At 36.3% G+C, this 65,733-nt stretch overlaps 5 protein-coding genes across 14 annotated transcripts in view; 3 read left to right on the top strand and 2 right to left on the bottom strand.

Moving 5' to 3' along the window:
- The first annotated feature begins 8,055 nt into the window (after positions 1-8,055).
- Positions 8,056-9,798, top strand: LOC130968876 (uncharacterized). The gene is made up of 2 exons (XM_057894351.1): positions 8,056-8,391; positions 9,118-9,798. Exons 1-2 carry the CDS (start codon positions 8,056-8,058, stop codon positions 9,796-9,798), a joined length of 1,017 nt encoding a protein of 338 aa, XP_057750334.1.
- A 16,047-nt stretch (positions 9,799-25,845) lies between these two features.
- Positions 25,846-34,247, top strand: LOC130968802 (uncharacterized). The gene is given in 15 exon segments (XM_057894268.1): positions 25,846-26,270; positions 27,319-27,488; positions 28,070-28,173; positions 29,542-29,608; positions 30,901-30,993; positions 31,071-31,235; positions 31,341-31,481; positions 31,573-31,650; positions 32,041-32,153; positions 32,232-32,292; positions 32,726-32,893; positions 33,187-33,288; positions 33,640-33,729; positions 33,812-33,827; positions 33,830-34,247. Coding segments are annotated over 15 exon segments (1,692 nt in total). The 5' UTR covers positions 25,846-25,990; the 3' UTR covers positions 33,874-34,247.
- A 6,889-nt stretch (positions 34,248-41,136) lies between these two features.
- Positions 41,137-43,358, top strand: LOC130968900 (uncharacterized). The gene is made up of 3 exons (XM_057894393.1): positions 41,137-41,552; positions 42,129-42,317; positions 43,009-43,358. The coding sequence occupies exons 1-3, from the start codon at positions 41,322-41,324 to the stop codon at positions 43,165-43,167; spliced, it is 579 nt and encodes a 192-aa protein (XP_057750376.1). The 5' UTR covers positions 41,137-41,321; the 3' UTR covers positions 43,168-43,358.
- An 84-nt stretch (positions 43,359-43,442) lies between these two features.
- On the bottom strand, positions 43,443-48,493 carry LOC130968898 (transcription factor E2FB-like). 10 transcript variants are annotated; one of them, XR_009081751.1, is made up of 15 exons: positions 48,131-48,493; positions 46,900-47,089; positions 46,709-46,771; positions 46,468-46,553; positions 46,298-46,386; positions 46,154-46,208; positions 45,817-45,869; positions 45,672-45,722; positions 45,519-45,567; positions 45,356-45,421; positions 45,199-45,275; positions 44,788-45,007; positions 44,627-44,716; positions 44,475-44,541; positions 43,443-44,005 (listed from the first exon to the last, which is right to left on the bottom strand). XR_009081751.1 is itself a non-coding variant. In XM_057894387.1 (15 exons), the coding sequence occupies exons 3-15, from the start codon at positions 47,018-47,020 to the stop codon at positions 43,872-43,874; spliced, it is 1,131 nt and encodes a 376-aa protein (XP_057750370.1). In that variant the 5' UTR covers positions 47,021-47,089; positions 47,573-47,703; positions 48,131-48,330; the 3' UTR covers positions 43,443-43,871. The 10 variants fall into 10 exon arrangements, 8 of the variants coding, with proteins under 8 accessions (XP_057750370.1, XP_057750373.1, XP_057750372.1 ...); XM_057894387.1 differs by lacking the exon at positions 44,627-44,716 and adding an exon at positions 47,573-47,703 and having other exon boundaries at positions 48,131-48,330; XM_057894390.1 differs by lacking the exon at positions 44,627-44,716 and adding an exon at positions 47,573-47,703 and having other exon boundaries at positions 46,709-46,768; positions 48,131-48,330.
- Positions 48,494-58,628: 10,135 nt separating this feature from the next.
- The window catches only part of LOC130970032 (ABC transporter B family member 19-like), an 11,550-nt gene continuing 4,445 nt past the window's right edge, over positions 58,629-65,733 (bottom strand). Inside the window, exons 6-10 of the mRNA XM_057895981.1 lie at positions 65,064-65,359; positions 62,270-62,586; positions 61,413-61,636; positions 59,244-61,172; positions 58,629-59,147 (exon numbers count right to left, since the gene is read on the bottom strand). Coding sequence (XP_057751964.1) covers positions 58,800-59,147; positions 59,244-61,172; positions 61,413-61,636; positions 62,270-62,586; positions 65,064-65,359 — 3,114 coding nt within the window. The 3' untranslated portion in view covers positions 58,629-58,799. The remainder of the gene's footprint in view (positions 59,148-59,243; positions 61,173-61,412; positions 61,637-62,269; positions 62,587-65,063; positions 65,360-65,733) is intronic.

The raw sequence follows: 65,733 nt of genomic DNA, 5'->3' as shown, positions 1-65,733 counted from the left end.
CTTTTGTGTTTGATTGAGAGATACAAGTTTATTTCTTGACATGCCAAAAAATTAGAGAGTCACCAAAAAACAAAAATAATCAATAGTAGAATAAAGATTAATGGAATTACCAACCCAATAATCAACATCTCTGAAACAATGGCATAATGAGTAATGAGTGGTGGTAATAAGAATTGGCTAATAACATAAACAACATAAGTAATATTGGTTGAGTAATAGTTAGGTAGACAAGACCACCAATCCATTATATGTGGAGAGTGGGATTATCCAAAGTAATTCCATCAATAGGAGTAAAACGATTATTAAGTTCAAGAGGAATAAATTCTATGCAACTATCAATTATCTCAGTCTTAACAAGAAAATTAGATGCATATTTTGTCTGAAAATGATAGATGCCATCAGAAAACGAGATAACTTCAAGACCAAAAAAATAATTAAGAGATTTAAGATTTTTCATCTTAAAATGGTGGTGAAAGATTGTTTTAGATTAGTGATAGTATCAACATCATCGCCATCCAGTAATTATCATGTCCTCAATATATAATAGTAGCAAAACAACATTCTTGCCACTCTTGCAAATGAAAAGAGCATTTTTATGAAGACTGCAAGCAAAATCGAGGTTACTGATAGTATGCTGAATTTTTCAAATCATCCTCGAAGGACTTGCTTAAGATCATAAAGTGTCTTGCGAAGAAGAAAAACTTTGTTACGAAAATAAGAATATCCTAAAGAAGGTTTCATGTAGATTTTATTTTTCAAGTCACCATTGAGAAAATTATTTTTCACATTCATCAAACATAAAGACTATAGTTCTAAAAATTGAGCCGGACCGGCCGATTCAACTAGATTAATCGAAAAACGGTCACCTTAGACTCATAAACCACCTGACAAAAAATCAGTTAAACCGATAGTTAACTGATGAACCACTAGAATCAGCCAATTTTTTAAAGATTTTTCGGCTCGGTATACCCCTCCAATACGGTGCCGTTTTATACCTTAAAAAAAAACCTAAAATCCTAAATCCCCCAATGCAGCCCAATCCTACTCCTCTCCTCTAAATCTGAAAAGTAAAAAGTGAACAAAGAACTCTAACCCCTAGCCCCGCAACCCCACTTTGTTATCATTGCAGAACTCTTTTCTGCTGGGAAGCTTCGTCGCCAAGGTGATTAATCACCAATTCCAACATGCATGCTTACTGTTATATAATGTTATTATTGGTTAATTGATGATTATATGATAAAGTAACTATGCCATGGCGGAGCAAAAAAAGTGTGGGTTCTGAATACATTGCCATTGGAGTGCTTGCCGAGAGGTAAAACTGTAGCAGGAGAACTTTTAAGATTGTGTTCAGATATTGTCAATGAAGAAGCTCTATTATTCAATGGTCAATTAGCATCAACTGGTAGTTCTTTGCAAGCCACACTTTTTTATTCTACCTTTTAATTCATTGATTTTTATGATGCATTGCTTAAGATCATACAAAATCCTTTTATTTAAAGTTAGTGTAGCTCTCAAGTACTATCTAATTTGGTGGTAATTGATAATCACTGTATCATGTATGTTTTAAGTTAATTAATCATTTCAGGGTTTATAATTATTATAAATGGATATTGTGGGATTATACTGGTAGAGATTGTAGAGACATATAATTTAGCCCTTTCAATTTATTTATTTTTATGCAGGAATCAATTCTGAGTTGTTTAAACTATGATTCTGAATTTAAATTATTTATGCTAATTTTTTTATTTGTTGACTCTGATTGTTTTTTTATCTAAGTTATTAATGGTGTTGTGTTGCAGAGCTTCACTGTATTGTTTATGTTAAAATTTTTTTGTTTATTCTAATTTTTTTTATTGAGTTGTTTATGCTGATTTTTTTTATTCTGATTTGTTATTTATGTGTATTTTTATCAGTTATAAATTTTGATGTTTAAAGATATTTGTAAATTTTAATAATAATTATGGATAATTTATTAAATAAAATTGTAAAATTTTAAATTTTATCAACTTAAAAGTTATTAAATTTAAATATTTAAGTTATATATTAAAATTTTAATAATTTTATTTTATATTTAATTAAACCAATTAAACTTCAGTTAAACCTCAGTTAAACTTCTAAACCATTAAATCAATCACTTTACTGATTTGACTCTCGCAACCTTGATAAAAATTATTTGTGGACTACAACAATTACAAGATCAGAGCTTGAATAGATAATGTGAGTCGAGGAATTAGAATAAATATTTTTTCATAACCATATTATATTCTTGAGTATATCTTTGAACAATCAAACGAATCTTATACCTGTCAATAGAGACATGAGAACAAATCTTGATTTTGTATATTCATTTGCTGTCCACAGCCTCTTAAACAGAAGAAGGATCAAGCAAGTGTCAAGTATGTACTTTATCTAATGATTGAATTTTTTCGTGCATTGCTGCCAATTTATATTTATAGAGGTCTATTTATATGACTTATTAGGTTTATGGATGTGAAGAATAATAACGAAACAATAATAATCAGAAAGACGTGGTGGTGGATTTTTTATCCTAGTACTACGAGTGAACGGACAAGAAATAGAAGTACCACAAGATAGGATTTGTATGACCTCTGTTTTCTTTGTAAATTGTCATTGTTTTTTTTTTTAAGTTCTTAAATTTATTAAAAAAATCAATAATACTACTGAATAGTGGTGGTAGTACCATGAAAATTGATTTACCATTTTACACTTTGTAATGTAGCGAAGGAAAAAAATGAAGAGATTTAAAAAAGAAAAAAAAGAAAACACAGGCAAGAGGAAAAAAAATAAAGAGTTTATTTGGATGAGTTTTTAAAAAAAATTTACTTATTTTTTTTAAATATCTTTAGAAAAATAAAAATAATTTTATGTTTGAATATCTCATATAAAAATATCATTTAATCTATCAATTATGTTTATGTACAATAATATAAAAATATTTTTTTGTTTATTTATTATGTAAAAAAAATTTAAGTAAATTTTTTAAAAATATATATAAATTATAACTTCTAAATTTTTTAATTATTTTAATATTTTTATTTTTATTATTAATAATTTATTAAATATATTAAAAAATATAAAAAATTATTAAAAAATATTTTTTTAATAATTTAATAATATTTAAACATAATAATTATATTACTAATAAATATAGTACGAGGTATTGCGGGTAGGGAGTGGATCCTCTCCAGTGAGAAAAAAACTGGATGGTATCCAGTGTTCAATCTAACAATTTATTGTGCTCTCTCTCTTATTTATTTCTGGTCCCACTCATAGAATCAAAGATGATCACACTGGATTCTATCAATTGTTAAAAAAAATGAAGAGGATCTTTTTCCTTGCGGGTACTATATAAGACAAGAAATCTATTTAATGACCAATAATTTCGGAGTTTATCAATTTGATATATAAAATAAAATAAAGATGCTAGATTTATACAAAAAAATTGTTAAATTAATCACATGTATAAAACATATATTAAAAATATTTTAACCAATATATATAAGATAGTTAATTTAATGACTTTTTTTTGTGTGTATGTATCATTAGTAAAAATAAAAATAAACATAAATAACACAACTCTTATCATATGACACGCCCTAATAATATTATCCAACAACTAGTAATCAGCTTATAAGGAGCAGCTAGTAACAAAGTTGACTTTTGCATAGTCTCTCTTTCTGAATGACTTCCTTTAAAAGATTAAGCTTGGATAGAACATGTCTGACTTGCTAGGTAACTTTTCTTCATTCTTTAATTTTCTATTGTCATTCAAATATATCATGTATGGATTATTCTCAATAAGAGAAATGCTTAAGAAAGTAGAAAATTACTTAACCTGTAAGCCAAACAAGAGAGACAGTTGTTATATATATATATATATATATATATATATGGGTCCTTTGCTTTCTTGGCGAACCAATAAAAGAAAGAGCTGAAAGCTTACTTGCTTAGGAATAGGACATATTAGAATCTGACTCGTAAGATTTATCGCTACAAAAAAAAGAGTTATTTTAACATAATTTTTTTAACAGTCATAATTAAATATAAAAATTAATATATATTTTTGATAAATATTATTGTTACGGCCCGGCCCAAAACCAACACGGGCCGACCCGACCCAACCAATACCCGACCCGGACACGCGCCCCCTAACCGACTCGGACACGCGTCCTGTACAGCTCACACACGGCTGCAGGACAGCGTCCTTGGGAATATGGGCCTGTCCCATGAGGGGCCCACTACTGACATATATATAAGAGGAAGATTGGCTCTTCCCCCGAGGTACGTCACATTCTCTCACCCCATTATTCTGCCCGCCTGCACATTGCTGACTTGAGCGTCGGAGTGTCTTTGCAGGTGGCACCCCCCCTCGTCCGTTCACCAGCACAAGTGCTCGCTAGCTCGGCAGACCCACAATCAGTGCGACCAAGACTAAGGACATCCTCACCCATCCATCTTTGCATCTTCTGTCCACCCGACCTGTTCGGAAGACGACTAACGAACATTGGCGCCGTCTGTGGGGACATCTAAATGGAAGTCGTACTGGGTCCCGGCGACCAAGGCCGGGCTGCCGGAGCGGAAGGGGCAGCCTCCGTCGCCTCGCAAGGGGGGCGGCGGAGGTCCCCCCATCAACACACGAGGACTCGACCCTTCGGAGGAACGGGCGGTGATAGCGCCATAATAATGCAAGAGCTACGCCACAGAGTCCAGAACCTGGAGCGACAGCTTGCCGACCGGGAGCGGGACGGACGGTCTACCGATCCGAGCTACACCCCGTCTCCCGGGAGCGAGGAAGAAGACTCTCGTCGAAGCCGCCCGCGGACGGAAGCGGAGAGCTCGCGGGAAGAGTCGCCCGTAGTGAGGAGACGAAATGACACGATTATCTACTCCCGCGGCAGACCGACCCATCGAGCGACAAGAGGTCGCGAAGACGGAAGAACACGACAACCTGTGATAATGGGCGCCACCCCGTTCCACCGATCTATCCTCGAGGTCCGGCTGCCGAAACACTTCGACAAGCCAACAGACATGAGGTACGACGGAACTCAAGACCCTCTAGAACACCTCACGGCCTTTGAGGCCAGGATGAATCTAGAGGGAGTAGGCGACGAAGTAAGATGCCGCGCCTTCCCGGTGACCCTAGCAGGACCAGCGATCAGATGGTTTAACGGCCTCCCTCAAGGTTCCATCTACAATTTCTCAGACATCAGCCGCGCATTCCTGGCTCAATTCACAACGCGAATAGCAAAGGCCAAGCATCCTATCAACCTTCTCGGGGTAACCCAAAGACAGGGAGAGCCGACCAGGAGGTACTTAGATCGGTTCAACGACGAATGCTTGGAAATCGACGGCTTAACCGACTCGGTGGCCAGTCTCTGCCTGACGAACGGCCTCCTCAACGAGAACTTCCGAAAGCACCTTACCACGAAGCCGGTTTGGACGATGCATGAAATCCAAACGGTGGCCAAAGAGTACATAAACGATGAGGAAGTCAGCCGAGTCGTGGCTGCCAATAAGCGGCAGTCCGGTTACGGCCAGGCTCGTCAGTTCGGTGGCGACGGGGAGAGAGCGAAAGAAAAGGCCAGGGAGGACGCGTCAAACAAAGCACCTAGGCCGTCCCCTCGAGTCGGGAAGTTTACTAACTACACCCCACTCGCCCTCCCCATCGTGGAAGTCTATCAACAAATAGCTGAAAAGGGAATTCTTCCGAAGCCCCGACCACTCAAGGACCGCACAGATGGAAACAAGAACCTTTATTGCGATTACCATAAGGGATATGGCCATCAAACGCAGGACTGTTTCGACCTGAAGGACGCATTAGAACAAGAAATAAGAGAAGGAAAGCTGGCAGCGTTCTCCCATCTCATCAGGGAGCCGAGAAGGCGTTATCGTGACCAAGACGAGGAAGGCAAGACACGCTCGGCCAAGCGGCGACAGGAGCCCGAAGACAGAGACCACGGCCTCACTGTAATAAACGTGGTAACGGCAAAGAACACTGCACCAAAGTCCCGATCGGCAAACAAGAAAGACGCCAAGGTCCTGGCGATCTCATCTCCACCAATGCAGAGTACCAAAAAACCCCCGTCCATTTCCTTTGGCCCAGAAGACCAATGGTTCAGCGACGCCCCGGAAAACCCTCCCATGGTCATAACGGCCAGAGTGGGAACCGGCCTCGTCAAACGGATCCTTGTCGACACAGGAGCTGATTCAAACATCATGTTCTGCAACGTGTTCGACGCACTGGGGCTGAAGGATGCCGACCTGACGACACACCAGCACGGGGTTATCGGATTAGGCGACCACTTCATCAAACCAGACGGAGTCATTTCCTTACCAATCTCGGTGGGACAGGTGCAAGGCCGGAGATCGGCGATGGCCGAGTTCGTAATCCTCCGAGACTCCACAGCCTACAACATCATCTTGGGAAGAAAAACAATCAATGATTTTGAAGCCATAATCAATACCAAGCTGCTGGTTATGAAGTTTGTCACCGATGATGGATCCATAGGGACCATAAGAGGAGACCTCGAGACGGCAGTCGCTTGTGACAACGCCAGCCTCTCCCTCAGAAAAAAGTCCAAAGAAGCATCTGGCGTATTCCTAGCCGACCTTGATGCCAGAGTCGAGGACAAGCCGAGGCCGGAACCAGAAGGGGACCTGGAAAAATTTAGCATCGGTGGCGACGGGGAAAAGTTCACTTTCGTTAACAAGAACCTCCCACATGAACTGAAGGAGCCCTTGATCGGAATGATAAGAGCCAACAGGGACTTGTTCGCATGGACACCAGCCGACATGCCGGGCATAGATCCACAAATCATCTCACACCACCTAGCCGTCAAGCCGAAAGCAGAGGAGGTAGCCAAGCAAACGGCCGGCCTCCTAGAAGCAGGCTTCATACGAGAAGTGGACTACTCGACGTGGCTCTCAAACGTGGTATTGGTGAAAAAACACAATGGCAGATGGAGAATGTGCGTGGACTACTCTGACCTTAACAAAGCATGCCCCAAAGATTGCTTCCCCCTCCCCAACATAGATGCACTCGTCGACGCCGCGGCGGGGTACCGATATCTGAGTTTCATGGACGCCTACTCCGGTTACAATCAGATACCGATGCACCGACCAGACGAAGACAAAACGGCGTTCATAACGCCAGGAGGAACTTTTTGCTATAAGGTAATGCCATTCGGCTTGAAAAATGCGGGGGCGACATATCAAAGGCTGATGAACAGGATATTCCACGACCTCATAGGAAAAACGGTTGAAGTCTACGTGAACGATATCCTGGCAAAAACAACACGACCTGACGACCTCCTAAACGACCTGGCAAGTGTATTCGCGTCCCTCCGTCAACACGGTATGAGGCTGAACCCCCTCAAGTGCGCCTTTGCCATGGAAGCCGGCAAGTTCCTGGGATTTATGATAACTCAGAGAGGGGTGGAAGCTAACCCGGAGAAATGCCAGGCAATACTTCAGATGAAGAGCCCGGGCTGTATCAAGGACGTCCAGAGATTGGCAGGGCGATTGGCATCACTTTCCCGGTTTCTCGGGGCCTCGGCGACAAAGGCCCTGCCATTTTTCAACCTCATGAAGAAAGGGATGGCTTTTGAGTGGACACCCGCGTGCGAAGAAGCCTTTCAACACTTCAAGGAAATCCTGGCGGCACCCCCCGTTCTCGGGAAACCAAGGGACGGGGAACCGCTATACCTATACCTCGCTATAACAAGCGAAGCCCTGGCCGCAGTACTGATACGGGAGGACGGGAAAGCCCAACAACCAGTTTACTTCATAAGCAGGGCCCTACAAGGAGCAGAATTAAGATACAGCAAGTTGGAAAAGCTAGCTTTGGCGCTCCTAACCTCCTCGAGAAGGTTAAAACAATACTTCCAAAGTCACCAAGTGATCGTCAAAACAGACCAGGGGATTCGGCAAGTCCTCCAAAAACCCGACCTAGCGGGAAGAATGATGACTTGGTCCATCGAACTTTCTCAATATGACATACGGTACGAGTCCCGGCAAGCCATCAAGGCACAGGCCATGGCGGATTTCTTGGTTGAAGTGACGGGAGATCCAGGCGAAGACATGGGTACACGGTGGAAGCTCCATGTGGACGGAGCCTCCAACCAGACCTTCGGAGGTGCCGGGATCATCCTGGAAAGCCCAATTGGGGTTGTATACGAACAGTCGGTTAGATTCGAGTTTCCCGTCTCAAACAACCAAGCAGAATACGAAGCCCTCATAGGAGGCTTGACCCTAGCGGCGGAAGTCGGCGCAAGAAGACTGGAAGTGTGCAGCGATTCTCAAGTCGTCACCTCCCAAGTAAACGGCAGCTACCAAGCCAAGGACCCCCTGTTGCAAAAGTACTTGGAAAAGGTTAAAAGCTTGAGCCAAAAGTTCGAAGAGGTCACGGTCCAGCATGTACCCAGAGAAAGGAACACACGGGCAGACCTCCTATCAAAATTGGCCAGCACGAAACCAGGGGAGGGGAACCGGTCTCTCATCCAAGGCATGACAAGGGAACCAGCAATTGCACTACACATAACAACCCTAAGCTCTTCATGGCTAGATCCCATCACCAACTTCCTAGAACACGGCCAAGTCCCTGGTGATGAAAAAGATGCGGCAAAACTTAGAAGAGAAGCGGCAAAGTACGCCGTCATCCAAGGACAGCTGTTCAGAAAAGGGCTTAGCCAACCCCTCCTGAAGTGCCTCCACCCCGACCAGACGGACTATGTCCTCAAGGAAGTCCATGAGGGCTGCTGTGGACACCACATCGGAGGCAAAGCCCTAGCAAGGAAGTTAATACGAGCCGGGTACTACTGGCCGTCGATGATGGCAGACTCCAAAGAATTTGTCAAAAAATGCATAAAGTGCCAACAGAACGCCAACTTTGCCAAGGCGCCGGCCTCCGAGTTAAGCCTGCTAACGACCTCCCGGCCGTTCTCTCAGTGGGGAGTCGACCTCTTAGGGCCCTTCCCAGTCGGCCCTGGGCAAGTCAAATATCTCATAGTGGCGATTGATTACTATACCAAATGGATAGAAGCCGAACCACTGGCTAGCATATCCTCGGCCAATTGCAGGAAATTCATGTGGAGGCAGGTGATAACAAGATTCGGGATACCAGAAGTTGTCATCTCGGACAATGGCACGCAGTTTACCGACAAAAAATTCACGGAGTTTCTCAACGGCCTGGGTATAAGGCAAAGGTTCTCTTCAGTAGAACACCCTCAGACGAACGGACAAGTAGAGTCCGCCAACAAGGTTATCCTCTCAGGGTTGAAAAAGAGGTTGGACAGTAAGAAGGGTGCTTGGGCCGACGAGCTAGCGTCGGTCCTCTGGTCTTACCGAACCACCGAGCAGTCCTCCACCAAGGAAACTCCTTTCCGGTTAACGTACGGGGTGGACGCGGTAATACCCGTAGAAATCGGAGAGCCAAGCCCACGACTTCTTTTGAAGGGGGTGGAGGAAGCCGTAGAAAAGGACCTGATAGAGGAAGCCCGAGAAATGGCCCACTTGACAGAAACGGCGCTAAAACAAAGAGTAGCGCTCCGCTACAACACCAAAGTGCTCAAGAGGGAATTCGGGCCAAACGACCTCGTCCTGAGGCGAAATGATATCGGCCTGCCGACCCCAGGAGAAGGCAAGCTGGCGGCCAACTGGGAAGGCCCATATAGAATCAAGAAAGTGATGGGAAAAGGAGCATTCAAACTAGAAAGACTCGACGGCAAGGAAGTCCCGAGAACTTGGAATGCGGACAACCTAAGAAGATTCTACTCCTAGAGGAAGGGCCGGCGCACCGACCAGGCTAGCTAAGTAGTCGTTTTGCTCATTTATCTCTTGATGTTCTCATAGCGATTTACGTGTCCTTTATACGACTGCTGAATAAGACATACTTATGCAAATTCTCCACTCTTTTATCTCCGTTTTCAGATAAATCGTCTTGTCATGACCAACGACAACTCCTAACCCGGGACTGATCACCCCGGGAAGTCGTCAACTACCATTGTAACAAACAACTACAAGAGAGCCCACGGGCCGCCGGTATAAACAACTATAAACCAAAAACGGTTACTAGAAACGATAACGCAATCGGACAAGTAAGAAAAACTTTATCGCGACAACACGAGCAAGCGACTTAAAAGTCATTGTTCACGAGCCAAAATTAAAACGGCTAAAACTAAATTGTTCATAGGCCAAAACGGCTAAAATCAAGTGTTTACAAGCCAAAACAAAACGGCTAAACAAGAAACAACGAAACAAAGAGTTCATTTCTTGGGAGCATCGACAACTTGGCCATCCTTAATAATCTTGAAAACACCGATCGCCGACGTGTCGAACTCGGGGGCAACAATCTTAATTTGAGCCTTCAAGGCTTCCTCGGTACCCAAAATCGCGCCTTTACCCTGTTTGACGACGTCTTTGTACTTGGCCTTCCACGTTGCCAGTTCGGCCTCTACGGCCTGCTTCTCCTTCTCGACCTCGGCCGCACGCTTCTGCGCCTCACCGACCTGTTTCTCCAATGCCATCTCACGCTCGACCAACCGCTCAACCGTCGCGTCCGATTCTTTCTACTTTTTCTCAGCGGTTGTGGCCTTCTGTTCGGCGGCAGTGGCTTTCTGCTCGGCAGCGGTGGCTTTCTTTTCGGCGGCATCCAGCTTTTCCGAAGATTGAGTCAGCTGCTCCCGGAGAGTTTCCACTTCACTTTTTAATTCATTATTGGCCTTCCCACTAGCTTCCAACCTCCTGCGGAGGGACTCCATCCCGGACAGCTCAAACTCAGCCTTCCGGGCTATCACGGCACCCCGCAGAAGTGTTCGGTACATCCACCTCGCTTGACCGGCAAGGGAAGACTCGTGGAAGTAGTCCTCGGTGCCAGGGATCAGCTGGGTATCTATAAAGTCACTTGCATCAAAATTCCTCTCCATGACGGTGAGGACCCCCTCGGGACTAGAAGACGCCGTCCTCTTCCTTTTAGGGGTGGGGACGACCACCTCCACGTCATCGTCAGGGGCAGACGTCGAACCCCCTTGGCCTACCACTTCGCGAGGGGGAGAGTCATGAACCGTTTTCCCGGCCTCGACCTGGGCGGCTTGAGCCGAGGTCCCGGTCCCCCCAACAACGGCCTCCTGCCCGGAAGAAGTTTTGTCCTCTGGGGGAGCTGCGGACGTCTCAGCAGTTTGGTCATTATCCTCTTCATCATCACCACCGCCAAGGAAGGTCTGAAACAGGTCGGGAAGACCAGTCACCGACGCAGACATATCCACTGCAGGAAAACAAAGGAGGTCGGTTAATCGTCACATAATACCAACAAAAGGGAAAAAAGATAAAGGGAAAAGTGAAAAGCATCTCACAAATATAATTACGGCCGGACTCCCGGTCACCCATAAGGAGGTGGGGGTTTACCGGGTTCTTCCCAAAAACTGCGTTTAGCACCTCGGCGATCTGCTTATCTACTGCCGACATGCTTTTATAACTTACCTTAATAAAACTATTGGACCCTGCCCCGAAGCTCCAATAAGTCGGGATGAGCCGTACCCCCTCCAAAGACAACCAAAAGGGGTGACGACCTTTAACAGGGCGGACCTTAAAATACTTGTCCTTAAACCCATGGTAGGAATCTTCAAACAAACCGAAGATCTTCCGACCCTGGGCAGCACGGAAGGACATGAACCCTTTTTTAAGTTTTCCCTCCTTGGAAGGGTTTGTGAGGGTAAAGAAGAAGAGGAAGACATCCACGGACACCGGCAGTTCGAGATATTCACAGACCATCTCGAAACAGCGAATCGAAGCCCAACTGTTCGGATGCAACTGCGACGGTGACACGGAAATTCGGTTTAAGAGCGCCATTTGAAAAGCTGAGAAAGGAATGCGAACTCCGACTTGAGTGAACATGGATTTGTAGAACCAAATCCAGTCGGCGACCTGGCGGGGTTGGAAGTTGATTTCGTACAATCGCTCGTGAGGAGTCGGGACGAAAACGTCGTAATTGGCCTCCTCGTCGGTCCCGCCGCACAAATACCCGGCTTGTCGGAACTCGGTGAGCTCCTCCTCGCCCATTTGATTGGGTGAATCCCTTACATCAGAGACGACCCAAGCATACTGGTCGTACGCTGCAGGGTTGACGGATGCCCGGGAGACCGTGCGAGCCATACCTACATGGGGGTACCATCCAGTCAGTCTAAGAGATCGGTTGCTCAAGCCGAACACACACACCGCCCTCACGACTTCCCGACTAAGGCCAAACAAGACTAAAATGGCTAAAAGAGCGAGAAAAAACCTACCCTGGAATGGTACTTTTCCCCCTAACACGTCTACTCGCGACTAAGAGGCTACACGATAACTTCAAAGAACCAAACAACAAGCATACAGAAATAATGCATAAAAAGGGGATGATCCAAAAGTTACCTGAATTGATGAAAGGAAGATGAAGTTGAATCTGGGAAAATGCAAGAAGCGCGAACGTGAATCTGGGAAAATGCAAGAAACACGAACGGAGGCACCACAGCAAAGCCTTGTAGTAAGGAGGAAGAAGGGGGAATAGGGAGTGCGAAAAAAGTGCATAAAGTGCAGAAATATCAAAACCACTCGTTTAAAAACTGCCTCCAGAGCGCGAAACGCCTAGGGGCAAAATGGTCTTTTCAAACGGGGTTTTTACCCCATTATGAGCATTCAATGCTCGGCGCAGGAAACGAAGCGAAGAAACGGTTGCTTGAACAACCAAGAGACGCGCGTTGGGGGCACATCCTTTCCACGAACGGCCGACCAAACGAGATGCGAGGCGACACGCCATTGGTAGCTCTCACGACTACCATTGGCGCGTGGGGGCACTGTTACGGCCCGGCCCAAAACCAACACGGGCCGACCCGACCCAACCAATACCCGACCCGGACACGCGCCCCCTAACCGACCCGGACACGCGTCCTGTACAGCTCACACACGGCTGCAGGACAGCGTCCTTGGGAATATGGGCCTGTCCCATGAGGGGCCCACTACTGACATATATATAAGAGGAAGATTGGCTCTTCCCCCGAGGTACGTCACATTCTCTCACCCCATTATTCTGCCCGCCTGCACATTGCTGACTTGAGCGTCGGAGTGTCTTTGCAGGTGGCACCCCCCCTCGTCCGTTCACCAGCACAAGTGCTCGCTAGCTCGGCAGACCCACAATCAGTGCGACCAAGACTAAGGACATCCTCACCCATCCATCTTTGCATCTTCTGTCCACCCGACCTGTTCGGAAGACGACTAACGAACAATTATAAATATCAAATTTTTTTTTATGAATAATTTGATTATAAAAAATTACTCGTTAATTTTGACACTTATTTATTTTCAACTTACTCTATTATTCTTTTTCTTCGTTGAGTTCCGTCAATTTTGGTATCACACTACTCTCAATTTAGGATCATATTACTCATTCTTCATCTTCAAAATCTCAGTTTATTTTTCAGTTTCAAGATCTCATCTCATTCTTTATTAAAAATTTTTGTTAAGAATTTTTTATGGTCAATAAGTGTCAAAATAAATAGTATTTTTGACGATTAATAAGTATCACAAAAAATATATTTTCAAAATTTTCTAACAAATTATTTTTGACGGCCAATATTTATAAAAATAAGATTTAAATTTTTTTTTACAATTACTTATATGTCAAAAATACTATTTTTGACAAAATTTTTATTAACATATTTTCACAGTTAAAATAGTGTCAAAATTTATTTTTTTGACGAATTTTAATTTTTTTTGACATATAATAATCCTAAAAAATAGTCTATATTGTTGTAGTGATAATAATAATAATAATTAACTAATAGTACTATTTTTTTAAAAAAAATTGAGGGTATCATGGCCACCTTAGGCCCCGTTAAATCTGTCGTTGTCTGTATCTAACTGTATTTTAATAATTTTTTTCTTTGGACACGTTTAGATATATTTAAATACCGTCACGTATCACCGTGTCCAGTCTTATTCTTAACGCTTAGATAAATAATAAACTAATAATACTAATTTTTTTAAAAAAATTAGGAGTCCCATGGCCACCGCCTTAGGCCCCCTTTAAATCCGTCACTCAGTCACTGTCTATATCCAACTGTGTCTTAATAATTTTTTTTCTCTGAACACGCTTAAACACACCTAAATATCATCACGTATCTACGTGTCCAGTCTTATTCTTAATATTTATTCTTGAAATGAGTTTAGAAATAGTATATATTATTAATTATTAAAACAAAATATATTTTAAATACTTTATATAATTAAAAAATATTAAAAATAATTTAACATTATATTTTATATATATAACGTGTCCCTGTGTCTTATAAAAATTTTAAATTTACATATCGTATGTTGTGTCGCGCCCCATGTCCATGTCACTGTCCATGCATTATAAACCATATCATCATACACCTTGCTCATAACAACTAAGTCATAATTACTAAATTTCTTATTCTTTAAAAAATTATATGTTTATGAACAACAAAAATGTTATCACTAATAAACTTTATCTTAATAAATGCATTCTATCACTAATGATCATATTCATAATAAGTTGCATAGAATACCTTGTAAAAGACACTGTTAAGGTTTATTGGCCTTATACGGGTCATAGTCTCTACTATATGAATTTTTGGAATGAGAAAAGATTAATGGAAAAAAAAATAGCAACCTTCATTTCACTTTATGTAATTTTCTTGTGAGCATTCGATTAGTGTTTTTATCTACCTTTTTCCTAATGGATTTAATATTCTTGTTGATCCAGAATTAGATGACGAAAAAGACTCATGAAAATAATTTTCTGCAATTTGAGCTATGCACTCTGGATCGGCCTTAAATGTACCGAAAATGTCTTTATTTTAGCTTGTGATTCCAATTTCTGTGTTAAAATTTAGAGTGAATAATTTTTTATTTTGTATTTTAATTCTCCCATTTCATCCACTGAATTTTGGTCTTTTTTTTAAGTACATTTTTTTTATTGTGTCAGCCAAATTTTCCTCCAAAAAATGCATAACTTTTTTATTTGCACTGTATTTAGTTTTCTCTATCTTTAAATTTATCTTAATTAAGATCGATAATAATTTTTTGTGAGTTATTAAAGATAGTTTTTTTATCAACAAAAATAACGTTAATTAGTAGGAAAACAATAACACAAAATTATTTTATTTAATTTAATATTTATAATTTTATATTTATAATATTTATAATTACATGTTTATCAGACTAAATTTACTCATTTATTTCTGCAATAATTAAAAAATATAAAATAAAGAGACTAATATATTAAAACAAAGCAAACCAAAAATTATGGCTCTTTATAATCGATAAATTATGGCTTTCAAACATTATACACCAACAAATTGGTTATTAACAATTTACTTTTATACAATTGTGTATTTATATTTGTCAAATTTTTACATTCAGAAATATTATTTCTTATTTAAGTGATACATATACATAAGATAACATATTTATATGCAGAAACTTTAAAAAAAAATCTACGTGATGAACGCATTAGCAATAATAAATTAAAATAGCTATTAAGACTTTTATTAATAATAAGACATTAGATAATTTATGTTTACTTTTTTTTAACAAAAAATAAGGAAACTTGAACTCACGACCTTTTAAATGAGTATAAAAAGATTATGTCATTTGAGTTATAACTCATGGGCTAATTTATTATGTTTACTTTGTTTTTAAAAAACTTGAGAAGAATATATCCGTAACAAAATTTTATCTATTTTATTTTTCGCTACTAAATTTTTATAGTCACTAACTACTAACAAAATACATTTAATATAGCTTTTGATATATTTTATTTATAAATGAGATAAGAATAATATGTTTTTATTAGTTATCTTGTTGGTAATAACAACGAAATATATATATTAGTACCAATAATGCTTCACATTCATATAAAAATTCTATCCAAGTCATCTAAGCATTTTTTTTTTAACGCGCCTCCCCCTCCTTTAAAGTTACGTGAAATATACGCACGCCCCCTCTCTCTCTTATCAACCACGTGCACGTAAACCTCTTCCTTAACGTAAGTATTTTTCTTCTTCTTCTCTTCATCAACGTTAACGATTTGCATTGTAATTTTTGGATCTGCAATCTCTGTTGTTCGTCGTTCTTTTTTTTTTCTTCTCTTCTGCTCGTTGTTTTTCTTTGTTGCTCGTCCTTCTTCTTCTTTTTCTTCTTCAATTTTGTGGATTTATCTTCTTCATTTTCAGATTTCAATATTTTATCAAAACAATGAATAATTCAACTTCAAATCAGTTGAACGAGAGCGTTTTGGATTATTCTTCTAAAACGAATCAAGCAAACGAGGTTTGGATTTTTTTTTAATCGAATTGAATGGAATGCAATTGTTAAATTGAATTGAATTGAATGTATGCATGTGTTCTAAATTGAATTGAATTGAATTGAATTGATAATCTCTCAATTGTAGACACATGTGTTTTGAATTTATATCATGGATAATGTTTTGTTCATTTAGTATTATACAATTATTTCACCTTAATAACATGTTCGATTCATTCTGCAGAAAGCTGTTTGAATTTAATTTTATATAATGGATAATGTTTCGTTCATTTAGTATTATACAATTATTTCACCTTAATAACATGTTCGGTTCATTATGCAGAAAGCTACTCGAATTTGATTTTTTATAATGAATAATGTTCCATTCATTTATTACTATATAATTGTTTCATCATAATGACGTGTTCGGTTCATTATGCAGAAAGCTGTTTGAATTTGATTTTATATAATGGATAATGTTCCATTCATTTAGTACTATACAATTGTTTCACCATAATGACGTGTTCGGTTCATTATGTAGAAAACTGTTTGAATTTGAATTTATGTAATGGATAATATTCCTTCATTAGTACTATATAATTGTTTCACCATAATAACATATTCGGTTCATTCTGCTAACCATATGTGTTGTGAATGAACAATTTTTCCCAAAGGTCGGGATGATTTTCAAGACACTAGAAGAAGCTGAAAAGTTCTAAAAAACTACTCCAAAGAGTTCAAGAGTTTTTGAAATTGAATACTGATAGCAACATTTTTTTTAAACAATCTCTTTGCTATATTGATATATGCACTTTTTCAGTTCACCCTGTATATTAATTTCGGTTCATTTTTTTTTTTTTTTGCTCTTAATATTTGATGAACACCTTGATTTCATTTACTGTCAACCTGAAACAAAATAGCAGCCAAACAGTTCCAACAAATATATATATATATATATATATATATATATATATATATATATTAATATTAATATCTCAGACTAACAGGACAAGGATTAATCCATCTTGAATAAGATATATACATTAACATTAAATTTCCAATAACATTTACATTAATATTGACATATATACATTATTTAGTTTTTTAAACAAGTTAAACAAAATAGTGTTAATTACAACCAGTCAAACAAAGAATATTAATATCTCAGACTAACAGGACAAGGATTAATCCATCTTGAATAAGATATATACATTGTTTAGTTTTTTAAACAAGTTAAACAAAATAGTGTTAATTACAACCAGTCAAACAAAGAATATCCTATTTACTATCTATATCCCCATATGTGAATTTACAATAAGGGCTGAAAAGGACAGCAGATGGCTTTGGGAGTCTTATTTCTTCAGATTTCCAATCACTTAGTCTCTGATTTTATTCAGTTTGTGCAACAGAATATTTAGACCATATTTGAGCCTGAAGCCAAAACCATTTGGTCAATACTTCACTCAATACACCGACAAGCATAATCATGCATATTTTAATCAAGTGAATCAAAATGGCCAACCCAACTAAATCGAACACCATTCATGTGTTGAATAAAACGTGATAAATATTCAATCATCAAGAAAAACTTTTCTGCATGCAAAAGAACTCAACTGAACACATGACAATCAGGTGAATCAAATGACAAACACCAGTGAATCGAATACCAACCATGTGCTAAATAAAATGTGATAAACATTCAGTCATCAAGTAAATTATTTCTGCATGCAAAATGACTCAACTAAACACACTAATAATCAAATGAATTAAAATAACTAACCACACTAAATTGAATTTCATTGATATTCTGAATAAAACTTGATAAACATTTAATCAGGAAGAAAAATATTTCTGCATGCAAAAGAAATCAACTGAACGCACTAATAATTAGGTGAATCAAATGACAAACATCTATAAATCGAAAACCAATCATGTGCTAAATATAACGTGATAAACATTCAATCATCAAGTAGATCATTCCTGCATGTAAAAGAACTCAACTGAACGTACTAACAATCAGGTAAATCAAATGACAAACACCAGTGAACGAACACCAATTATATGCTGAATAAAACGTGATAAACGTTCAATCATCAAGTAAATCATTTCTGCATGTAAAAGGACTCAACTAAACACACTAACAATCAAATGAATGAAAATGAGCAACTTCACTGAACAGAAAGAAGATAAGAACACATTTACATTCCTATGCCCTAGTTACGGCAAAAAAATGGAATCAAATTAAGTCAATCTACTAAACGAAGTAACTCAATTCGGTAAACCTAAAATGCAACTAAGAGAAATGCGAGATTGTAAGATTTTAAATGAACAGTAGTTTTTATCATACCTTTTTGTAGTCTCTGTTCTTGTTTTCGTAGTTTTTATCATACCTTTTTGTAGTCTCTGTTCTTGTTTTCGTTCGTGTTTTCTTCTTCCTTTCGAAATATTCTCACGATTCTTCTCCAGTAACGATTTTTGCAGAGAACACGAGTGAAGTTTGAGAGATTTTGAGAGAGATTCGAACTTCTCCAGTAGCGATTTCAATGTTGACGAAGGAACATTGTTTCATATTCAAGGCGCGAATGAATTATATGTTGACGTTTTGTGTGTTTGGGGCGTGGAGTCACGTTTCATTTAATGAGATTGGATATTTTTGGTATTGGGCCAGCTTGGATGGACTTGGATGAAAAATTATATGGATGTATAGCATGACTGTATTAGTATTTTGTTGACAATAACAATAACATTAATAATGCCAATGAGTTATAACTCAAATGGCATAGTCTCTCCATACTCACCTAAGAGGTCGCGGATTTGAATCTCCTTACTTTTGGTGAAAAAAAAAACAATAACATAAATAATAAAAATATAAAATTTTTTAAACATACATATTCAATAAATAATCAGTTTATATATTTATATAAAAATCTAAAAATCTCCACATATGGCGAATTGACAGTTTGACACCACTAAAATAGAGTTAAAAAAATCCCTCTAAGAAAGGCTGCATTTTCAACGTTTTGGCCAATAATGCTTTCACAAACTTGGATGATAAAGAGACCTTTTGATTTTTTTTCCTCATGGTTTTTTTTACTCTATAAATCAATGACTAAAAATTACGGCGATTTAGAACTCATATAAAAATTTAGAGAAAAGGACAAATAGGTCCCTGACCTTTTACCCCACATACATTTTTGTCCCTAAATATTGTAAAATACTTTTAAGTCTCTGACGTCCTTAAAAGTTGGACGGATCAGTCCCTCCATCCAAAAGCCTCCGTCAGGCCCAACGAAAAAGTCTGACGTGGCTCCCTTTCTGCTTATCTGGCATTATTGCTACCCACGTGGCACATTAGTGGAATGGAGCTTTTGAAAAATGGACAAAGAAGTCCCTGTCGCTCAATGCGACATCGTTTAGATCGCTGCCCCTTATATACACTCTCATCCCTTTACTTATGTACAATGCCTATTACACCCACACAACTGTGATAGAATTACATTAAACCCTAAGAAGACCAACGATCAAATGTAAGAAGACTCTGTTTCTCCCTCCAAAAAAACCACTATCCAGACTGAGAAGTTTTGGTGTGCATTCGCTATTGAAGAGGGAGAACCATATAATGTTGTCTGATTTGCCGTCTTCGTCACCGAAGGTAAGAATCCGTTGCGCTGCTTAGTGAGTAGATTGTCAGGTTCAATGGTTATGAAAGTATAAACTGTTTTGTGAAAGGATTATATGTGCATGGTGATAGTAGTGGTAAAAAAAAGTATGTGCGTGGTTCCCGTGAAATTGATTCAATGTTAGGGCAAAGAAAAGTTCTTGGTTGATGTTTGTTTCTTTTTTTTTTTGAAGGACATTGCTTTTTGAGTGCAGAGTTATTTGATCATTGATTTTTGTTTTTTTTTTCCAGATAGTTGATGTGTTTGTGGTGACAGTTTTTCACCATGGAGGTAGTTTTGTTAGAATGAGTAATGGTTCCCTTGTTTATCAAAATAGAAAGGTAGAGAAGTTTCTCGAAATGGACCTGGATTTTGTGAATTTTGGGGACTTTATCACACTGTTTAAAGGCTTGGGGAACCAATCATACAAGGCAGTTTATTGGTATGATCCAATGAGTGCTGAAGTTGAGTCGAGGCTGCACAGTTTGACAGGGGATGCAGGGATTAATGCCATGCGAGAGAACAAAATGAAGAATGCAAAGGCGAATAAGTTTTACTTGTACTTTGACCACGCTGTTGATGAGCCTGAGATTGTGGAGGATGGTGGAAACAGAGGTAAGAGTCTTGTGTTAGAAGAGATTCAGAGTTCATCTTTAGATGATAGGTACGAGAGTACAGAGGATGAGCCCTACAAACCTCTGCCACCCGGATTTGAAAGTGACAGTGATGAAGGTGATAATAGTGCTGATGACAGAGCAGGCAAGAGGAAGAGAGTTAGTAAGGGAAAGGAAAAAATTGTGTCTCCAAATAAGCCATTTGCAAATAAGACAGGTGCGAAAAGGAATAGGAGAAGTTGGGTAAAAAAGGGACAAAGTAGTGGAATAGGTGCATCTGAGGTGAATAGAAGGCAATATGCCAGGTCTGAGCCCAATGAGCAACAACCCAGAAGTGATGTTGGGCCAGGCCCTAATGAGGAGCCCAACAGAGATCCAACTGTGAGGTTCTATATGAGTGCAGTCCAAGATGATGATGATGACCCCATATATGATTACCATTATGAGGATTTACACACTCTTATATCATCAGATGATAAATCCAGTAAGCATAAATTTTTTGAGTTTGATGATGATTATGCTTTTGGATAGGGCTGGTTTGAATTAGGGACTAGGTTTTTGCAACCATAGAGAGATTTAAGGAAGTTGTGAAAGACTCATTCATTGTTGAGGGTAGAGAGCTTAGGTGGATTAAGAATGACAAGGAGAGAGTTAGGGTGGGATGCATGGATGATGAGTGCCCCTGGTTAGTTCATTTGTCATACAACAAATCATTGTAATGCTATCAGGTGAAGACTTACAAAAATGAGCACACATGTGCAAGGGACCTGGGAAGTAACGCGGCTGATCAACATGGGATTAGTAAGAAGGTGGAGAAGAGAATGAGTACACAGCCTCACATGAGAACAAGTGAGGCTATTGACTTTCTGAGAGAGGAATTCTCACTAATCACTACACATCCAAAAATAGTATATAGAGCAGTTAAAGAGGCAAGGAAAAAGATAATAGGCAATGAAAGGGAGCAGTAATAATGTGAGGGATTACTTGTTTGAGATTCTAAGAAGCAACCCTAGGTTCAGGGCAGAACTGTGTGTAACACCAATTTCTCAATCCCCTCATGTGTTTGATAAGCTTTATATAGGTTTAGAGGCATGCAAGTAGGGTTTCAAGAGTGGGTGTAGGCCTCTGATCCACCTTGATGGTTGTTTTCTGAAGACATACTGTGGTGGACAACTCCTAACAGCAGTGGCCCAAGACGCAAATAATCAATTTTATGTTGTTGCTTATGGAGTTGCAGGGTCTGAAACCAAGGAGATTTGGAAGTGGTTTTTGACTCTACTTTAGGAGGACCTGGGGGATATGCAAACTAACGGTTGGAATTTCATGTCCGACCAACAGAAGATAACATTCATAACTCTTTATGTAGTTGCTACTGGTTGAATTATTTCATGTTGAGTTATGCTGAAGTTGGGGAGTTATTCACTGTTAGGGTATGTTATAGTTATTGCAACCATTTAATGTTGTTTGCTATTCAATAGTATGTTCTGGGATATAATTGTTATAAAATGTTGTGTCTTGTTTATGATTAATAATGCAAATGTTTAGTAATTACTGGTTCTGTTTAGTGTTGATTTCTTTGTGTACTGTGTTAGGAATTGCTACCTGCATTGAAAGAAATGATGCCAAATGCCCATCACCGAAACTGTGTGATGCACATTTGGAAAAATTTTATAAACTGATTTAAGAATTTGTATATTCGGGAGGTGGTTTGGGAATGTGCAAAATGCACCACCATACCCGAATTCAAAGAACAGATGGAGAAGCTCAAAGGCATTAATCAGGGGGCATGGAAATACCTATCTAAGTTTGAGCCAGCTACTTGGGTGAAGGCATATTTCTCACACGGACCAACCTCATAAATAACATATGTGAGGTGTTCAATGCAAAGATAATCAACTATAGAAGCAAGCCTATTCTCACAATATATGAAGAAATTAGGTGCTATCTGATGAGAAGGATGGTTAAGCATAAAGAGCTACTTGGCAATTATCCTGGAAAGCTCGCACATATTCAGCAGAAGAGTATGGAGCGTCTAATAAGGCCTATCAATAAATGGCGTGCAGAGTGGATAGGTGACGATGAACGTAAGAGGTTCGAAGTAAGTCGTAAAGCTACAAAGGTGGACGTGGACCTCATCAAGTAGACTTGCTCATTCAACAAATGGCAGCTCACTGGTTAGTTTTAATTTATTGTTAGGCATTATTTCAATACATGTCCAAGATGTTGTAATTGCTGGCTGAACGAGTTCTGGTCCATGATGTTTTTTATTAATGGTTGATTCTGTTTTGGTTCATGATGATGTCTTGTTCTGGTTCATGCTGTTATTCTATGTTAGGCATGCCATTGCAGCAATAAGGAAGAGGCATGATCATTCGGAGGATTATGTGCATCCATGGTTATGCATGGAGTCAATATACAAGACATGTACTCATTGTATTCAGCCTGTGCCAAGTGAGGAGTTTTAGACAAGTAGTGAGTATTCGAGGCCGGATCCTCCCATCATAAAGAGACCAATAGGCATGCCGAAAGTGTACAATAGACAGAATGATCCAGCTGAGCCAATGATGCAGTAAGGTGAAAAACTGAAGAGGTCATTCAAAGTCACTTGTAGTAAGTGTGGTGCAACGGGACATAACTACAAGACTTGCAAGGGCGCTCCATCTGACCCCAACTGGAAACCTAAGACAAAGAAGGCCAATAAAGGTTTCACATCTCAGCCATTGGCAATCCTCCCACTGTCACAGTCAGCTCCAACTGATAGTGTAAGTAAATTACTGAAGGAGTAATCTGTATTATTTCTTAATGGTTAGGGATTTATGTGTCTTATTTCTTAATGGTTAGGTAATTATGTGTCTTATTTCTTATGGATAGGATGCTCCATCTAGTCAGGATCATAACATACATAGTCAGCAACTCATGCCTAGTGTAAGTTATTGAGTTTCAATGTGAATTGTTGATTAATTAATGACTAATTTGTCTAATCTTTATGACTATTTGAAATACATCTCAACCCAGGTCTCAAGTTCTGTCACCCCAGGTCCTTCCAACCCTGTGGCAGCAATACCAGTAGCATCCCAAGTCAGGCTAGGTCCAGTACCCAGAAGGACACCATTTATGCCTCCACTCCAAGTTCCATCTACAACCCACCAAAAAGCTCAAGCAACTCCATCAAAGATGAAGTCCAAGCAAAAGATATTCAGGCATCCAGCTCCACTATGCGCTAGTCCACTCCCACCTCAAAGTCAGCCGAATCCACCTGACCCACATCCACCTCAAGTCATCCCAGGACCAAGTGCAGCAACTACCCAGTAGACATTAGCAGCAGCAAGCATGACCACAACTAGACTACTCAAATTCATTCTTAATCCACCTTCCATCGTGCCAAAGAAGTGCAGAACTGTGTGACTTTGGGCATTCCACTATGCCTTGTAATAGCTTCTAGTAAACTTGGTTTTGCATTTTGGCTTATACTTATTTCTAGACATCCTCGAATTAGGACCTGTATTTTGTGTTTGAGGCTTACTTTTGTCATGTTAAGCTTCATCAAACTCTGCACTTTAGGAGACTTTTTCATTTTGGAAAGCTTTAGGAAACTCTTTATGTTATCGAACATCAATTTTCATTGTTTATGTATGCTACTATTAAGCCTAATTCTTCAGCGTTTTCATGTTTATGTAGATATTCAAAACATAATTTGAACATACTGATATTATAACTAGAGTTGCATTTAGATTACAGGATCCATAACTTGCCAAAATGGCATGTTTCAATACACAAGAAAATCCTAGAACATCCCATTCTCTATCATGATTTCTATAATTTATCTCTCAAGCAATAGATACATAAAAAGCAAAAAAAAAAAAAAAAATAGCACATATAATTACAACAATACACCAAGCTCATGGGTTTTTCTTCTTCTCCAAAGCAATAATATTCTCCTCCAAAACAGCCATTCCATGATCCAATTCCTCTTCCTCTTCTACAACTTCAACATGTTTCTCACCCAAATGTCTGCTGTCACAGATGCAACAATTGCTTCCTATTATGGCAAGATGCTCATCGATTCAAACAAAAAATTTGTAATGAGTTTCCTTTTCTTGTCAAAATCTCCAAAATCAAGTACTGTCTGTCTGCAACCATCTCAGATCAAACCAAAGCCAAATTTTTTTAACTTACCTTATAGAATGGACAATCCAAGAAAATTCTGTTAGGGTTGCTAATGGTATTCGACATATACATTATTGCATAAACTTTGCAGAAGCACCTCGGGGCGACGACATCATTCAGATCTCCAGCATGAACAGCACATGGAACTAAGCTTGAAGCAGAATTTTCTTGTCTGACTCCACTTACGCTTCTTCATGAAGTTCATGATGCCCCCTTGGTAGCCATTGTTGAAATACGTAGAATTCTTCTCCTCACCACCAGCCACCAGCCTAAACGAACAATCCAAATGAATTTGAGGATTAGGGCAGCGACCTAAACGACGTGCATTGAGCAACCGGGACTTCTTTGTCCATTTTTCAAAAGCTCCATTCCACTAACGTGCCACGTGGGCAGCCGTAATGCCAGATAAGCAGAAAGGGAGTCACGCTAGACTTTTTTGTTGAGTCTGACGGAGGCTTTTGGACGGAAAGACTGATTCATCTAACTTTTAAGGACGTCAGAGACTTAAGAATATTTTTCAATGGTCAGGAACGAAAATGTACGCGAGATAAAAAATCAGAAACCTACTTGTTAAGTTTATATATTAAAAAAATTTTATTAAAATAATTTATTAAAAATTTAAAAAATTCAAAATTTTAATATATTTATTAAATAAAAATATTTAAAAATTTTCACTAAAATTTATTATGTGCCTTATATTAGCTAAACCTATAAATTAATTATTAAATTAATCTAAATTAGTAAAGAGACTATTAAATTTGATAAGAATTTTTTTTAAAAGGCTAGAAATTAGAATTCATTCAAGAAACGATTTTTTTTATTTTATAATAATTAAAAATAAATAATTTAATTTTTTTAGAATTCTAATTCTCATTTTTTCTTATTAAGATAAAAAATAATCTGATTTTTAAATTAATTCTCACACTTCTCAAACTTAAATTCTATTTTATTTATATTATAGTCATTCTAAATCATGAAATTAAGTTTTAAATAAAAATATTTAAAAAAAATTCTTTTCAGGTTAAATAATTTCCAAACTGAAAATTAGAATGGGCATCTGCGCCCAAAAGAACACAGCTACATACAGCCTACAAGAGCAACGAAACCCACAACGTAGGTTGTCTACCGTAGCTGGGCCCTTAAAACTCTACACTACCGCCACAAGTCACAACCACATTGTTCTTTTCTTCTCTTTTGAAAAACCCTAATCGGAACCAGATCTCTACGTTGGCCATGGCGCCTAGAAAATCACCGCGCGAGCGCCAAATGCTGGTACTCGAGTCGGTCATCGCCCTCGTGTTCGTGCTGGTTGCCTGCGTCGAGCTCTGCGACGGCGCCACCGTCGTCGATGTCTACCGCCTCATTCAGTACGACATATCCGGCGCCCCCTTTGGATCTCGCCTCGCCGGACTCAATCACCACGCCACATCCCTCCACTTCTCTCCGCACGCCGATCTCTCTCGCACAGTACTTCTCATTCCTCTTCGCGAGTTCAACATCTCCTTCGTCAAAGGTTCTTCTACTTAACTTCTTCATCATCATCTTTGTTTTAGGTTTGTTAGTTTGTGCTGGGACTTGACATAAAATAACTTTTATGCTGCTTAACGTAGTTCGAAGTTAAGTATGCTACGAATCGCGTTTAAGGAAAGGTGATTTTATTTTATTTTATATTCTTATCTTTTAAGGTAAGGCGTTTCAAACACTATTAAATAGGCGTCCGTTTGTCTGTTCTTCAGATTTTCATGTTCGAGGTGGATGATTGATCTTCAGTGTTGATTTTGGTTTATAATTTGATTAGCTAAGAGTTATGAAAAGATGGATTCAGGTTAATTCCTAGTTTGGGGTTTACCAAAATATTGACAGAATTTGATTAGGCCTTTATTTTTATTTTTTTTGGTTTTAATATTAATAATAATGATGATGATAATAATAATTTATAGATTATTGTTAGACATTCTAATGGGCTTGGCTTCTTTTAATGTTATAAGAGGATATTTTTTAACTTGTGTGCGAGAAGTATGCAGAACAGACAGGGAATAGTAATAGAAGTGTTGAACTACAACGGGGTCTTATAGTACGGAAGTGCTTGTTAGAGATCGAGAGTAAGAGATAATATGCTGGATGGTTAAGGTGTCTATCCTTTTAGTAGTGTTATATAGTCAGATGGGGACGATGACAACTTAATATCTGGCCATACAGGCAACTTAGTGACCTATAGTATTAGTTTTGGACTTTGGACATTTTACAGGGATCTTGTTTAAGCAGGGGAAATATTAGTTTTGGACTTTGGACGTTTTACGGGGATCTTGTTTAAGCAGGGGAAGTATGTTCTATTTGAGTTTATAGGTTAGCAAAGGTGTCTAACTTTCTCTGCTGGCATCAACCCAAGAAATATGTTATATAATAGTCAACCTCTAGATATAATTACTAAACGATCAAAGCTGAATGCCTAGTATGTCTTGTCGCCATACTTTATATTGATTCTTATATGAAGAATTCCATTCTGTTTTGAACTACTAAATTTGCCAAATTTGTTATTTTCTGTGCCAATTTTGTGGCAGAATATATTGCAGAAAACAAGCCTCTGGGGGGTTTGTTATTCTTGCTGCCACAGATATTCAATTTTGAAAATAAAGGTGAAGTGGGAAGTAACCATTTAGATGGAACTGAAGAGTTGCTGAAGAATGTGTTGGCTGAACTTGAACAGATACTTATACGTACCAACTTACCTGTGAGTGAATTTAAGATGGTTTATTTTGTTCTGAGAATTATCATTACTTTTATCTTTCGGAGTGTTTTTTTATAAAACTGAAGTGGGATAGAAAAGTCAACTGATTTGTTCATGAATAATGAATTCCTAAACAATGTTTCTATGTTACTGAGTTATATTGCCTTGGAAGGTATTTTTTGTTGTGAATTATCCATGTGATGAAGTGATTTTTATAAACTAACTTCTTTCTTCTAAAAAATGTCTTCCAAATGATCCAAAAAGGAAATAATTACTTTATACCATTTTGATACAAAGGAATGCATTTGTTGTTTCTTTTTGTGTGGGGTGACAACCTTTTGTGTGATGCTAAGGAATTTGTGCTGTAACTATTGTTGTTCATGAGGCATTGTTTGATTCACGTAACTGGCCCGACATTTTGGATAACGCTTTATTTTTGTTGTATTCTTATTATTCTTCTTATTATTATTATTATTATTATTATTATTATTCTGTTTCTCTGAGTGTCTCATTATCCTTTTATCTTTATCAGTTTATATTTTTCGTTAAAGTGTAACCTTTTAAGATGTTGCATCTTTTTACAGTATCCTGTTTATTTTGCTTTTGAGGATGACAACATTAATGCTGTGTTAGCTGATATCAAGAAGAGTGATATCACTGGTCAACCAGCTACTGCAACTACTGGCGGGTGAGTTCAACTCTCTAACAAATTCAATGCTTTAATTAAATTTTGCAAAACCTTTTTAATGGTCAAGGAGACAAGGAATGAAGTGGACTGATTGATTTACTTAATTGGATATCCATACTTAATTACCTTGTGTATTTCCAACTTTTTAAGTATTAGAACATGTATTGTTGAACTTGAAGTCTTGAACACCTCATGTACCCGTCTTTTGGATTATGTTTTGTTATGTCAAGGTATTCAAAGGCGATAGGCGCCAAAAGTTGCACGTCTCAATAAACAAAGGCTTTAGAAAGTAGTAGAATACACATTTTCTATTGATACAACAACAAAGTCTTATTTTACTAGGTGGGATAATCTATATGGATAAAACGACGCCATTGAGCTCTATCATGTATCATGACAATGAGATTGTTTATACATAAATTTTCTTTGACCACCTCATATGGCCTTTTTTTATTTTCCTCTACCTTTTGTCCCGTCTACCTTCCATTTCGTTCATCCTCCTAACTGTGTGGTCTGTCAATCTTCTTTTCACATGTCGAAACAACCTGAGATGAGATTCTACTATCTTTTTTTATACATAATATAATTTGCAAGTCTATTGTGCATAGTAAACTAAACAGTTCATAATGATAATTAGGCATAAATCCTTAAAGAATAATAATGTTCCTAATAGGCTTCATAATAATAGGTTATAACCAAAAACTATTAATGGAATACCGAAAATTTACCAAAAGAGAAAAGCTCTGAAAGTTTATCAATGAAAAGAAAGATTAGATCTAGTGTGCATCCATGGAGTCATAAAAAACGAAGAGGTGGTCCAGCGGTGCCCCGCTAACATCTCAGCTTTTGCTGTGATGAAGGTCAATCAGTGGTCTTCTGTCTTGTCTACAGGTTGCTTTTGAAAGATTTGACTCTTTGGATAAAACCTAATATCTTTTAGGGTAGTAGGGTTATATATCTAATACTTTATTGAGCTAAGTTGGATAATTTAGTGTATTTTGGGCTGACACTAGGCCTCTTTAACAAAAGTGATGATTTCTCTCATCTAAAATATAGAGAAACAAATTGCTGCCTCATTGCAAGGTGCTCTCGCCTTGGTGCCTTCTTAGAGCTTCAAAAGTTCCATTTAAGCACAAAGAAAAGCGCCTCAACAGGTGAGGCATAGAACCATTTCTTGCCTTGCCTCTAGTGCCTAAGCGCACTCTTGACTACACTGAGTTATGTACTGATTTAATGTTGCTGCTTTCTTTCCTAATCATTTTGTTTTCCCTTTTGTTATTTTGGGTTTTTCTTCCGAATGCTGTGCCATTTGCACGTTTATTTTTGGGAGTAACATTTTATTTATTTTTTTTCATGGATTTGTTGCAGATACAAATTTGTTGTTTCAGCTCTAGAACCAAAGAGTCTTGTCTCTCCATCCATTACCAACATTCAGGTTTTTGTTCGACCAATTTTAGAGAAATAATATGTGGATAAGTACTACTGGTGATGGAATTTTAGATTGTGTACAGTAGCTTTGAAATCTGAAGCTTTTAAACATCATACTGTGCTTCTCTGGAAAAATCAAATTGATTTGATTTTATTAATGAAAATGCTTATTAAGACCATAGTTTTTAATTGCGCATTACGGCTCATGGCGGTAAGCCAAAAATCCGCCATAAAATTATGGCGGGTGGCATTGCGGGAAATGGCGGACTATCTAAAAAATACATGTATATGCACAAAAAACATGCAGAAAAATTCCGAAAGTAATAAATTATAAAATCTAATCAATTTATGCAACTTTCTACTCATAAGGCATCTAATTAATTCAGCAAATGCAGTAGCAAATTAAACAAATGAAATAACATCAAGTCATAGTACACCATGGGATATAAGAGGCAGGGGGCAGGGACATTAGAGTCAAGGCATTGTAAATAAAAGGAAACGGGAAATAGAGGTTTATAATATAATTTATAATACCAACCCTATGTAAATAAAAGGGGAATTGGGAAAGTAAAAATGGGTAGGTAGACCAGAAGTCTGGAACAGAAACTAAGTTATTCAGCAGAGAGAGAGAGAGGGAACCCGTGGCTTGCAGGGCAGCCCAGAGCAGAGAGGGAGAGCTAGAAGAGATTTTTTGGACCGTCAGAGAGGAAGAGGCAGTTTTCTGAAGAAAGGAGGATGAGGAAGGTGAGTTGTAGCATTTTAGGGTTTCCTAAATGACCAAACTAACCGTCAATATTTTCAAAAATCCAAAAAAGCCCTGCAATTTCTGCCATTTTTATTGCGGTCCGCCATGGCGCCATTGCAATTGCGGCTGCCATTTCGCTCTCTGTGAAAAACTCATTGCGGCGACTGGTGTATGGCAGCAAGGAAGATATCCGCCACGCCATAACATTATGGTGCCGCCATAACCGCTTTTTTAAAACACGGATTGAGACTTAAGAGGCATAGTATTTCTTCTGATTTTGCATACTTGTGTCATGAAATTTATACCTATGCATGAAGACAGTTTTATTTATTGTTGTTGGAATATGAACATATTTTGAGCTGTGAAAATCCTGGTTCTGCTTTGTAGACATGTATCACAAATTTAAGGGAAATCACAACTTGTGAAATGGTTTCAGTCCGCTGTATCCACTATATTACACAGCAAACATGCACAAATGTGGCCTGAATTTCAGAACTGTTGGTTTTTGTATAAAACTTTTGTGGATATTGGATGCATATTTTATATGGTTGCAGGGGTGGTTGACAGGACTGAAGGCAGGTGATGATGCACATCAATTACCCACCATCGCAATAGTGGCATCATATGACACCTTTGGAGCTGCTCCTGTATGTTATTTTATTAATTTCACTAATAATACCAGAGTATATATTGTGTGGTTGGGTTAAAATATTTGTAATTGTAGGCATTATCAGTGGGAAGTGATAGTAATGGAAGTGGTGTTGTGGCTCTTCTTGAAGTAGCTAGGTTGTTTTCACTTTTGTATTCTAATCCAAAGACCAGAGGCCAATACAATCTGTTGTTTGGGCTAACATCTGGTGGGCCTTACAACTACAATGGAACTCGTAAGGTGATATGCTTTTTTCTGGAAGCTCACTTGCTGATAGGTCTGCCCATTCAGTTGAATTTCTCCATTTGTTATTATAAGTGTGTTACATAATTTTGCAAATTACAGTGGCTTCGGAGCTTTGATCAACGATTGCGTGAAAGCATTGACTATGCTATTTGCATAGATAGTATTGGCTCCTGGGAGAATGAATTGTGGATTCATGTGTCTAAGCCTCCAGAAAATGCCTACATTAAGCAAATCATGGAAGTAAGCAAATTATCACACTGATCCTGCTTTAGTTAAATGGATTGACTTGTATTTTTGTCTTAATGGCTTCTGATGGAACATATTGGTGTAGGATTTTTCAAGTGTTGCAGAAGAGTTGGGCTTTAATGTGAATTTGAAGCATAAGAAAATAAATATCTCAAATCCTCGAGTAAGTGTAAAATTCTAGCTTGTGATATTTCTCTTGTTTAGCTCTTAAGCAATTTATAATTATCACTATTAAGTCTCGTGTAGCTCTTCATTATATGTTCAACAAAGAAAAATTTGATTCACGATAATCTGGGGTTGAACCATCCACTTCAATTTCTTTTCTTTGTTGCGTCATTCATAAGATCCTTTTAGATTTGGTTGCTGAATGAATATTTGATGATTTGTTGTTGGCTCTCGAGTGCTTACAACTTTCTTGCTGTAGTCAATATCAGACTGTGCTTCATGTCTCATTGTTGTTATGTTACAACATCTATTGCAAGCATGGTCTTCATATATTTTCTGTTTAAATCCTACTGCTAAAGCTGGCATTGAAGTTAGTCATCATCTGTAGGTAGCTTGGGAGCATGAACAGTTTTCAAGGTTGAGAGTTACTGCTGCCACTCTTTCTGAACTTTCGGCTGCACCTGAACTGCTAGAAAAGACTGGTGGTTTGATTGACAGCAGGTTCTCTTTTGAATTAAATTCCAGAAATTTGTCTTTTGATTCTTTTCTGTACTATTCACTGAGTTCTTCATTGTGCAGGCATTTTGTAGATGAAAAGGCAATTATCAGAGGTGTGAAATTAGTTGCTGAGAGTCTTGCAGTAAGATGAATTCTTTCTTCTAGTCACTGGAATTTACTTCTTTCCTCATCCTTCTTGGGTTTATATTCTCACCTTGTCTTTCCTTATCCATCTCATAATTAAATTTTTAATGTAGCTATAGTATTTATATAGCAAGGCATTTCCTGGATGGATCAAACTCCTGTAAAATGAAGAGATTGGTAAAGTGAGAAAGTAAGCAATTAGTCGCTCTCTAAGTTAAGATAGTGGGACTCAAATGTCATAGAAGTTTCAAATTCAATAATGATTAACTACTCACTTCATCACTTTACCAATCTCCTCATTTTAGAGGATCTTTTTCCTTTCGTGATAGTTGAATACATGTACGTTAACTGATATTCTGATACCTGTCTTTCATATCTACTTTCTGCACACAAAGTTCCTTTTTTTTACCTGTTTTCTTATCTTTCTGCAGCGGCATATTTACGGACATCAAGGAAAGAACATCCAAATCTTTGCAGACAACAGTAACTTGGCTGTAAATCCTTATTATATCCGATCATGGTTAGATGTTTTGTCCCAAACACCTCGAGTGGCACCATTTTTCTCGAAAGATGATCCTTTTGTCATGGCTCTGAAAAAGGTATTTTGCTTGCTGGATCATGTATACCATGGCATTTGTTTCAAGCTAAGGAAAATGGGAATTGGGAAGGTTGTGACGGTGCCTCAGTTAGAGGCTCAGGAATGTTTGCAGCTTTTTTTTTTTTTAATTTCCTGATGTATGTGTTTGCAAAAATCTTAGAATGTCTCCTGTTTTCAGTTGGTAGGCAGTTGGATCTGCTTTGGGCTATGTTCTAAGTGCTATTGTGGTGAGATGTTTCTGATGTAGATTATCTCCATGCTTGTGTACTTATCAAGTGTTCTACATTCCTGTAGGAATTAGAAGATCATACAGATGAGGTCAATCTGCAACGTGAAGCTCTAGATGGGATGTTCACATTTTATGATTCTACTAGCGCAAAGCTGAACATATATCAGGTATTTGGAGTTACTTCTTTTTACCATTTTTCTGAATAGGAAGTTCAACAGTTGGCACTTTTCTCTTTTCTGCATTTTGAGTGGCTTAAAGCAAACTTGAAAGGGTATTCATTTGACAATTTTGCTATGACTATTGCAAGTCCTGACCATCAATTTCTTGGGGATGCAACAATTTTTGGGTTATCTGATTTACCTTTTCCCTTGCTTTTTTTTAATGGACATCCTTTAAAGGGGGTTTGTTTTTTACAGCAAAAGGACTTTCTATTTCCAATTAAATATCTTGCTTTTGATTATAAATAAAATTAAACATAATCGGTTTGTCTTGATAGTAATTGTTTTATGCTTTTGCAGGTTGCCAGTGTCACATTTGACTTGTTATTGCTTCTAGTACTGGGGTCGTATTTAATTGTGCTCTTCAGTTTCTTGGTCATCACAACTAGGGTACCTATTTATTATCCAACATCTGTTGCAAACCTTTCGATAGCTTGTTTCTGTGCACTAAATTTTAATGATGCTCTGTCAGGGTCTTGATGATCTGATCAGTTATTTCGGCGGCCTCCCTCACGAAAAGTGAAGACTGCATAATTACCGGCAGGTTTTTCTCGGAGTGTTTTTTTGCACAGTTCTCATGCTTCAATCTCAATAGTTGCTAATCTAAGAAATTACACAGGATGAGGTTTCCATGAGAAGTTCTATACAGGAACCCGTCATTTGTTGAAGTTGGTTGGATTAGTTGTTAAAACAGAATGTTATTTATCTTTGGCCGTGCTAAAATATGGACACAAATTTTGATACTTTGCACGTCATATTCTGCAGTGGAAATACTAAATGCTTGTGGTGTGAAGTAAATTAGTAAACGTAGTGCTCTACGTAGGGGTGCAAGCGGGTACGGACAAACCTTCCTACCCGATTATATTGGACATTGGACCCGTTGAGTAATCGGATCTAATTGGATAAAACCCTATTATACCCGCCTCTAGTTGTTAGGTTCTCGGGTTCATGGTTACCAAAACCAAACCAATCCGAATACTGATTAGTTTAGGGTTCATCTTCAGTCATTTTGAGTTCATTTTTCGTTTTCTCTCTAATCCAGCACTAGAATATTAAATTAGGTAGAATTTATGGGTATTTCGTATCAACAATTGTATAAAATATTTTATACTTCAATACATTAAAATCAAACTTTTTTTAATGGAAAACTTTTAAGATAATACGAAAAAGCAGTTCATTTTCTTGCTAACAACGTGGAATTGAAAAAAGGCCGAAAGCGTTAGCAAATGCAGTTTAGAAAATTATGACGTGACCCGGAATTGTACCTCTTTACGCATGCCATTTGTTCCACCTAGCAACACGTGCGTTTAATATTATTATTATTATTAGGTTAAATTTTAGGGTTGGTTTTTACACTAATGAAATTGTAAATTGATTTTTATATTTTAAAATTTTATAAGTGGTCTTAAGGAGAATTAAAATTTACAATTTAGTTTTCGTCATTTAAAAAGTTAATGATTTAACAGAATATTTTCAGCATATTTTCTATTTTAAACATGTGAGATGCACATGTTTAACAATAGGAACTAATTTGCAATTTTAGTGAAAGTATGGGGACTAACAGTATAATTTAATCATTTAAAAATGACTAAAAATTCTATAAACTATTTGAACCCATCTCGCCCCTCCCTAGCTCTCTCACTCTCACTTTTCAGAATGACATCCTAACTCCAACGCTCTCTGTCTCTCACCTCAGTTTACCGTCGCTGCACCGGATCCACCGTATTTATACTTACGAGTTGGGTTTCGCCTCCTTCTTCCATCTCATCTCTCTTATCCGGCGACTTTTTCTTCTCTTCCAATCCCAATACTGAATACCGATAAATGGAAGAGCAATTTCAATCCCAAACATGCTCAAAGTGAACAATTCAATGTTTAAGAAGAAAATAGCAACAATCAACATAAAAATAGCAACTCAATTTATTAGTGGATCTGGCACGGTGACGAAGGCGAGAGGCACAGCGATGGTGAGTCGAGGTGAGAGACAGAGAGCGCTGGGGTTGAGGTGCTATTTTGGAAAGTGAGAAAGTGAGAATGAGAGAGTTTGGAAGGGGCGGAGTGGGTTCAGATAGCTTAGGGAGGTTTTTGGTCATTTTCAAATGGTTGAATTATACAGTTGGTCCACATACTTTCACTAAATTACAAATTGGTCCCTATTGTCAAACATGTGCAGTTCACATGTTTAAAATAGAGAATATGCCAAGAATATTCTGTTAAATCAAATACTTTTTGAACGACGAGACTAAATTGCAAATTTTAATTCTCTTTAGGGACCAATTATGTAATTTAACCTTATTATTATTATTAGAAAAAATATAACGCCAGTTAATTTAAAAATTTATAATTTATAATTTTTAAGATGTAAAATTTAAAATTTAAAATAAGTAAAATAATTTAAAAAATGGACTAATTTTAACTGGAAAAAATTGGTTTTATTATTATTATTATTATTATTATTATTATTATTATTATTAGAGCATTCAAAATATGGTGGTGAAGAGTTGGAATTAGACTTCCCTAAGTTGAACATGGACATGGTAAGCTGAGCACTAGAAGAGCCAGAGGCAATCAATCTGGATTGACACGTGATAAAGCAATAACAGGGAGGAAGAAAGACTCCAACTATCAAGGGCCTTACTTTGTAGGCGACATGAATGAATGCTTGAAAGTTAAAACCTTCGACCAATGATTCCGCCACCAAAGTAGAGAATCGGCCCATAAATTCGGTCCCAAATATTCAACACCCACATTGGCTAACACATCACATCGAACACCGCGCAAATCCTATACCTCTACTTTTTCTGCACATTACTGCAGCTGCATGCCTAACTACCATAAAGTCCCTTCAAATAATATCATCCAACTAATACCAAAAAGAAACAAATAATAATAGGAAAAGTATCATCTAACTTAAAAATTAGTCAAATTTGTTTAATTTAAATTCTTCAAAAAGTAAGAATTAAAAAAATAATTTATATTATTTAATTAAAATTTAATTTCTTATACATATTCAATATAAAAATTTCATAAACGTTGATTGCACAATAATTATGGTTGTACAAACTTAGCATTATATATAAGTACATTTTATGTTGTTTATAAAATTTTAGCAATATTTAAAAGAATTAAATTAAATTTATATTCTTTATTATTTGATAACATGTTTAATTTAACAAATAGAAAAATTAAATTAAAAAAAGTAATAAAAATGCAATATTAATTTTAGTTTTTAAATATTGACCAATTACAAAATAGATATTTTGTGTGCACGTTTTTTTCTTTTTAAAATTCATCTTTTCTATATGTGCATGTTTTTTTTTTTTTTTTTTTTTTGCAGCACTTAGATAATATAATCAATCATTTGTTATGGCTTCAAGGTGCCTACCGTTTTTCCCTCTCCACCGCGTTATGGTGGTGCTCCACCACCTTCGCCAGTCTCCATGGCTGAACGACCTCCATTGCCACCACCCTCATCCACAATGCCGCCACCACGTAGACCGCCTGTTCCGCCACATTGATGAAGTCCAACATTATATTCGCCGCTACAGGCTACTCCCTACGGTGGTAACCCACAGCAGGCGTCGCCCTCTAAACCAGTGTAACCACCACCGGGAGCAGTTCATGGAACTTAGAAGGGTTCACCAAAACCAACTACGAGAGTCACTCACAAGAATCCGACGGTGCATAAGGCCTCTTAGGCATTACCACATCTTTCACCAACCGGACCAGATCACACGTTACTACCAAAGCATGAACATCCTCAACATTTTCACCAACCAACTATAAGAGGTGAGACAGGGTTAAGGACCGTTTCAAATATAAGGAATGGTTGTTTCAGAATCTGAAGAGGTGGTGTTTGGGTTCACTAGCACCCACATGATAACGCTTAATTTTGTGTTATTGCCGAGTCTCTTCTTCAAATGTGGCTTTGAATTGTTGCAATACGCCTTTCAAAATGTACGTGGATGCATAGATCCAATCATACACAAGAGAGATACGAACGACCAGAGGCCTCCATTAAAACCAAGCTTCAACAGGCTAATCCATTTCCCTTCCTTCACTTTTTACCTGCGTGCAAGAGATAACCCTTTCAGCTTACTCCAGTCATCGAAACAGAATTTTAGACCCGAACTCTTGATTCCCTTCGGTTGGGGAGAATATCTTCCATCAATTTCTGCTTCTGTTCCTTCTGCCTAGGTAGCCCTTATAAATTTTGCTATAGCAGGATTATTTGTCAATTACTCTTGTTAGCTTGTTAGTCTGGCCCATAAAATTCGAGAACTTCAACGACCAAAATGTCATTCTTAGTTTGTATCCTGTCTTGAAACTTGGAAGCTAGTTCACTACTTTCCCAGAGCTTTATCTTCTTTCATCGTCATTGGTCTCATTTAGATGTATTTGTCTCATAGTCAATGTGCTACTAAGAATAATATTAAGCTTGCTTTGAGTTTAAATATGTGGAACCGAACTTTCATAGCTGCGATCGTTGTCTGTATATTCTGTGACATAGATCCAACATAAACCATAGACACAAAAAAAATAAGGATGGTGATGCCACGCAGATCTACGTCGTCCGTGGAGTAGATCCGGCAGGGGACAAGATGATGACGAACAATCGAAGGGAGGAGGGAGTTGTTAAACGAATGCGAAGTCCTTGGAGTTGCCAGTGCAGTGGTCTTCGGGGATGAAGATGTCGATGGCATGTCGCCGTACGTGTGGAAGAAAGGGAAGAGGTCATAGGCGATTGTACGGAACGTTACTACGTTTAGACAGGGGTTTTGTGCTTGCAGATTGCAATAACAGCTATAGCCAATACTATTTGGGGTTTAGGGATTGCATATTAGGGTTTGTGAGGAGGAAAGAAATAGTGAAAGCTTTCGTGAGAAATCGAGAATGTTGAATTAAATATATTCAGTTAAATCTATAAAATCTTTTCCGAAACTAAATACATACAGGAAGGTGTTCGAGTATTTCATTGTATTTTAATAAAAAATGCGTCTTTCGTTTTTTGTTGTTATGAGGAGCCAATGGAATATTTATATAATGTGTACAATGGAAGTTTATGAAGTATTAGAAATATAACCATTAGTGTTACATGATGTGGTATTAGAGTGTTAAATCCGAAAGGTCAAGAGAAAATGTTTATTATCCTAGTAGTCGGATGGTTATTCTATATAGTATTGGAGATGTTCATTTTGTAAGTCAATAGTCAATTGTACACATTGTACAAATAGTTCATTGTCTCGCTAACGAGATCCTTTTTTTAAATATGGATATTTATGTCAATAAATTATATCTCAAATAACTTAATCTTTCCATACTTATCTAAGAAATTGTAGATTCAAATTTTTTTATTTTTGATAAAAAAAATATGAATAATTATAATAAAGAGACTCAATTTTTTTCGGTTGACATTAGTTAATTTTTTAAAAATTATTTTATACATTTTAAATTAAAAAAATATATTAACAAATATTAACTAATTAAAACTCAACTCTCTATACTTATTCAATAATAAAATATACGAAAAGATAAATTGAAACAAAAATTTTGTAGCTGAAAGCGTGAAATTGTTAATCGGGAAAGCATTGTGAAGAGGAGACCTGTACTTCCCTTCACCCACCAAAAAGGAGACACCACGACGTTTTGGTGTTGTCCTATGCTGTCAACTTCGCGCTTAGCCAACTATTGTTGGGATAGCTGAGGCTAGGATGGGCCTAGCATGATTGGCTCAATATTCAATGCAAGTATTGGATAATAAAAATGTAGTTTTTTCTTGTTTGAAAATGATGGTAAATTTTGAGATGGACCCATTACCAGCAAAATTGGCGGCGGAGCTTCATGCGGCACCAGATAGCTTCGACAATACTATGGAGGCAGCAAAGAGGAGCAAGCGGCGGCGGCATGCAACGACGAGGAATGCAAAAGCAAATTCATGGCAGACAGAACCAGAGCCACTCAAATAAGTGAAGGCGGGAAGGGATATGTCATCGTTTCATCCAAGGAAGTAAAAGAAATGGCAGGGTAGAAAGTGGCATGGAGGTCCCGTAGAGAAGATGAATTGGGGAGACTTTCTTAATTTTTGGTCAGGGCCAGCTTGTTGGCCCAAATCCAAGACAAAAAACAAAGTTTGAACAAGATTGAAACTGAGGAACCACCAAACAGGCCACCGAATTTCGGGACAGGAAACACAGAGGAGCTAGTGACGATGATGGAGAATTTTGAGAATGGAGGGGCTCATGAAGCCAACCCGCAAACCGTTGTTTCTTTCTTTCCACATCTTTACTGATGATTATTATGGCCTGGAACACTAAGGTTGTGAACAAGGCTACTGTTCGCACTCTTGAAGAATTATGTAGTGTTTATAAGCCAGATATTGTTTGCTTGTTTGAAACACGATGTAGTGGAACTAAGGCTGTGGAAGCTATTACAATTACGGGATTTACTTTTTCTATAGTTGAAGAAGCTGTGGGATTTAGTGGAGACATATGGATTCTGTGGAATACTGCTAAGCTTAGATTAAGTACGATGGATTCTAATCAGCAGTGCATTCACCTCCTATCTGCTATTTATGCTAGTCCAAATGAAACGTTGAGAAAGGAGCTTCGGGAGAGTCTGTATATTTAAAAAAAAAAACAATTAAAGATCCCTAGATGTTAATTGGTGATTTCAATGATAATTCAGTCGTAGCCTGAAGCTCGACGACGTTCTTTTGTGTAGCCTCCAACAACCAACCTCTCCTAGTAACAGCCTCCCATTCTTTTAAAGTACTTGCGGCGGCGGTGTTCTTCTTTGCGTCAGTCAGTGGCACTCTCCTAATCTCCCACTTAAGATCTCCCTCCGATCTGATATATCTTCTCTTCGATCTTCTACTTGTCTCTCTCAGCTTTCCCTTTCTAGCAGTCGAGCTCCAAGCCTCTCATTCTCTCAGCGGCAGCAGCGAAGCTCTCCCAGCTCTTCTTCCAGCTACATCTTTCAGTGGCATTCTTGTAGAGGTCTTCTTCTTTGTCAGGTAATTTTTAAATTTTTTTCTTTTATTATTTAATTTAATAATTTTATAAAATCACTGAAATTTGAAATTTTGTTGAGTTAAAATTTTATAATTTGTCAAGTTAAAAGTATGTGGTTTCTAATTGTTGAGTTATAATGTGATTTAAACTTGAATGTTTAATGTGCATTACAAAATGGTTTATAATGTGACTAAATTTTTATTTGTATTTGCATTATATTACGTTTTAATAAATTAATTATAATTATGTAAGTTTGTGTGTTTATATTTATTTAATTAATTAAAAATTAGGAGGGTCGGCTCGTTGACATGCTATTAAACATCATGGATTAGGATTCTAGTCCATTTAAGTTTAGCGGGGCGGCAACAGTTTTGATATTTTTGTTTTATTAGGAGCTGGATGGGCTTTCAGGAAAAATGGATAAAGTGCCAGATTAAAATAGTGACGCTAGATTTTTTCCTTTTTGGGTCGATGTAACAGGAGTATTTTTTTTTGGGTCATGATGCAACAGGAGTTGGTAATGCTGGTAGAGCTGCATGTCTTTTTCCAGACTATAAATTTGAGGCCTAAGCCTCGCTACTTTTTTCCTTGGGCTCTGAAAGCCCATAGCAATGGCATGAATACAAACAGTTTTCCCGTTCATATGTGCGTGTGGACATTATCATATGATTATTTTGTATGACCCCAAAAAAATAACAACTTAGTTAATCATATGATTATTTTGTCTGACCCAAAAGGATTTTTTTTATTGGGTATATTTATTGATTATTTTGTCCTATCAGTATCATCCACCACTATCTATCTACTTGAGTATACTTTATTGGTTCAAGGGAGCTCACAGAAAAACATTCCGTCTGAGAGATATCCAGCAATTTCTTTTCTTTTCTCTTCTTCCAATTTTAATAATCAAACACCAACATATGATTGTTTGATCAGTAGGTACATAAGATTCTGCTATAGGGGCCAAGAACAATGACTACATCACTTCTAATTCCATTGTCACCTTGTTCTCCTATACTCAGCTGGGGGGAGAAGAGCAGGTTTAGATGGCATGCTTTTTCGTTTCACTCATTGAAATCTAAATCCCATGTGAGAGGGTTCAGAGTTAGTGCTAAAGAGAAAACAGAGGAAATCAAGAACCAATCATCATCTTCAGCTGAGGATGTCACAAAAAAGTATGGCCTTGAAGCTGGTTTGTGGAAGGTGTCCATTTTCTTTTCTTCTAAAATCTTAATTTTGGTGTGATTTCTTGCTTTTCATGTCCGATTGTTGGTAAAGTTACCTCTTCTACCTTGCTTAACTGCAATACTGCAAAGTGTCAAGTGTGTACATTGTTGTTCCTTTTATTGGAAAAATAAGCACAATTAGGATTGGGATATGATTTTGCTAAAAATTTTGTGGGGAACAGAAATATTTTAAGGAAAATACAATCTTGAACCAGTGATGGAAAATGACTAATTTTTCTAGTCTAATTGAATTGCGGTTGCTTTCTTGATATGCTGATTATTTGTCATCATAAATGTTGCTTTACCACAAAATATAAAAAGGGGAGGAAGAAAAAATGTAAGTGATAACTCATCAAAGAATTTTGAAGTCATTTTCCAATTTCTGCTCGTGTTTTTCATCTTTGCATTGTTGGTTTTCTTTCCATTTATTTTTCTCCATTTTGGGGGAGTAAATTAGGGGGTTGTGCTTATCTTCAAGGAATGTTCAGCAATTAATTGAATAATTTACTTTCTCTTCTGTCCAAAATAAAATTTTTATGCCCCTTTATACCAGATTTTCAGCTCAAAGGAAGATGGGAAGGGTAACGCTGAACAGAAATCAAAGGGTGATCAAGCCAAGGAGTTGCTTGCGAAGTATGGTGGGGCATACCTTGCCACCTCCATTACTCTCTCATTGATCTCTTTCGCTCTATGTTATGCACTAATTAGTGCTGGAATTGATGTCCAATTCTTGCTGCAGAAGGTGCAATGCTTAGCCCATGACTTTTATTTTTGGTATTGAATGATTCATAAATAGAGAAAATAAAAAAATGTCGTTTATATTATAAAATAAAATATGCAAGAGGGTGTATAAAAAGTGATACAAATATTATTTTTCTAAAATTATATAGAAATTTGCTAACATGTGTTTAAGGGCACATTTTAAGGATATTAAGGAATATTTTATTGAAAGTTATTGAAAAGATAAATATTTTTACATTAAATATTGAATGCATCAAAAATTAAAAAAAAAATTATTATTATCCTCTTAAAAAAGAATCTTGTGAAATAGAGATATAGTCAATTTTAGACTTGGTAATGACAAAATCAGTCTCCTAGATTTATACAGGAAATGATCCTCACAATTGTTAAAAAAAAAAATTGAAGAAGTAAAGTGTGATCTCTAATCTTTCATTGCTCTCTCTTATGTTTTTTCTTGATCCCACTTATAAAATTAATGGTGAGAAATCATATTTTACTCTCTTAATTATTAAAAAAAAAATTGAGAGAATCCATTTTCGATTTATACTTCTTGATTTTATTTATGGTTCGATTTATTCATTATCCATTACTCATTGTTAAATAACGCCCCGTTGAAACTCTTATCAAATGGTAGATAACATGTGTTTATGTAATTTTCTCTCCATTTATATACTAATGTATTCATTTTTCAGTTAGGAATCTCAGCTGATGAGACTGGGGAGAAAGTTGGCACTTTTGCTTTGGCGTATGCAGCGCACAAAGCTGCTTCTCCAATTAGGTTCCCTCCTACCGTAGCTCTTACCCCGGTTGTGGCTGGTTGGATTGGAAAGAAATTTGATAAAGATAAATAGCTGCTTGTTGTAATCTGGGTACCTTAGGATACCCGTCAACTTGTGTGCTGCTCCATTGATAATATTATCATTCCCATTGCTATGACTAAATGTGTATCTTGCCTTCACCCTTAAAGGCACGTACATTCTTGTTATTATCAATGGCAATAGAAATTAATTTAAATGATAAACATATGAACATTCTTTTTTCACTGTACACTCGCAAGATTGCATCCTACCTACAATTGTTATAACTCACTAATTAATCACTGGTTACGGTCACTGCCAATGTGCTGACTACAGCAGAGACTGAAACTTACATAAATGGATAGATTTGAGAGCAGGGTTACATTTGAATCTGTACCTCGGAGTGTGATTATATTGCTAACCAAACATTAGACGATACAAACTACAAAGCCATTTACCCCCCTAATCAATGCTTACAATAAAATATAAGGGTGGGTTTTGGAAACGCCTCGTGACCCTTTTCTTGTTTTGTTGAACATGGCCGTTTAGAATATGTAATATTAACTGTACAATGAGCCCGTGTGAACTCAATTCCTGGGATGAACTTGGAGAGAAACTCGGAGAAAAATCTTCATTGGATCCTACAATCCAACTTCCAGGGCCATGTTGAAGAGGATAGAGATAGCTGGATGTCATAGGTTCACAACGGAAACAAAGAACACAGTCCCTTTAGATTCACGACATATCCTTTTGAGGCTTCAGCCCCCAGCAGGGTTTGATGCTGCAGTAGATGCTTCATTTACATTCGAAGTATGTGTTAGAGTTATAGCATGCTCGCGAGTTGTACAAAAATCATCTTGAAGAGTACCCAGTTCATTCCATTCGACACCAGCTGTAAATGCATCAAGGATATCAAAACAAGATCAGATTGCTTCTTCTTACGCTTTCAGTTTCAATAAATGCCTCAAATTTCAAACATTTTAAAGTTTCAAAATATAATCCCATTCCTAAGATAAAGTATTAATTTTACTTTCCCAAGAAGATCCTTAATCTAATTGTGGTGATTAAATAACCATATTTACTCATTTTGCTTTTTCATTGAGAAAGATCAAGTTGAGGTTGAGTGGAATGGGAAGGAGCAAAAGAGGCTTAAAGAGTAAAATGGACGTCAGTTGACCTATTTTAAGCCTCTCTTCCCTCCCCCATCCATGATCTGAACTTGCAGATACACCCTTAATGTCTGTGTGTCTGCGCTTTTCTTTTGAAACAGAGGAAATAATTTAAAATAATTGTACTCCCAAACCCCTTCCCTTCCATATAAAATATAATGAAATGGAGGCTGCGGTGTACAGAGAGCATACATTCTGTTCTCCACATGTCTGTTATGCTAACATCAGCATCTGATAAAAGCCAGTAGTCAGCATGGCTCTGCAAATAGGGAGAGAAGAATGTTTTAATTGAGCTCCGAGGCTTCTGCATTCATATCTTATCAGAAACAATACTAAATACTAACAACTTCATGCGTACAGCAAAGTAACATGCCGGCTTGATTTGTGTGGAACATTGAAAGTTAAACGTCTTCCAGAATTAGGAATTCTCCTGCCTTATGGTTCAAGAATTATTTTTTGCAAATCCATTAACCAATCATGTCAGATGTTTTAAAGTAATACTTACATCAACATCTGAAGGAACAATTTTCACGATCCCACTCACAAAGTCTTGTGTAGAAGTAAAATCAGAACTAGGTATTTGACCATCTTGTCCCTGCACTGCAATGTCTCTCCCGTTATCCTCTACAACCACAGTTGGTTCATGGTTTTTAAATTCTGGAGTCGGTTGAAATTCGGGTGCAACATCTGCACCATTAATCTCCTCAAACTTCTCTTCAAACTGACTAGAACCGTAGTTTAAAAGAAGAAGAAGAAGAAGAAGAAGGAACGGTCAAGAATGTCAATTTTAAAACATGCAATCAAGTAGCACTGCTTCATCTGGCATTGTCATCTGACCTTGCCATGACAATAGCAAAATGACCCTTGAGGTAAATGCTTTAGAAACACCGCTAGAATTCTAGAAAAGTAAACATACCTAACAAGGTAAACATCTATTGGGCCCATGGTGCTTCTCAGGACTATCCTGTATCTCCTCTGGGGATAATCAACAGCCTGATAGAAAATGGAAAAAATTTACATGACAAAAGAAGCACGAGATATTAATAACTTATATGCATGCCCTGTCAAAGTACCTCATCAGGATCTGAAACCTCCAGAGTGGTGCCATGTGGAGCTTTAATTGCAATCAAGGTTTCATTCTGGCAGGATAAGATAGATAAGAAAGTCCTCAGTCAAAACATGGAAATGGAGTTTCGATCTAAAAGTGTTTATTAACACATTGATGAAGAAACAAACCTGGAAGCAGGGCAAGTTCTTTATATCTTCCTCAGTGACGAAAAGCAATCTATGATGGTGGAAACAGGTGGACGAGAATGCATCAAACAAAGTTATCAACATAAACATAAAACACGGCAAAAGGCCCGCAAATATCTGGAAAGTAAATATTACTTTTCACTATTTTCATTTTCACTAAGGTCACTTAGTCTTTCTTGCATCTCCCTGTGAAATTTTCACAATCTTAAACTAAGTTAATATATTTCAAACAAAAATCGAAGTATTCAAAGAATAATTAGTAAAGGCATGATTCCCAAACCTTATTTGTTCATCTAACCGGCACTCCTTCATGGTAAGGTTTTCAACTTCTGCCTGGAAGTATGAAACAAATCAACGCCAACAATTTTTGTCAAATTTACATTTGAAGTCTTATATATTGAACAAATTATATAAATCTGAATGCAATCCTTATATCCCATTGCATAGCAGACTACTCGATTACTGAAATTCAAGTCAGAAGCTTCACACATTTCTTTTAACCAAAAATATATAAACTTGCTTTGCCATGAAAATAAGAAACTTGTTGATGATAAATAATAATATAACTTATTCTCAGTCTTTATATCTTTCAAGCATTGAATTGAATCATTCCTAACCTGTAAACTAGAAAAACTATCTTCAGGCTCTCCTGGTCTTGAAACATCAAGTCCTCTGGAAATCATCAAAGAAGTTAGCCAAAAATTTCAACACTTAGACTAAAAAATTTCCAACATTGACAGACATATAGAAAGCATGCTTACTTCCATTGAATTCTGTTTTTTAGTTTCTTTTCTATAAGGCCAATCCCTTCGAGAACATTTGTTATGTCATATATTCTCCTCTTCTGTACCTGTATACACAAAAGCGCCATCAAATAATCTAAATTCACAGCAAGCAGTCTTAAGATGAGAAAAAAGGGGGGGATATAAACCTCTAATGTGTCAGCAGCTTTATTCAAATCAAGAATACCATCCTCTGCTTGCTTGATCAAATTGATGAACTTCTTTGTCAACAGACCTGGATTTTTTTTTCCAAAAAAAAGAGTAAAGGATTATTAGAAGAATATATACAAATAAATTTCATTTCCAACAGTAAACCATATAGGGAATCGAATAACAATACCACGATAAAAATAAAATGAATTAATTAAAATAATAGCAAAGTAATAATACCTAAAGAGCTGTCATAGCGACATGGGCCAACAGGAGTGAGATTATTTCCTGAAGGAGATCCTGCTAAAATTACAGGAAAAATATCTCAAAAGGTTTTTCAAGCCAAAATTAGCTAGTAAAGGAAAGATGTTGCATGCTAAATACATGAATAAAGAAGGCAAGAATACAAAGTCTAGAAGAGAAAATTTCACCAATATTTGGACCTGGGGTTTGAGGTCCAGATCTGTTGCATTTGGTAAGCCTGGAGGATTTGCCACCCTTCCCTATTTTTCCAGATTTAGGGGTCTGAAAAGGATTATTAGCTGCTCCCATGGATACATGATTCACCCTATCACCAGAATCAGCTTCAAAATCTGTTGTGTTACTCTTCCGCTTCAATTGCTGAAATGTACGTGTATCATAATTGCAACCAATAGAAAATATAATATGCAGAATAAGTTAGCACCCTTAGACTACATTATCATACTCAATTAACAACCATGCACCGTAATATCATTTCAACTTGAAACTGAAGATAGACATTTGAAAAGTTGAAGAAAAAGACAGGAACATTTGACCACTTTACAAGAATTTAATGGTCAATCCATCACACATTCTTATGTGCAATTCATTTCTTCTTCCCACTGTCACTTCACACATTATTACCTTTATTGGATATATGGATATATGAAAAGTACCCCCACTGAAATGCAACCGGAGAACATGCAAACAGATATCACCATTTGTGGTCAAAATGCCTAGGAATGTATAAATATGAAACCTCCAAGGCCAATGTTGGGGTAATCAAAATCATTCAACCTAAAAGATCACAAAATTAAAAAGCATACACAATCAATGTTGCTATTCAGAAAGCATTTATCACACCTGAATTGTTTCCCAAGCCACTTGCTACCTTCCTGTAAGACTAACCAATATTACAATCACATCATGGTCTCGACTTCTGGATGATCAATAAGTGCACCCTCTCTAGTTCGCCATTTGTCAAACACTCAAACCTAAGATATCAGACCTAAAGTTCATACTTCATACTTCATATAGCATAATCAACTGAAAAAAAAACAAACGAACAAACAAGTAGATAATTTCTTCATTTCTTGCAGACCTTACCCATGGGGAGAGGGGGAAGGAAGTCTACATTTGACCTTATGAACTCCATAATTCAACTCTTCTAACTCATCAGCAACCAATTCCACCAAATCAACAACTAAACAGGTGATCCAAACCTTAAAATTACAGAGATCTCCTAAGCCTACTTCCAACACCCATCACCCATATAAAAATCCCACTCCAAAAACCAAAACGAAAAACTACCAAAAGAATTTTTTTAGAGAAAGAAACATAAATTGAAGTCATAGAAAACAAAAACAGATCATGATATGCGGAAAATCAAAAGGGGGATTATTAGGATAGATAAACACTCACGGAAGACTTAACAACGATGGCTTCGGGTTCGTGGTCAACAGTTCGGCGGTTGTGGTGGAGGTGGTCGGGGGCAAAGCGGTGGTAATCAACGGAGGCGGCAAAGGGGGGCTTCATGGTGGAGAGGGGAAGTTGGCGCCGCATGATCTGCTCCGATGGGCTAGCAGCGGCGGGAGGAGCTCTGGTGCCCGACATCAGCCAGGCCGGCTAGATCGAAAGGTTTGGAGGGAAAGAAGGGAATGGGGGGAGATCTGGGCGACTTTGGGAAATGCCGAAATGGGAACTGAGGGGGAAAAATAGCGGGAGATAAAAAGAAAGACAGCAGAAAACGAGGGAAAGGAAGCATGCAAGCGACCCGTATGAAAGGGAGAGGGTAAGGGAGGGAATTTGGTGAGGATATTGATAATTGATTATCTATCTATTGAAACGATATCTGAAATTTATTAAATAATTTAATATATTTAAAGTTATTTGATATTATACGGCTATAATATTTTCATTATTATTTTTATATAATAATTATTCTAACTCATATTTATGTAAATAGTTACTTTAAATAAAACAAGACAATATTGTATTGTATCAAAAGAAAAATAAAACAACTATTATTATTATTATTGTTGTTGTTGTTAATAAGGATTTTATTTTTGGTAGTTAGGATTTGAATATATCTAATGTTTGAAATTTACTATTTTAGCAATATAACATTCTTTAATCGTAACTAAAATTAAATTAAAATTAAAATATTAAAATTAAATTTAAAATATAATTATATTATATTATTACTAATTTAATAACAAAAATATATTATACGACATTCTCTCGTTAAATTTGAGATAAAATATTTTTTTAATTAATTAATTCTATCTCTCTATACTCTTATTTATCTCTCTCATTCTTTATTTTTTTTTATCCTTTCTATTCTAGATATAATTTATAATTTATAATTTATATTTTATATTTTTTAATTTGACAAATCAAAATATATCATGAAATATTCTTTTATTACAATTAACATAAAATCTTTTTTTTAAGAGTAAAGTATCGTTTTTGTCTCCCAACGTTTAAATCGCCTTATTTAAGTTTTAAAACTGACTCAATGTTGTCTTAACGTTAGGGATCTGTTAACGGAATTGACGCCGGGACAAAATTGAGACAATTTTAAAACGTTAGGGACTTAAATGGGACGAAAATATTGGGGACAAAAACGATACATAGAATAAATTTTAATTTTATCCTTCACTAATATCAGTCATTTACGGTACATAGTTATTCAATTAATTTTAATCACATATAAGTAAATTACACTTAATCACATTACTTTGATTCTAAAAAATTTATTTTTTTATAATTTTACTCTTAAAGATTTTTACTCATCATGAAATATTTGTAGAATGATTAGAATCACATTACTTTATTGTATATGTATAATTTTTTTTCCACAAGTTTATGTACTAGTCATTCTACAAATATTTTATGATGAGTAAAAATTTTTAAGAGTAAAATTATAAAAAAATAAATTTATTTAGAACAAAAGCAATGTAATTAAATATAATTTACTTAGATGTGATTAAAAAATAATTGAATAACTATGTACTGTAAAAAAAATTGATATTATTGAAGCATAAAATTAAAATTTATTTCTATGTATCGTTTTTTTCCTCCAATATTTTCGTCCTATATTTAAGTCCCTAACATTTCAAAATCGTCTCAATTTTGTCCCATCGTCAATTCTGTTAACAGATCCCTAACGACAGGATAACATTGAGTCAATTTTGAAACGTTAGGAACTTAAATTGGACGATTTAAGCTTTAGGGACAACTTTGAGACTTACCCCAAACATTGAAGACAAAAACAATACTTTATTCTTTAAAATTAACAAGCTCCCTTTCTCTTTCTTTTTCTTTATCTTTCTCAATCTTTACTTATCTGCTATACAAAAAAAATATAATTCAAATAAATTTATAAAATTATAAAAAAATACAATAAATTTATATTAAAAAATAATCTCATAATATTATTCACATAAAAAATATATTATTATATGTATATTTTTTAGTTTTTTTATTTAGTTTCGAATTTTCACCGTTTATCTTTCTAATATATATTTTCACTTCTCATCTTTCAAATATTTATTACATATAATTTGTGGAGATTACTAATATTGTGATTAATAATTCGAATCAAAATTTAATTGTTTTTTAAAAAAAATAATTTTAAATTAATTTTATAACAATCAATATAAATATTTTTATACTAATATTATATATATATATAAGTTTAATTTTGATATATTGATCGTGTAAAATATTTTACACAGTCGTGCAATCACAACGGTTCTCTTAAATAAACGGTCACTGGTCAATATAAAAGGTGGTTACTTTTGTTATTGTGAATTTGTGACTTTATGTGATTGAATGTACGTATTGTTGGAGATAAGTGTGTATGTCCAACAAAATACTATCATGAATTATTATTATTATTATTATTATTCCTTTTTATAAGAATAAGCTTTTATAATTTATGATAGTGTCCTTAATTAAAAATTAGAAACGAATAATTACGATAGGGATCGTAATAATGAGATATACGTTTTTTGAGTATTTTTAATTTAAATTGTTCTTAATCGTAGAATCACTAGAAATGGGACATTAGTGATTCGGATAGATTAATATATATATATATATATATATATATATATATATATATATATATATATATATATAATAGTCTTCATTGGATGAAGATGAATATATCTCATTTGTTAAATTATATATATAAATGGTATATATAGAGATATAACCATTGAACTGACTCACTCTAAGAATTTCTAATGGTTATAATTACCGTATATTTGTCAATAGGATATTCTTATGATGAACATAATATTAGAATTTTTCTTTGACCTGCGACTATCATAGTAATTAACAATGTATTTGTTATACTTTGATTCCGGACACCTAACACCCTACCGTGTTAGTTGAATGGACATTGGGTATGATTTAAATACTTATAGAATTAATGATTAGTCAAAATGGAATCCATCAACTATGGTAATGAGTTTGAGCTCTACGATTATAATGAATGAAATAAACAATGCCTTGGTCAAGGGCTTTGAATGAATTAAGAAATGAGTTTCTTAAGTCATTCATAATTCATTATAATAATGGTAATAAGTTAGAGTTTGACAATCAAACCGTACTCTAAAAGTTAGCCAAGAACTGAAAAGATGGAAGGAGTTGTATTTTTGTTCATTTTGGGTTCTTAGTAAAAAATATTATTACTTCATACTATCGGGTCGTCAAGGAGCGTTGCTAGACGCCAACCTTGATTAGTAAATTTAGTATGACTAATATACTACCCGCTTAGTATTGAACCTATGGGGTCACACACTAACGAGTGTTCTAATCCTTGGTAAATAATTATTTAATTATTATTTTGATTAGATCAAATAAATAATTATATTAATTCAAATGGAGTATTATTATATTCTTTGCTAGTACCATGAATATAATAATATTATAATTGAAAATATTAAATAATTAATTATTTATTCTATGATGAGTTTTAAATATGGATAAGATTCTAACTGATTTTGTTTCAAATTAAGTTGTAATTTGATTTACAAATCAGTCACCAATCTCATACTATATATGTGTATATGATAAAAGAAAGAAAACACAAGTTTTCTCTTTTTACCTCCACATACACAAATATTCCAAATTCTTAGTGAAGAATTGCCGGTGCAAGGAATTGCAAGAAACTTCTCAATTAAATCCATTGCTCAAAGAGTTGACAACAAGGATTAGTCTCGGTGTGGATACACATAGTACCTTCATACTATCGAAGGAGAAAGCTTTATTCACTAGGGGTATTGGCATCTAACCCATCTTATTTCAATAAAGTTTTAAGCACAAAAATAGATCAATAGGATTACTTTATTACTTTCGCTGCGTGTTATGAACACTTGTAATCCTACACGTATAAAACAATTTTACACTTTTTGGCGGGAACAGTTATGAGCAAAAATGCAAAACATGTTGAACACTGTGAATAGTGAGAGAGTGAACTTGGTTGTTATTGATTGTGAAAGAGTCCAAATTGAATTGGCTCACTCAATTGTATATATATGTGTATACAAGGTGATGGTCTAACTAACAAACTCTGTATCTAGTCTAACTAATTCAGATCCTAACTATGTTAAGTTATAACAAATTGTACAAGTATATAATATGGCTAATATCCCCCCTCAAGTTGGAACATACATGTTGTATGTTCCGAACTTGGCCATAAGAAATTTGAACCGAGGTGCTGGGAGAGCCTTGGTGAGTAAATCTGCAAGTTGATGCTTGCTCGGTACATGGATGAATTTGATGATTCCTGCTGCCACTTTGTCTCTAACAAAGTGGCAATCGATTTCAATGTGCTTGGACCTTTCATGTAGAGTCGAATTGGTAGCCATTTGAATGGCAGAGACGTTGTCACAAAAAAAATTATTGCTGAATTCACCTCGACATGCATGAATTTGAGAAGGGAAATGATGGATAGAACTTCACAAGCAGCATTGGCTAGAGCTCTGTACTCTGCCTCCGTTGAGCTCTTCGAAACTACATCTTGCTTCTTTCTCTTCCATGACACTAATGAATCTCTCAAGAACATGTAGTAGCTAGTCGTGGACCTCCGTGTGTCGAGGCAGCTGCCCCAGTTAGCGTCAGTGTACATGGAGAGGTGAAATTTGGATTTTGATGAAAAGAGTAATTCCTAGCTAGGTGCTGCCTTCAAATACCTGAGGACATGGTGCACATCTTCGAGATGAGGAGTTCGAAGATTTGCCATGTATTGAGCCAGTTTAACCACAGCAAAAGTGATGTTTGGCCGAGATATAGTGAGATACATGAGGCGGCCAATCAATTTGTGATATCTCAAAGCATCAGGGATAGGATCACCTTTGTCAGTCCTAAGTTTCAGATTAGCATCCATGGGTGTATTGGCAGGTTTGCACCCTAAGAAACCAGTCTCCTCCAGCAATGAGAGTGTATATTTTCGCTGACTCAGAGTAATCCCATATTTTGATCTGGCAAGCTCAAGACCAAGGAAAAACTTAAGGTCATCCAAGATTTTAAGCTAGAAGATGGATTGAAACTTGTGTTTAACATTGTCCACCATTTCTTGTTTGGGAGCAGCGATGATGATGTCAACCACGTACACAATGAGATAGTTAGTCGCCTCACCCTCTCCTAGAGCGAAAAGAGAGTAATCCCGTCTACATTGTGTAAAGCCATGGGTGGTTAGTGTGTTGCAAAACTTAGTGAACCACTGCCTTGATACTTGTCGCAACCCATACAAGGACCGTGTGAGTTTACAAACTAATCCTTTGTTGAGTTAATAAATTAACTAAATTAATTAATGATGACAAACATTACTTTATTGGGTAATTTAACTAATTAGTTTTGATTATTTTGGCTGAAGTGATGCAGGCCAAAAAATTCAATATTCAGCTGCAGCCCACTATGGAACAAATTAATCATGCTGATGGGATGACAATACAAACAAAGCCAAAAAGGAAACAAAGCTGAGAAATCAAAACGGGCCAAATGAATTGATCCAATCCAAACCCGATAGCAAGCAATTCCCTCCTGTTTGCTTTCACCAAAAGCAACGTTCACTTTTTTTCTCTTGGTCAGAAATTAGAGAAGTGAGAGAGTGCTTAGTCCCTAAACTATTCACAGAAGAAGAAAGAAATAGAAGGTTCGACAAGAAAGGTTGAGGTCAAATCAGCAAAATCAAACCAAATCAAGCTAAGGCAAAGGTCAAAGGTAACACATTTCCTATTGCATGCATATTACTTTCTTCTCATCTTCCCAACTCTCTGCCAGTCTGAAATGGGATACATGGGAAAAATTATATTTGTTCTTCACTGTTGTGCATCTATGGTCATAAGTGTGTCTTGGGGACCAAGTTGTGTTTCTATGGCCGATATCTGGGCTTACCATTGAAAATATTTATTTCTACTGATTCTGTGGCTTTCGGTCAACAAGAAGAGGTCAGAACCAAAGTTCCTAATTTGAGGATTAACTGGAAAAGGTGACGTGGTGAGTTGGTGAAGCACACAGCTCAAGAAGTTGATATAGGGAGAGTAACTCGGCAACATGCAAGGAGATACAAAAGAAGAGTTTTGATCATTCAGAAGCCATGGAGAGAAAACCAGTATTCTTGAGGTGTATGTTCTGAGAAGAGCTATTTGAAAAAGTTCATCTACTTAGACAGTGCTTCCTAGTCAAAGGAGAATTCCGCCAGAATGAAGAACTGAATCAGAGGCTATTCATTTGGTTGATCACATAGCAAAGAAGCTATTGAAGCATCAATCTCTTTCATGTTTTACATATTGTAATTTTATTTTTAATGTTTATCTTTCTGTAATTTCTTGAGGTAAAAGGCAGAATGAGAGAGCTCAATTAAAAGTCTAAGAGGGGAAAGAGGCAGAATGATACACTTGAGTGAAAAGCCTAGAATGATTTCAGATTTCTTTAGGTTGATTCTGTGTCTTGTATCTTGTACCAGTGAGGTATCCCTTTCTTAGTTGGGTTAGCACTAAGAGTGAAGAGTTAGGTATTAGCATAACCAAGTCAAGTTAGGTTAGAACTTGAGTGTGAAAGGATTGTGTCAATCCTGTGGAATTGGTATATGTAATACTTTAACTATAGTGGAAATTCCACCACTGTTGTGGTAGAGACTGGACGTAGGTTGCATTGCACAAGGCAACCGAACCAGGATACATGATGGTGTTAGCTTCTCTCTTTCCTTCTTTGTTCTGTTTTCTGATATTCATGAGACAAAATGAAATTGTCTCATAAATTTTTCACTACTAAATTCAAACAGATTCAGATTGCAAGTCTATTTTAAAAGGGTGATTTTATTAAACTAAAAGAAGGTCATAGATTCAATCCCCATTCTTTAAGCCTTCTATAACCTTCACCATTTTTTCCACTGAGAATGACCCAAATGCAATTTCATGTAGACTTTTTTATTAAGTTCACCATCAAGGAATGCATTATTTATATCCAGCTATAGGAGGCTCTAGTTCTTGACTGCAACAATGGTAAGTAAGGTTCTCACAGTGGTGATCTTTGCCACGGGACTAAATGTGTCCCTAAAATCAATACCAGTTTGTTGAGTATATCCTTTTGCAACCAAACGTGCCTTATATCTCTCTAACGAGCCATCGGCTTTTAGCTTAGCTTTGTACACCCAACGACAACCAATGACTCGCTTATCTAGTGGTAAAGGTATAAGGGCCCAAGTGTTATTGGCCTCAAGCGCATCAAGTTCCTCTTGCATAGCTTGTCTCCATTCTTTGAACTGAACTGCCTGGTGGTAAAATTGAGGCTCAGGTATGGTGTCTAATTGTGCAACGGAGTTAAGGTATGTAAAGAAAGGCGATGGTTACTAATATGATTGGCTAAGGGATAGGGAGTAGAGGTGTGGCAGACGTAGTCATTGAGGTAAGGCAGAGGTTGAATGTGTCTAGTTGATTTTCTTAGTTGTTTAGGTGGTGAAGTGATGGTGTTTGGTGTTGGTTCTTAATGTTGAGGTTCTGGGTTTATGACGGTTGGAGTCGGCTGTGAAGATGGAGAGGGATATGATAAAGAATGGGTTTAGGAAGTACAAAGTCATTGTACAAGTCCTTATTAAACTGTAGATGAGGTGAAGTAGTGAAAGGCATAACATGTTCATGAAAAATGATGTCTCTTAAGATAAAAAACTGTTTAGTTCTAAGGTTGTAAAGTATGTAACCTTTGTAACCAATTGGATATCCAATGAAGACTGAGGGATCAGCTCTAGGACAAAATTTGGTTTTGGAGTTAGAGGTGTTTGCTGTATATGCAAAGCAACCAAAATTTCTTAAGGAATCATAGTTGGGTGTCTTTCCAAATAATAGTTCAAAGGGAGACTTAAATTGTAATAATTTGCTTGGGGTTCGATTGACTAGGAAAGCTGCAGTGATGATGCACTCCCCCCAAAAGAAAATAGGGATTTTTGACTGAAAGAATAAGGATCTGGTCACATTCAACAGATGCTGGTGCTTTCTCTCTACAACAGCATTTTGTTGGGGTCGATAAGGGCATGAGAATTGATGCAGGGCACCTCTCTTCTGCAAAAACTCCTTAAGTGCAAGTTCCTTAGCATTGTCAGACTTGAGACATTTGATCTTAATGCCAAATTGAGTGTCAATCAATGCAAAGAAGTCCACACATCACAGTGAATAAGGTCAAAAACGTTAGAAGATATGTGATTATGTGACTCAAAGGAAAGCTTCTTGAATTTAGCTAAATGACAGATTTCACAAGTATGACAACCTGATTTATTCGACAAATGTAAAATACTATCTAAGTGATGTAGAATGTTAGAAGGTACATGACCAAGACGTGTGTGCTATAGATCTGGACTACACAAATTTATTGAGATAGAATCAGTATGTGAAATATGACTAGAAAGAAAAGAATTTGAGAAATTTTGTGAACCATGCAGTGCCAAATTGGTTGGAATTTCTGCTCTTAGGATGTAAAGTCCTTGTTGCAAGTCACCCTTCCCAATCGTCTTCAAACACTTGTTGTCCTGAATAGTGAAGTAATTAAAACCAAGAGTGATAGTGATTGTGGAGTTAGCAAGAAAGGCTGAAACTAAAAGTAAATTAACACGAAACTTAGGGATATAAAGCACATTTCGAAGAGATATATGCTTATTGACAGTAACTGAACCTATAAAATTGGCAGAGAAAATGTCACCATTAGACAAGGAGACAGAAAAATTTTTGAAGTGTGTATTGAGGTGAATAGAGATAAATCACAAGCAATGTGAATGGTGGCACCACTATCCAAAATCCAAGAATGATGAGGTAAATTTGACTTTAACATAGATGCGTTGAGAACGATACCTACCTGCTGGAGTTGAAACTTCAGTTGATTCATTTGATGAAATATCTTAGATCTTGTGATTAGTCAGCAAGGTTAGGGGGAGTGGATCCTCTCCAGTGAATAAAAAACTAGATGGTGTGCAGTGTTTAATCTAACCATTCATCACTCTCTCTCTCTTATTTATTTTTGGTCCCACTATTAAAATCAAAGGTGAGAGATTGCACTGTATTTTGTCAAGTGTTGAAAAAACTGGAGAGGATCCATTTCCAAGGTTAGGAGCTGTTGAACTTGTGTTGGAGTCAAATTTGGGCTGATTTGTGCATCTGAAGTGGACTGAAATGTGGAGACATGACGAATCGAAGGCTTCATGTTCCTTCCTTTGCCAAAATTTGGAGGGTAAATGTGAATTTTGTAACATTTATCGATAGTGTGCCCAAGAATTCCACAGTGCGAGCAGAGGGGTCTATCTTTCTTCACCATGCCTCTGCCGCGACCTTGAGATTGTGGTGGTTGCTGATTTCTCGCCATAAAGGCTACTTGATTCTGGGAAGCAGAATTGAGTAAAGCTTATATTGCCCTATGTTTTTCTTCTTGTGTTACAAGAGAAAGGACTTTGTTAATTGTAGGAAGAGGTTCCAAGAGCAACATTGGTCACTCAACAACTCGTTGAGGACAACTATCATTCTTGGAGTCGTGCGATGTAGAAAATCCTAAATGCCAAACAGAAGTTTGGTTTCATCACTGGATCGGTGCCTAAACCAGATCCAATCACTGAACCAGAAAAATTTGAGAACTGGATTTTGAATTTTGTTACAAAAGAAATTGCTACCTCTCTCGTATACACAGATTCTATAGCGGAGTTGTAGAACGATTTGAAGGAGCGTTTTCAACATGGAAATGGCCCTCACGTGTTCGAATTGAAGTGCGACTTGATGAATTTTCGACAAGGTGCCATGTCTATGTCAAAATACTTCACAAGAATCAAGGTTCTTTGGGAAGAATTGAACTCATATCGCCCGGTGCAATGCAATTGCGGTGAGGCGCGCGCCATGCAAGAGTTTCTTCAAGCTGAGTATATCTATTGTTTTCTCATGGGATTGGATAAATCCTTGAGGTTATAAGGATCCACACCCATTGATGAAGCTGAAGATTATTGGTTGAGTGTGTTTATAACTAGACAAAAGAAAGGCATAGTTAAAAATTCAATTTAGAAACACACTTATACACATTCTAATATATCTCAGAAATTTCATGAGTTGATCTTAAATTAATTTTCTGTAGATTTCTTTCCATTCTTATTTCATTTTTTTACATTTATGCAGTTTATGCTCTTCCAAAGACATATTTTTTATTTCATTTTAATTTGACAAATTAAATTGTCATTTACTTCAAAGTTTTCTATCGTTTACTGCATTTTGAATTCTGTAAAGTGTAATCGGTTTTGTTTAGTTCGATAATTGTCATGTTTTACACTTTTACATTGCAAGAATATTAATAGTTTTATGATTCTGCAAACTTTTATATTTCTTCCGTTTTTTTCTTCATTATAAAAAAAGAGACTTTGACTCTTTAATAAATTGGTATTTTTGTTATTGATTTCATCAAACTGATTGTCTTGATTTCGAAAACACAAAATCTGTATTACACATGTAACTCGAAAGACACCTAACAATTTAAAGCACCCTTATTTCGATCTAATTGATTTTGGACAAATGGCTATATGTGTTGCACCAATATTTCAATGTCTAGAATAATGTCAAGCAAAGGCATTGGCTTCGGTCTCAGAACGAACTAGGCTAGCATACAGACCATTTTGATGGGAAGTCATCAGTGTGTCATGACTTCCATACTCTGCTACTCCCCCATCTTTCATAACCACTATCTTGTCAGCTTCTCTAATTGTCGATAGACGATGGGCTACAATGATGGTTGTTGCTTCATTGGAAACTTTCTTAAGGGCATCTTGGATGTGTTTCTCTGACTCCAAGTCCAAAGCACTGCTTGCTTCATCAAGTAGAATCACCCTTGATTTCTTCAGTATAGCCCTTGCTATTGCAATTCTTTGTTTTTGGCCACCTGATAGTTGGACTCCGCTTTGACCAACCTAGTGTAGAGGACATGGAAATCAAGTAAATAAAATTCAAAATCAAATTATCATGTTAAAGCATAATGGAAATAATGAATAGTTTTGGTGATATACCTGGGTCTCATAACCTTGAGGAAGGCCACTAATGAATTTGTGGATGTAAGCTTCTTTTGCAGCTGCTTCAATTTCAGCCCATGACGCATTTGGGTCCCCAAAGGTAATGTTCTCCCTTATACTCCCAGAAAACAGTGCTGGTTCTTGACCTACTAAAGCCATTTGCCTCCTTAACCACTTAACATCAATTTCCATAAGGTCTACCCCACTTAGCATCACTTTTCCTTTATTTGGATCATAGAACCTCTGTATCAACCATATGATGGTTGATTTTCCTGATCCACTGGGTCCTACCAAGGCCACGGTGCTTCCACCTTTGACCTTCAAAGAGAAATCCCTTAGCACTGTAACTGCAGGCCTAGATGGGTATGCAAATGTGACCATTTTGAATTCTATTTTGAAAGGCGACTTTAATCGATCTTCTACTTTCTTGCTTCTTATTGACTTATCGTTGCCTATCAGCGGCCTCCGGTTTATGATATCTTGAACAGAAGGGATTGCTGTGGCCGCCATAGAAGTATCTGGTGCTAAACCAGCTAGTTGTCCCACAGAAAATGAGCTCAAAACAAGAATGAGAAAGATCTTAAAAACATCTCCGAACTTCGCTTCGCTACGATCTACAAGTCTGGCACCAAACCAAAGAACCAAGGTGTACGCTCCATACATGGCACCTTGAAAGAACCCAAATGTTAGACCTTGAATGTGCGAACTTTTCAATGATTTCCTTTGAGGTTCTGATAAGGCTTGATCAAAGGACTTAATTAATATTTCCTGGGCAGAAAACGTGGTAACCGTTCTTATGTTTGATACTGCACCAGAAGCAATATTGCTAGCTTTGGCATATGCATTGTTATCAACATGTGGCCCAATATTTATAAGCAAGCTTACATAACTTGCACCAAGAGTAAAGGGAGTAACAGCAGCCGCCAAAAGGGTTAGTTTCCAATTGATGACAAAGGAAACACCAAGACCGACAGCTGCTGAACTCAACCCCATAAGAAGGACTGAGAATCGATCACCAAGTATTGAACGAAAGCTGATACAATCAATGGAGAGCCTTGACACTAACACTCCAGTCGAGTTTTTATCAAAATCAAACCACCCGGGTTCTTGTTTCAAGATGGACTGGAACAAGAGGTTTCTAACCCTTAGTGTAAGCTTTGATCCTGCCCAACCACAAAATCCTTGTTGTCCTGTCATGGAAAGAATACAACCGAATCCAAGACAAACAAGTGCTAAACAAAGGTGTCCAACATCTCTCTTCATCTTATCAGTGTCATCATCAAAATATACCCCAAGAGATATGCCTAAAACCAAAGGAAAAAGAGACAGAAAAGCGCCTGCAAACATACCCAGAAAGAATCCTAAAAGTAGCATCCAAAGCTCTGGCTTTTGCAATTTCAATATCTCAGAAAGTCTAAATTTTTTTGGCATTTTGTTTGGCTCGTCTTCGATCTCTACTTTTTTCTCCTGAGCGTATTTTAAATGTTTAGGCCTCGAGATATCTGCTGCATGTCTTGATACATCAGCAATTGAGTTGTCATAGATGGAAAGATCATTGGATTTTTGCATGTCATGTTCATTAGAGAGAGGCCTTGATATGGCCTCGCTGGCGAGTTTGACAAGGTTATAGTAGGTTCCCCCTTTCCCTATAAGCTGGAGATGGTTACCCATCTCAATGGCAGTACCATTTTCGAGGACCACGATGGCATGAGCATTCTTTACAGTAGCTATCCTATGAGCAATGACAATGGTTGTTCGACCCACAGAAATCTTGTCTATGGCTCGTTGGACTGCAGACTCTGACTCAGCATCAAGAGCGCTGGTAGGTTCGTCTAAAAGAAGGATTTTAGGATCTTTGATTATTGCTCGAGCCAGTGCGATTCTCTGCTTTTGACCACCTGATAGTTTTGTGCCCCTATCTCCGACCTGCATAAGATACGGTACTTTCTAACTTCTTTGGACAAAGTATATAGAGTACCAAATTTTAATTTTATTTGAGGACTAAATTACCACAAGCATTTCAATCTTTCAAAGGTTAAGTTGCCACTGCTTAAATTTTTTTGGAGACAAGTACTTTAATCTACTTATATATGTCTTTTGTGTATACTATTTGGATAATGAATTCATGAGTATGAAAATTCTTTGGAGAGACTGAATATACTACACCTGAGTGTCATAGCCAAGTGGTAAGTTAGATATGAAATTGTGAGCATCTGCAGCAATGCAAGCAGCAATTGCCTCCTCCTTAGTGACATTATCTTTCCCCATCATAACGTTTTCTAGTATGGAGGTTGCAAAGAGGATTGGCTCTTGACCAACCATCCCAATTTGACCTCTTAGCCACTTGACTTGCAACGTCCTCAAATCATGGCCGTCCAAGGTTATCGTCCCTACAAGGATAATATTGAAAGAAAGCACAATGATAAATTTCCCTAGGTAGGTTTTTCGCAAGATATTTAGAGTGCGTGTAAGGTTTATGTAATTTTCTTTTAACATAAAAGTATTTGAAAATATCATGTATATACAAAAAATTAACCATAAAGTTAATATGCATATATTTGTGTATATTTATACCTATTTTTACATATATATAGTTTATAGGATAATTAATTTTTCGAGTAATGCTACGTGTACATCAAACAGCCACTAGTACAAAATACATGTTGGAATATAAATTCACATTGAAAATAAATTAAATCAAACATGTATTTATACACAAATATATTGGTGACTGATTTTAGTGTACAAATAGCATTTTTGTAATTTTTAATATATATGTAACATAATTGAAAATATTTTAAAATTATTTAAAGAAATTTGAATATAATTTTTAAAATGTATTGAAGATAAGATAAAAAAAAAATTTTTTTTAGCTGACAATATATAGTTTAAGAAATTGAAAAATATACATCTCTTGAATTATATATTTAAAAATTAAACTAGAAAAGATGGAATTTAAAGACGATCTTTACACCATTAACGTTCAAAATTTATAATGGTATTTTTGAGATATGCTAGCTTACCTTCAATAGGGTCATAGAAGCGCTCTATCAGAGCAAATATAGTCGACTTGCCCCCTCCACTAGCACCAACCAGTGCCAAAGTTTTTGTCGATGAAAATACTAAATTAAGGGAATGAAGTATCAGAGAATCAGGACGAGATGGGTATGCAAAACTAACATTTTTTAACTCAATTCTACCACGGACAACAGTAAGCTTCCTTCCGTCAGGGCTATATGGATCAATCTCAGGAATTCTGTCTATAACAGAGAATACACGACTTGCTGCAACAGTACCTTGTGCAAATTGTGCAAAATATGACAGCGCCAATGCTAGACCTCTAGCAATCAAATAAACGAACAAACTTTAGAGAGTATAACTATACGATGAAAGTCCACAAAGTCCACTTATATATTTAAGAAGGGAACCGATTTTTTCATATAAAATTTTATATGTTTTAATCGTGATAAATAAAAAAATGTCAAATATAATACTTATAAAATTGTCTAATTAATGACAAATACAAAAAAATAAAAATAAAAATAATTTCCAATTATTAGTCACAACACATATAAAATATATTTTAAAAGACAATATAATATAACATACATAAATATATGCAAATACATTATGACTGATTTTTTTTAGTTGTATATAATATTTTTAAAAACTAATATATGAAAAATGGTATGTAAATATATTGGTTGTATTGCTGGTTTTCTAAAATTGTTCTATGATCACAGTTAATAATTAATCACTGAATTAAACATTATATATTTATGTATATTTATATTTATTTTTTTTAAATAAAAAATTATTGAAGATACAAATATAATAGAACAAGATTTGATTTAAAAAAGAGTGAAACAAGAGTAATTAGATTCTTACTTAGTTAACTTTCATATGTATATTGCAGACTCTATTTGAAAAGGAGTCTTTTAAGTTTTCAAAGACAGAACTTATAATGTGGGTGTATTAATTCTCAACAATTCTATACTAAATTTGAAGTCTTTTGAATTCAGGGTTTAGTTCTCAAAATCACAAGAATTTGTCTCTTCTTTCTTGTGAGTAAGGTGAGAGCCAATTCATGCATACACTATTATTGGCTCATTGAAAAGCTACCAAAGAATTTTGAGGTATCTTCAAGGTACAAAAGAGCATGGTCTAATTATGCACAAATATTTATATTTTAGATGCGGATTGGACAATCAATTTTAGAATATTGAAGGTCAGTTTTTGGTTATTGTGTTTATTTAGGCACTAATTTAATTTCTTAGTCATGTAGCAAACAGACCACTATTAGCAGATCATATTAATTACGGCTGAATTTAGGAGTCCTGCATCTTGTGAAGCTGAATTAGTTTGGATGAGGAACTTGCTGTTCGAATTAAGAATCCATCGTGCAACTGTCCCAACAATCTTTTGTGACAACTTAAGCACTGTTCTCCTCACAGCTAATCTAGTGCTATATGGCAAAACTAAGCACTTCCAACTTGATATTAAGTAGTTCAAGAAAAGGTGCAGGCCAAGACCTTAATGACAAGTGGTTCACATCCCTGGCTCTGAACAAATCGCGGACATACTAACCAAGCCTCTTTCAGCAACCTCCTTTGATCGATTAAAGACCAAACTCAGAGTTGTTTCAAGATACAACTTGAGTTTAAAAGGGGTACTGAGGATAAAAATACAATAGAACAAGATTTAGTTAAAAAAAGAGTGAAAGAATAGTTAGACTCTTGCTTAGTTAGGTCAATTGCTTCCACATATATATTATTTTTCAATAATTCTATACTAAATTTGAAGTCTTTTGAATTCAGGGTTTAGTTCTTAGAATCACAAAAAAGTTTTTCTTCTTTCTTTTGCTCATTACCATTCTTTTTCTGATTTTCTTTCGGTGCTTATCTTAAACTGTCAAGCAACTGTGCTTGATCTTCTTTAAAAATTAACTAATATGATACTAAATTTTTCATAACAAAATATTGAAAATTTGCATAGCAGAATAATAAATTTTTTTCACAACAGCATAGTTAAGCTTTTCAAATATTCAACCATTACAGCATTCTTATAATTTTATTCATATTTTTTTTATCATAAACATAAATCTAGCTTGATATATTATTTATAAAGTTTGATTATAAATATAAATATGTGGTCAATTTGTATTGTTATATAAGTGATGAATTGATATTTTAGCATACATGCAGAATGATAAATTATTTTTACTATTTGTTTATAATAATAACAATAATAATAAAAGTAAAAAACAGAACAAAATACTGCACTATAAAAGTATGTTCATGAGTTTGATTTCCAAGGGGTGAAAAAGGTTTTGAAGGATTAAACATTGTTCATGAATTTATTATTCGGAGGGTGAAGATTTTGAATTTTTTTTTTTTTTTCAAAAACCACCCAAACTCATCGTTTTCAAGTTTTTTTTTTTTTTAAATTGGAGGATTTTATTAGGTTCAAATTTAAATTATTTATTGTTTCAAATAATAAATTATTGTATTATCATTTATTCTTTTAAATATTAATATTATAGTAAAAAATAAAATTGTACAAATATACAATAAACCCTCAAAGCTTCTCTTTCAAATTTATTTTAAACTCCTGAAAAAAGAATGTTTAAGAATCTCAATGCTTCTTTTTACTTTTCTTTCCTCCCCCTTGGCCCCTTCCCCTTCAAAACCTCTCATTTATTTTCGCAAATGCACCCAAAAATATATTCTGTCAATCCCAATGCTAAAAATCAACAAAGCATTTGCTTAAAAAATCAAAACATGGACAGGTATGATATAGATGAGAGGGAATCTGCACCTTCCTCCTACATTGACGCCAAAGAAACAAGCAATAGCTGCACCCCCATCAAGTTTGTTCGTGGCAATTAAGATGGAGCCATACCAAAATGCCAAGGCCCATGTCGAATATGTTACTAAATAGATAATGCCCATGCCTGCACCCTTGGCAAAACCAATTTTTGCGCCTATTGGGGCTGATTTTTGTAGTAATTGAGCATATTTTGCTGCCAATTGCCTTTCCGCAACAAAAGAAAACACTGTCCTAATTGAACTGATCGTTTGTTCCGCAATAACACCAGCTTTCCTGTAAGAAGCCTGGGCGGAAAAAAATAAAAAAAGAAGAAAATGTTTAGACATAACATCAAATTATGCATTAATACTAGATTATTAGTGAATTAATGCATAGTAATTCATAATTTTATTTATTAAATAGAGATTAAAAATACAAAATCTTTTTATTCATAAATATATATGATGGAGGACATTTTTAAGAACAAAAAATTGCACACCAATTTTTGTTTCAATTATCATTATATAGAGTAGATAATATTTATTATTATGCTTTTATCTTAAGTTTAGATAAGTGGTGACATGTTCGTCAGAACTCAGAACGTAAATCGGGATTGAGATCACTTGTCATATTTACTATATGTTTCTATCCATGTCCCATCCCACTTTAACGGTGGTTG

This window comes from Arachis stenosperma, chromosome 3 (genome assembly GCF_014773155.1).
Source record: "Arachis stenosperma cultivar V10309 chromosome 3, arast.V10309.gnm1.PFL2, whole genome shotgun sequence".
In the NCBI taxonomy this organism is placed as follows: domain Eukaryota; kingdom Viridiplantae; phylum Streptophyta; class Magnoliopsida; order Fabales; family Fabaceae; genus Arachis; species Arachis stenosperma.
Note: the sequence above shows the minus strand (reverse complement) of the source record. Positions and strands in the feature narration are given on the sequence as shown.

Excerpts from the sequence above, each read along its gene's own strand:
- LOC130968876 (XM_057894351.1), top strand. The coding sequence starts at position 8,056 with ATGGCGGATTTCTTGGTTGAAGTGACGGGAGATCCAGGCGAAGACATG. Across the intron at positions 8,392-9,117 it reads TGCAAAAGTACTTGGAAAAG|GTGATAACAAGATTCGGGAT; the intron begins GTTAAAAGCTTG and ends ATGTGGAGGCAG.
- LOC130968900 (XM_057894393.1), top strand. The coding sequence starts at position 41,322 with ATGACTACATCACTTCTAATTCCATTGTCACCTTGTTCTCCTATACTC. Across the intron at positions 41,553-42,128 it reads TTGAAGCTGGTTTGTGGAAG|ATTTTCAGCTCAAAGGAAGA; the intron begins GTGTCCATTTTC and ends CCTTTATACCAG. Across the intron at positions 42,318-43,008 it reads TCCAATTCTTGCTGCAGAAG|TTAGGAATCTCAGCTGATGA; the intron begins GTGCAATGCTTA and ends TTCATTTTTCAG.
- LOC130968898 (XM_057894383.1), bottom strand. The coding sequence starts at position 48,322 with ATGTCGGGCACCAGAGCTCCTCCCGCCGCTGCTAGCCCATCGGAGCAG. Across the intron at positions 47,090-48,130 it reads CCATCGTTGTTAAGTCTTCC|CAATTGAAGCGGAAGAGTAA; the intron begins GTGAGTGTTTAT and ends CGTACATTTCAG. Across the intron at positions 45,422-45,518 it reads AGAACTTGCCCTGCTTCCAG|AATGAAACCTTGATTGCAAT; the intron begins GTTTGTTTCTTC and ends TTATCCTGCCAG.